This window comes from Varanus komodoensis, unplaced genomic scaffold (assembly GCF_004798865.1).
Source record: "Varanus komodoensis strain SLA01 unplaced genomic scaffold, ASM479886v1 scaffold81, whole genome shotgun sequence".
Taxonomy (NCBI): domain Eukaryota; kingdom Metazoa; phylum Chordata; class Lepidosauria; order Squamata; family Varanidae; genus Varanus; species Varanus komodoensis.
Window position 1 is genome coordinate 1323307 of NW_025336495.1, and position 62527 is coordinate 1385833.

The window sequence follows — 62527 nt, forward strand, 5'->3', positions numbered from 1 at the left end:
TCCTCTCCGTGGGCCTTAGCGCGCCCGGAGCCCCGGGGGCCGGGCGGGCCTGTGCCCATGTGCCCCAGAGGCAGCCCGGGGGGTCGCTTGCCGTTCGGCAGCGGAGGCAGCCAAGGCGAGCCGCGCGGGGCGAGGAGGCGCCGCTCCGGTTGCGCGAGCGATCCCGCGGGCCAAGCCAAAGCCGGTGCTGGCCGTGGCAGAGATCGCGGGAGGGCACCCGCCCCGAGCCCCGCGGCGCCGCGGGGCGGCTCCCCGCTGGCCGGCCAGACCCGGTGGGGAGCTGGGCCCTGAGAGCCCGGCGCGCTGCGCCGAGCATCGAGAGGGCGCTCCTCTCCTCTCCAGAAATTAGCCGCATCCTCATTCATACCATTAATACTTTTCGTGCTTCCTGGGGCGCCATGCTGTGGATGCATGCAGGCGGGAAAGGCCTCCAGCGCACCCGTCTCTTACGCAGCTTACGGGCCCTGCCCTCTAGGATCCATCCCAGAGCCGCGCGCAGGAGCGATCCAGTGGGTCCTCAGCGCAGGAGCGCAGCCGCAGCTGGGGCTTCCGTGGGGCCGCGTGACTTTTCTAAGGCTTTGGCTGGGCTGCCGAATCCATAGGGATGCCCCCCCCATTGCCCTGGAAGCCTGTCTCGGGGGGGGGGGGGGCTGAGAGGAGGGGAAGGAAACCCGCTTGCCCCAGGCTCCCCTGCCCCAAGTCGCCTCCCTGCCCCTTCCGGGGCTGCTTTCCTGACCGTGGACAGCAGGAGGCGGGTGGCCCCGGTGCCCTGCTCCCAGGTCGGCCTCGTCTCTGACCTCGGAGGGCAAATCCGGACTATCCAGCTGCCCCTTGGCCAACGCTGGGTGGCTCGGGGGCCAGTCCCCACCGTCCTCTGGAGAGGCAGTTCGACCTTTTAGAGTGGGGACACCCTGCAGGAAAATGGGGACACTTCCCAGTGGCGGAGGGACGGGGAGGGGGAGCCCTCCGGGCACACCTCCAGGACGCCCACCACGGCCATATCCCCATACTCCCCTCCTCGCTTGCAGCTCTGCCCTGACCGGGAGGGACGGTTGTGGACCAGCCGTGTTCGCAAGAGGTTGCGTAACGAAGGGATGGATGCATCACGGTGCACCGAGAGGCAGAGTTCGGGGGTGGCCCACTGTGGCGGGAGCCCCCACTTCCCTCGCAGCCCCGAGTGCCTGGGGCCGTCTCTGCCACCCCCAGGAAGGCCCAGGGTCTCTGTGCTACCGGCCCTCCTGGTGCCCAGGCGCTTTGGCCACCCGGCTGGGGAGCGGCTGCAGTTCATACTGCGTTTCCCATTTCTGATCGGGCTGATTAAAAACGCCATCGATGGCTGTAAACAGCGATGACCATTTAAGTGCTGGGCTGCCGGCGCACGTGACCCGCATCCAGCCAAGCCTGGCGATGCCCACCCTGAGGTCGGTCAGACCAGGCAGCCCGAGCGATCCGGCGCAACCTCGTTCAGTGCACCCCACAGATGCGCCGAGCAACCCCCACCACCGCGGCCCGCTTGCTGTGCTGGCTGGGGCCGATGGGGTGTGAGGTCCAGCACAGCTGCAGGATGAGTGACCAGAGGGGGTCTGAACCAGTGTGTTGCCCTGTTTCAGCACCGTTGTGTAAATTGCAGGTTGTTCCTCCCCTGTCTGTTTGTCGGCCACTTGCATGGCAGCTTTCTTAAGGGCCCCCGTTTTTCTCCCTAAAAGGGGCTGGAGACGAAGCAGGCACCAGGTCGGACGCGAGCAACCGCTTTGGCCTCTCCGTACCAGGTGCTGGGTGGGAAATTAAACATGTTCATGCACCAGTTCACTATAGATGTACTGATTCTGGGTTCAGCATCTACATTAATGTCAGTGCTTTTGTTGTGGCTATTTTTGCATTCATGCTTAACAACAAATTAACATTTTATTTTAAACCTGTAAAAGAAAACGAACAGAAGAGAAGGGGCCAGTTGAACTTTGTCCTGAAATTGCGAGCTGAGTGCATTGTCAGCTAACTGTGTACACAGTGGAACTTGAATGTTATTTTAGAAAAGAAAAGCAGCAGCATTGATGTGCTTTAGAAAAACATGTTTGTGGTCGTTAGAAAGAGAGAGAGGAAGAAATTCTGAATACGGCCTGAAACTGCTGGTGAAATACAGCATCAGCCAAACTTGTGTGAAAAGGCGTTGACTTTTCATATTTTTAAAACCAGTGGCTGGATGAATAGGGCACGTCTGTGTGTTTGTTCTTTATTTCTTTCTTTCATAAAAAAGACACCGGTGCACTCAGCAAAACGCTGAGCGTAGTAAACATCTTTCATGACAAAGAATGCAAACCCATGGCCCTGAGCTCACAATAGGTGGGCTGGGCCCCTCGCCTTCCCCGGTTAATACCAACACGCTCCGCGACCCCAGCCCCTCCGCAGCCTCGGCTGAAATGAGGGCTGTGCTGAGCACACGGTTTTTTTTTGGGGGGGGCGGAGGACGTGGGGTGGGAGGGAAAAGGACGGCGCATCTTTGTTCTCCCCATCATCTAGCAACATGGCTGGAGCGGGGACTAGCGGGGCGGTCGGCTGCATCCCAGCTCGGGTTACATGTGTGGCACGAATGTTCCGAAACCACGGGCCGTGGTTTGTGCCAGGCTGCGGAAACAGAAGGCATTGGGATGGTGCAGGATCTGGCCAAGATGGCATGACCGCCCACGGTTTGTGGAGGAGAAAAGAGGCGGCCTCGTTCTCCTGCCAAGCTCGCTGGCCAACCTCCAGCCGCTCTGCAGTCCACCCACGGCTGAAGGCGCCGCACGCCCTCCTGAGTGCCGGGCACAGGGAGCCCTTTGGCTTGCTAAATCCGCAAATGTTTTGTGCGCCCCCTGAACACCAGAGCCCCGAGGGCCGAAGGAGAGCCACGCTGCGGGATCAGGCCCAAGGGCCCCGAGTCCAGCATCCCGTGGGCTCGCTGGCCCACCAGCTGCCCCGTGGGAAGCCCACAGGTGGGGCCTGGGCAGGGTGGGACTCAGGCAATCCGCTTGGAGTCCCCGAGCCATGAAGCTTGTGGGTGACTTTGGGGCAGCCCCTGTCCTTCAGCCTGGTCTACCTCTCAGGGCTGGTGCGAGGAGGAGGACCAGGAACCACCTGGGTCCTTGGCTGAGGGGAAGAAGGCAGGCCAGGGATGCAGTGATGAGGACGCAAATGCCTGGAGTTGCGGGGGGGGGGGGGCTGGGGGTGCCTTGCAGGCCAAGAATGCTGCTTTTCCACTGAAATAAGGTGGAGTCATGGCAGTCGCAACTTCTCACATTGTGAACACTTGAAGCCCCGTTCGGACAACCCCTCTGTGGAGGCAGGCATGGCGGCAGGTGCCAAGATCCCGAGCAGCCCCGGCTTCTACATGCGCCGTTCAGAAGTGATGGCAAGCACACGGCATGTGTCCCGTCCGTGCAGGTGGGTTGTCTGAACAGAGACATAGCGTTGCAAGACCTCCGTGGCAGCCAAAGCGCTTCCAGGATGGAGGTGAGGGATGCATTTCTGGAGCTGCAGGCGTGTTCCTTATGTTTGTTTTGGCCCTGTCATAGAAGTATTGACGGTGCTTCACTTACTTCCTATGTTGTAAGCCGCCCCGAGGCTTCGGCGAATGGGGCGGCATAAAAATGTTTTAATAAATAAATAAATAAATAATTGTTTTTTATCCAGCAGATAGGCCCGTGCAGGAGTACTGTGGAGCGTTGCGGGAGAGGCCACGGGAGGAGCAGCCGGGGAGACATGGAGGCACGTCACCCACGGGAGGGGGAGGCCAGCACGGCCTCCTCCTCCCGGCACCGATCTGGAGCCGGAAGCAGGTTCTCTCCGCTTGGGGAGGCGGGGGCTGAGGAGGCCTCGGGGGACCAGCAGGACCCTCACCCTGGGACCACCTGGGCCAGGGGGCCAGTGCAGGAGAGGCGAGGGCCAGGGCACGGCCGCCCACCACCACCGGGAAGACGCGGCGGCGCAGGGGACTCCCTGCTGAGGGTCACTGAGGCGGCGGTGTGCCGCCCCGACCTGGAGGCGAGGGAGGTCTGCTGCCTGCCGGGCGCACGCATCCAGCATGTGAAGGACAGAGTGGAGCGCCTTGTTTGCTCCCGGGTCACCAGCCGCTCCTGGTGATCCATGTGGGCACAAACGACGTGGCCAGGCAGGGGGTGGTCGGGATCACCAGGGACTTCGAGGCCTTGGGGAAGAAACTCAGGGATCTAAAGGCCCAAGTGGCCTTCTCGTCAATCTTACCTGTCCGGGGATTTGGGCCAGGCAGGGACAGGAGGGTCTCTGAGGTGAACGACTGGCTTAGGGTATGGTGCCAGAGGGAAAGCTTCGGGTACCTCGACCACAGCACCCAGTTTCTTGCCAATGGACTTCTGGCAAGGGACGGGTTACACCTCACGTGGATGGGGAACAGGTCCTTTGGAGATGCTCTAGCGAGCTTTGTCCAGAAGACTTTAAACTGAGCCGGGGGTGGGAGTTCAGGCCCTCCAGAAAGTTGTTCATGCTGGACAAGTGTGGGGAGAGGATCTGGGCTTTGGGAACAGGTACTGCAGGGACTGACAGGACTCCTACAAAGACAGGGCCGCTATCAGGGAAGATGGGAGGAAGGAGGAGGCTGGGGACTCCAAGGAAAGGAAGCGGTGGGAAGGAGTTGAGGTGCATGCACACCAATGCTAGGAGCAAGGGTAACAATCAGGAAGAGCTTGAAGCTCTCCTGGGAAGAGGAGGGCATGACCTGGTGGGAATCACGGAAACTTGGTGGGATGAAAGGCAAGACTGGAATGTGAACATAGAGCGGTATCACCTGTTTAGAAAGGACAGGGAGGGAAAGAGAGGTGGGGCGTAGCTTTATATGTCAGGGAAGGGATAGGCTGCAGTGAGATAGGATGCAGCACAGGTGGGGAGTCGGTAGAGGCAGTCTGGGCGAAACTTAGGGGTTTTGACAGGGAGAGGGACCTGACAGTGGGGGTATGTTATCGTCTTCCAGTTCAACTTGAGACCCTGATGATGTCAGAGGTCTCAAGTTGGAGGTCAGACTAGATGGCCCGGGAGACCCATTCTTACTCATTCTGTTTCTATATTTCTATGTCCTGACAGGCCAGATTCTAAGGATATCTCGGGGGAGAGACACAGTAATTATGGGAGATTTCAGTCTCCCGGATATTAGTTGGGAGACTCACTCGGCGGTGACAGCCAGGTCACGTTGCTTCCTAGAAGCTATAAGGGGAGGGTTTTTCACACAGAGGGTCCGAGAGGCGACGAGGGGGGGGAAACATCCTTGAGTTGGTCTTGACCAACAGGGAGGAGCTGATAGATGAAGTACAGATTAGGGGAGCTCTGGAGGCGAGTGATCACTCCATCCTTGGCTTTGAGATCAGGGGACTGGGAACGTGCAGCAGGTCAAGCACCAGAAGCTGGGACTTCATGAGGGCCAACTTTGGCCAACTGAAGGCCAGACTGGGGAAAGTCTCCTGGGAGAGGGTACTGGAAGGCAAGGGAGTTGAGCAGGCTGAACATGAGCCAGCAGTGTGATGCGGTGGTCAAGAGGGCGAACGCCACCCTTGGCTGCATAGCCAGAAGTGTGGCTTCTAGATCGAGAGAGGTATTACTACCACTCTACACGACTCTGGTGCGCCTGCAACTGGAGTATTGTGCTCAGTTTTGGGCCCCTCATTACAGGAAGGAAATAGCCAGGTTGGAGTCAGTGCAGCGTAGGGCCACAAGGTTGGTGGCCGGTTTGCAGGGGAAGCCGTATGGGGCGAGACTGAGGGAACTGGGTCTCTCCAGCCTGGAGGAGACTCGGAGGGGATCTGTTGGCGACATGCAGGTATGTGAGGGGGTGTCACACGGAGGTGGGTAGAGAGACCTGAGCCCCCCTGCAGAGGAGGGCAGGACATGCCCCAACGGAGCAAAGCTCAGGGAACCCAGGTTCCATTTGGATGCCAGGAAGCACTTCCTGACAGTCAGGACCCCGAGGGTGTGGAATGGGCTTCCTCGGGAGGTGTTTGAAGCCCCATCGGTGAGGGTGTTCAGGGACAGGCTAGACATGCACATGGTGGGCATGTCATGAGCAGAGCTGGCTGGAGCCGGGCGTCAGACTAGATGGCCCTGGAGACCCTTCTGAGTCGCTCTGTTTCTATGTTCTGTGTTGCAGTCCAAGACCTCTGAGGGCGCCTGCTTGGGAAAGCTGGCCAGGGGATCCTGAGGGCACCGACTTTGGAAGGCTGGAGGGAACCAGCAAGCGGATGTCCTACAGATCTTCGGGGCTACAACTCCCACAACATGCCAGTGGCATTGATGGGAACTGTAGTCCAGGGCCAGGTTCCTTAGCCAGGAAATGCTTATTGTTCTTCTGGACGAAAATGGAATCCCCAGAGGGATTCGGCCATAAACTAAAGAGGAGGAAGAGAATGTGGAGGCCTGAGCTGCTGTTCCAGCGGCAGACCCCGCTCGAGTCCCCTTGCCCGGCCAGACAGGGCGCTTAGGGCACCGTGGGGTGCCTGTTTGCACCGGAAGAGCCCGCCAGGGCGACGCACCCGCAGCCTGCGGCGAGCGCGGCAACTCTCCGGGCGCCTGGACGGCAGGCACGCAGGCAGGCCTGGCGCGCCGGCACATCCGCACGAAGCATCGGAGGCCCGGCCGCCCCGCGCGCGCCTCGACGCACAGCGCTCCGCCGCGCGCGCGCCAGGCACGGGGGCGCGCAGTCCTCGCGCGCTCAGGCGGAAGCCCCGCCGGCGGGGCATGCTGGGAGCTGTAGTGCTGCGCGCGGGGCGCCGCCGGGGCCGGGCGAGGCGAGCGCGCCATGGAGGTGTAAGAAGCGGCGGGCGGGCGGGCGGGCGCGGGGACCGGGGGGGGGGGGGGGGACTGCTGCCCCGGGGCCCGACGGGGGGCTCGACTTCGGGGGGCGCGCGTCCCATCCTCCCCAGCGCCGTGGCGCCGGGAGGCGTCCTGCTCCTTGCGGGAGGGGAGCCCGCGGGGCAACGGCCTTTGCTCCGCGGCGCCTCCTCCCGGGCGTGTTGGCAGCGGGAGGCCATCCCCGCTCCCGCACGCGGCGTGACGGCCCACGCGGGTCCTGCGGGGGCGCCCCGGGCCAGGCGCCGGTTCTTCTGCCCAGGAAAGGCGGAAGCGCGGCGGGGATGAGATCCGGCCGGGGTGGCGAAGGCTGCTGCGCCGCGAGCCCTGCGTGAATTCCCTGTCCTGGGAACGACTCCCAAGCGCATTTTTGGGTAGCAGCCGAAGGGAGGAAATCTCCGTTTAGTTCCGATTTAGCGGCACAGGAGACGGAAACGCAGCGATCGGTAAAATTTGGTGTCGCCGGTTCCATGCTGTCCGGCACACAGGCACCCTGGTATCCTTGGGATCTTCTGGCTTATTCTGAAACAATGCAGACCTTTTCTCCTTTTTGTTCCAAACGCAATGCACCCTTTGTTCCTAATGCATTTAATCAATCGAGAATAATTCTCCATTGACCCGTGGGTGTGTTCCAGTGCTTTCCTGTATTGTGGCCGTTTCTTTTATGTGGACATTTTATAGACAGGTTTTGGTCATGGCAGTTGTGGAGAGAGTTCCCCAGATGTAGGCACGAATGCACAGGAGCCCTTCCCGTGCGTGAATTAAATTTACCTACCGACAAAATACAGCAGCCGCCCTTTTCGCAAGGGCTAATTTGCGAAAAGCAAAGGCTAATTTGCGGAAATTTCTCTGGGTCAGCAAAAACGCGATGAGAACTACACTTCAGCATGTTTTTGGAAGGGGCCTCTTCTCCCACCCGAATCCCCTTCCCAATGCAATTAAAAACAATGCTACAACCTGTGGAAGTTGGTGGAAGAGATGCTGAACTTTTTCAAAAGTGATGAGTAGGACAGTTCTATTCAAACCGTCGGCTGTGCTTGACAAAATTCATTGTCCTCCTAAATATGTTGCAATGGGGGGGGAGCAGGTCTCTCCCCCCACTCCTTTTATATAACATCGGCAACTTTCTGCTGTTGGTGTCTGTCTGTTCAGCAGAACCCTTTGTCCTGAGGATGCACGGCGCTCGCAGCTTTGTACGTGTTTTTAAAGCAGGCTTTATTTATTTACTCTTTACATTAAGGGTGTACCAGATGCTGGGGAATGTGGGCTCTGTTGCTCTCTTGTCCTGCTTATGGGCCTCCCATGGATCGAGCACTGTGTGAACAGAATGCAGGGTGAGACGAACCCTTTTGGGTCTGGTCCTGAAGGGCACGCCTGGTGTTCTCAAGGCACATCCAGTGCAGGCCGATGGTCCCCAAGCCAGTAAACAATGTTGCTCAACTAATAAAAGTGCCCATTTAGAGGTAGGAATTCATTTATTTATTTATTAGAAAGTGTTTTCTTAAGGCAGTGCATAAAATAACTGTTAGCCTATTTATTCATTTTGGTTTCAGAACAGAGGCACGGGGCACCATAAAAAGTCCAATTGCAGCAATATAGCAAGGGCTGATGCGATATAAAATCACATGAGCGAGAGACTGCAAATATCAGTGTTTCAAGGCAAAGCCAATCCGGTGCCTACTCAGAAGGAAAAGACGCTGTGATGCCACGGCCTCCCCCAGCTGTCCTGGGACTTCCAGGACTTTTTCCTGTCCAACATGGGAAAAGAAGGGGGTGTGCCTGGTACTGGAGCACCATGTGGCCCCAACTTTGAGTGCTGCCTCCCCTCCTTGTTGCCGCAGTTTAGTGAGTACCTGGGTCTGTCGGAGAAGGCAGGTGTGGGAAAGCAGGAAGTTACCTCTCTGAGGGCACCTCCTGCTTTTCAAGCAGGCCAGAGGTCCAGGCAGTGCCCCGTCCGTCCCCGTTTGCCTCAGCAGATGTGCTGCTCTTTGTGGGGTTTCTGCTGCCACGGCTACCTTGCCCGCCCCTCCGGAAGCCGACACTTTTGGTAAGCGAGCAAGCAGGGCGTGCTGAGCACACCTGACTCCGAGAGGCAGCTCTGTTACGGGCCACTGCTCTCTTTCAGAGCGGGCCAGGCCGGGGCTGTGGCCGCACCTCGAATTCCAGGAACGGACGGTGGCAGGCCGGGCGCAGGCCTTTCTTGGGGGGACCCGAATTTTCTGCCCAGCGGCTTCTGTGGGCGGCAGGCCAGGCTGCTCTGAGTCACGTTCTCCTTTAAGCAGCGCTGGGCAATCGAATGGGGGCAGTTTGGCTGTGATGGGGCAGGTCCATTTCCGTGTGCACAGACTCCCAAGCTGGACACGAAACCATGGGAAGACTCTGAGGAAACGTATCCTGCAGTGCAGTTAGTAACACATTTCTCTGTGAGACTTCAGGAGGTGGCAGGACCTGTGGCCTGTGTGCGGTTAGAAAGCAACCTCATCTCATCTTTTGTTCGCTGTGCTTTTTCCTAGGAAAGATGGAAATGCAGCCCTGCTCAGCAATTACGAGGTAAAATGATTTCAATTATTATGGTATTACAGTATGTCTATTCTGCCCTTGTTTCTCTGGCAAGGAGCCCAGGGCAGCTCGCGTGGGGGTCCATCCTCTCCATTTTATCCTCACAACAACAACCCTGTGAGGTAGGGGAGGCTGAGAGACGAGACTGGCCCAGAGGTGTCCAGGGACACGAACAAGGGGCTCCCCTCGTGTGGCATCTAACCACTGTGCCACGTTAGTGCCACGTGCCCCGAGGGCTCCTGCTCCCCGCTGAGGTCTGCCCACAGAAGCCGCATTCTCTGTCCCTCCGCGGCCTCCTGAGACTGGTCAGCGCAGGGCCTTCTCGGTGTTGGTGACCAGCGTGCAGAATGCCTTGCTGACTGGCCCTTCCTCTCGGTGCCTTCAGCTTCAGTGAAAGCCGCTCGCTCAGGTGCCACAGGTGTGGCTGTCCTTGAAGCCATTTTACTGTTTGCCGTTTAAGAGTTTCCCCGGGTCGCCTTACCATTTCCTTCTGCTGCAACAGGCATTATTTAGCTTGCAGGAGGGTGTGACCCCCCTGGGTTCCTTGGAAGAGGAAAAAAGCAGTACAATATCGTGCCACTGCCGCCCCCCCCTTCCTATATTTATATCCCACCCTTTTTCCTTCCAAGGAACTCAAGGCAGCTTATGTCAATCTTATCCTCACAACAACCCTGTGAGGTAGGTTGGGCCAACAGTCCTTGACTGGCCCCTGGGCCACCCAGCTGGCTCCACAGCTGGGTGGGGCCGAGAACCCGGATTGCCTGAGTCCCACCCCCCCACTCTTCACCACTGTACCCTGCTTCGCGCTGGGGCTCCGTGGCTCCCGGGGGGAGGGGGGGCGGGAGACAGCTGCTTTCTCCTCCCAGTGGAAACCAGATTAACAGTGGTGACTGACTGGACCGGAGGGCTCTGTCGTGTAAAGTGATTTCCCGGCCCCATTTTCGGGGTGCCCGTTCTGTGTGGGGCCTCGCTTTCAAGAGGGCTGCTGGGAGGCATCTGAGGGGGGGCTGCTCATGGCGGGGGTCTCTTTCAGGTCTACAAGCTGCTGACTGACCTGAAGCAGCAGCGGCGAGAGGCAGGGCGAAGCAAGCAGGGCTCCGGCCAGCAGAACCTGAACACCATCGTGCACGAAGTGAGTAGAGCCGGCGCCTTTCGGCCCCCGCCGTTCCCGCCGCCCGTCCCACGCGGCCTCCTCTGCCAGTTGCCGCCTCGCTGTCCCAGCTGCTTCCGGCCAGCTCAGGGCTCTGCTCATCCGGAGGTGCTCCCTGATCCCAGTACGGGAGGTGGAAACGGGCAGGAACTCAAGGGGGGGCTCTTCTGGTGCTGCACCCATCCATGGACCCCTCCCAGGAAAGGGCCACGTGGCCCCTCCGTGGACCAGTTGTTCAGGGTCAGTGCAAGACTCTTCGCCTCACAGGAGCGTTTAGCTTCCAACCTGCAGGTTTTGCTGTTTTTACCGTAGGTAATGGCAGCTGCAGTTCAACAGCCTCGCCGGCTGGGAAGCACAGGGCATTGCCGGGCCTTCCCTGACTCGGCCTGCGTAGGATTGCGGGGTTTCTCCTCTCCAAACACACATAGGCTTGTAGGACCTTGCACGGGATCGCAGCTTAATAGGGCCAGGGGCTTTGCGCTTCCTTTGGAGGAAGGGCAGGCCTACGAAATCCTGATGGGTAAACACTCAATGGCCTCCAAAAGCGAGGGGAGGATGCTGGGGGTGCTTTTCCAGTTGTGTTTTCAGAGGCCAAAGGCAGTGAGCTTTAGACTCTTGACAACTACCTGTTTACATTCCCTTCCTCATAATAGTATGTGTAACAATTTTAATGCATTTATTATACATTTTAAACTTTTTTTGAATTGTTTGTTTATTTGCTTGTTTGACTTGCCTGCCTCCCCATTAGCCAAAAGGCTCTCTGGATGGCACATAGCAAGCTAGACAATAAGAACAGTACAATTCATAGTACGTTTAACAATTTACGATAAAATATAAAAACGAACAAGAGGGATAAACTCAGTAAGTAATGAAACAGAGTAAAATAAAAGGTTAAAACAAGGTAAAATGAGATGAAAGCGGGACATAAATTAAACATTCAATATATTAAGCCATATAAAGCAGCCATAATTAAGTAAAATAAAAATTTAACTGGAGCTAAAAGCAAATATGGCAGCAGCAAATAACAACATAAAAACGATGTAACTCGCTCGCCAAAATAGTTGCAGAAGAGAAATGTTTTTAATTGGTGCCTACAGATAAAGAGACAATGCCAACTGAGTCTCCAGTGGGATCGAATCCCACGACTGGGGTGCTGCTATGGGAAGGCCCTTCTCCTTCCATCGCCCCTTTAACGGGGAGGGGAGGATGCCGAGAGGAGCCTCGGACGGCGCCGCAGTGCTCAGGTGGGCACGTGAGGGGCAGGCGCCCCCGCAGGCAGCCCGGCCCCGAGCTGTGCAGAGCTTTGTACGTCACTGTGAGCGCCTTGACATGAGCCCGGACGGCGCCCGGCAGCCACCGTGGCCTGCGCAGGACCGGTGTGACGCGCTCCCGACAGCCAGTCCTGGCCGGCAGACGTGGCGCCCGATGTTGGACCGGTCGCAGTGTCTGGGCCGTCCTCAAGGCAGCCCCGCATAGAGCGCATGGCCGTAAGCCAGGCATGAGGTGCCCAGTGCATGACAAGGTGGGATCCAGGAGCTCTCCAAGGCAGCAGGCCTGGCTGTGTCTGTCCCAAAACCAGGCCTGAAGCCCGACTGAAATGGATCCAGATAATCCGTTTCCCCCAGGAGAGCCTGGCGCTGCCCGGCCACAGCCCGCCCGATCACCTCGCCCAAGCAAGAGGGCTAGAGCTAGGGAGGGCTTTGGGCAGCTCTGCCAGTGGGACTGGGGTAACTGTGGGGTCCAGTCGCGACGGATCCGAGTGACTTTGTCCTCAAGGTGTTGCACGAAATCCTCCCAGCAGCCTCTGAGGGGTCTGTCAGCTCTCCCGTAGGGCCAAGATGCAGAAGGCTGCGACCCACCCAGAAAAACTCTGCTGGGTGACAGGATGCATTTTCTCTGCTTTTATGTAAACTGCTTAGAGGGTTTGGGTAAAAATAATACCTTTATGGGAAACAAAGTGTTTCTGCTCCTTTGAAATGAGACACACGTTAATGTGACTTTGTCACACCTGTAAGTCAAAATATGGCAATCTCTGAAGGGCCCTTTTCTTGTTTTGAATAGGAAGAGTGTCCTATACTTAGCAGTATTTCTTGCCCTGTTTTGAGCGTCAGCTAATAGATGGGAAACTAGCGTAATTCCAACATGAAGTTGGAATTCTGCTGGAGCATTTCAGCAGGCCCAGTAGAATTATTTATTTATTTATTTATTTAGAAAATGTCTATGCCGCCCCCTTCGCCGAAGCCTCGGGGCGGCTCACAAATATATCAATTAAAATATTATACAGTAAAAATATAAAACAAATTAACAATATAAAATAAGTCGCCCTGGCCGTCATCGTGCAGCGAAGGCGTTGCACCTGAAGGCTTGGCTAGTTTTCAGTGATGCTTGTAGCAGATAACCTGCTGCCTTTTTCCTGTCCATCAGACGCTGAAATACATCTCGAAGACGCCGTGCCAGTTCCAGAGTCCCGAGATCATGCAGGGCTTCCTCGCTGCCCTGAAAAACCACAAGTTAACCAAGTAAGTTCTTAGGGGTAATGTGTGAAAACAGACCAGAGCAGCTGCACCCCAGTCGAAGTGGCCCTTCAGCGTCGGGGAAACGCCACCGAATAGTAGGCGGCCGTCGAGGAGACCGCCCAGGCTCGGTCGGCAGGGGGACCAGGAGGGCCGGCGCTGGAGGAGCGGTTCCCGTGGGGCAGACCTGGCCCCGTTCCAGCCCGGCTTCCAGATCTTAAGCTTTTGGAGGAGGTTGACAGGTGCCAGGCTGCAAATGTCGGGAGTTGCGCTCTCTTTGGACCCGTGTTGGGAGGGAGGGGCAGCTGCCCCTGGGGCACACTGAACTGAACTGGATTGGGGGGGTGGGGGTGCTTCAGAGTGGGGCCGATTCCAGATGTTGACACGAGAGAATTGGAGGCGCTCCTCTCAAGGCCAGGCTCCCCGGATGCGCCAGCGGCCTCCGGGAATCTTTTCCCAAGATGTGCAGCTCTCGGAGGGGCTGGGGTGGGGGGCAGGCTCCCAGAGGCAGCCCAGGTGGGCCCAGCTCTCCACCCCGTGGCGCGCTGTCAGGGGTGGGGGGGCAGCCCGCTGAAAGGATCGGCGCACAGAGAGGAGGCGCGCTCGCTTCCAGAAGTCCTCTCCCGAATGGACAGGGCCCCAGCCTCCTCAAAAGGGGGGTTTCTAGATTGGGTTCAGTGAACCACTCTGTGCATGCTCAGAGGTCCCTTCTGGGTGCCTCTGGAAAGCGCTTTGGTGACTAAAGAACTTTTGCAAAGAAGTCTGAATGTGTGAAGGGAGGAAGCAGCACTCGGAACAGAACTCAGATTTTTATTTGGAGATCTTGAAGTTAGGGCTTCCGTGGATGATATGCAAATGCAGGCCACGCGGCCCGAAGGGAGCTGCTGCCGCCGGCGGCTGGGGCGCGAGGGCTCCATGCAGCGAGGACGCCCCGATGCCTGCCCAGGGGGGGAACTTCGGCAGTGCGGAAACACCGACACGTGAGGACAGGGCCTCGCAGGTCTTGCGGTTACCTGCCTGTTTCGGCCAGCTAAGCACCCTTCCCATGGATTGCACCCTGATCTGATGCGAGCTGGAGCGGGATAATGAGTAAATTGTGCCTTTCTTAAAAATGGAGCCTCTTTATTTTCTTTTGGAATGATAAAGTTCAGGATTCAGTTCAACCTTTTAAGAGCCATCTTCATGGGCTCGACTCGCACTGTATCATCGGCCAGGATATGGGAAGCCCGGCAGCGCCTACCTGTCCACCTTGTGAGCAGGGCTAAAGCAATGGGCGAAGACAAGGCCATCGATGGCCAAAACCTGTCTGTGTCTTCTGGGGGCAGGGGCGCTCAGTGGCAGCGCCTGCTTCTGTGCTCCCCGGCCCTTGGTTGGATGCCTGTGATCCTCCGAGTGGGAGGGTTGCAGGCGGCCACATTGCACGGCACGGCACACAGAACAGCTGCCAGAAATCTTTTTGGCAAAATGGTGAGAAAGCACGGTTTGGAAAGGAAGAAATCACGGCGTGCCGGTCTCTTTCCAAGCCCTGTGCAAGGGGCTGCCACTTAGCTGTGGAAAGCCAGCTTTGAAAAGTTCTGTTTCGGGCGCCTGCAGACTCTAAAATTGAAATGAAATTCGGCTGTGAGAGTATGTGCTAGGCCGGCGTGCTGGCAGCAGGGGGCGCTGCAGGACTGAGAATCGCACCCCCCCCCCCCCCCCCCCCCAAGGAAAGCCGGAAAGGAAAAAACCCTGAGAACGCCACTGAAGAAATCTCGGGGCTCGGCGGGCTGGGCAGCGGAGGGTGGGGCAGGGGCTCGGCCTGTGCACCGTGCTTCTTGCGATGAGGCTGCTGGCCCGGCAGCTGCTTGGCAAGCGGGGGCGCTCCGCGTCCGTCCCCAGCAGCTCTCCAGGTAGGGCTGCTGGTCTGCCACCCGCCTGGCTCTTGCTGCCGGTCCGTGTTGGCGGGCTTGTAATACATGCACCCCCCGCCCCCGTGCGGCTTGGCTTCTGCGCTAGCGTTTCAAATAGGCGATTCCACTTGGCTTTCTGTGGCTTGCAACCTTTGCATTAATGATTTCCTGGCGAGACCGAAGCGTGTGCTCATCAAGGGCGCAGCGACTTGCGGTGCTCGAAATCCCTGGCCAAGCCCCCGCCAGCCATGCCTTTCCTCCTGGGTGCAGAGACCAGGGGACCCACCTCAGAGGACGGGCAGGGCCAGAGGGTCAGACCAGCCTCCCTCCCAGATCTGCTGGCACCGAGCATCCCTGCAAGGAGGAGGTGGTCCCGCCGCCGTGCCACTTCCGCAGTTGCCGGCTCGGGTTTGGCCAATCTGGGGCAAGTTGAAATGTCTGTTTCAGAGCTGGACGGCGTCCCCTTCTCTCCTGCCTGAGCGATTTCTCGGGCCTTTTAAATGCTCGCTTTGCGTCCGCTTCATCTGACTTGCTCTTCTGTCCTCTCGGCTGCATTCGCTGGTGCTTAATCAAATCCTCAGAGATAAATACTTTATCTTCCTGGCCACAGAGGTAGCTGGCAGTGGTGACCTCAGCTCCGCTCTGCAGCCATCTGGCCGCTTAATGAGCTCGGTTTGTTTTGGAACAGGAAGCCAGGCGTTTCTGGAGGGAGAAAAACATGTTTTTTTGTTTTGTTTTGATGTGTTTTGGCCAAGTGTTGCATGGAAGGAGGCTGCACACGTGGGTCATTCCCCAGTGAGTGCGTTAGAGGACCCAAGGGGGGCAAATGCGAGCGGGAATGGAGTGTTCCCGACTCGCCCGTGTCCTCGATGCGGGGACCTTAATCCCTGGGCTGCTACCGTGGTTCTGGCACTCTTGACTCGTCAAGAGGATGTGTTCTCCCAAGCAGGACACCTGGCAAGAGGCTCCCTGCGGAGGCCCACCTGGCACCCCCTGCCCGGCACCGGGTCAAGACTCGCTCTGTGCCCAGGCACGTGGGCGGCGTTTCGTCACATGGGGGCATTTGCTCAGCCGCTGAGGAGGCCTCGTGCCTTGTGCCAGCTAGCGAAGCTTCTAGAATGTGGTTTCAGATTTGGCTTTTAACTCTTGTGCAGGAACGTGCACGATCTTTTTACTGTTATCTCTAGACCTTCCATTTTTATTGCATTTTAAGAGTTGTGGAATGCTTTGGCCCTTGTGTGGTATAGAAATGATGAAGAGGATGATGATTTACACTCATGAATTGTTGTGCTTTTAATTGTTGTACTGTTTCCCCTACAGTTTGCTTTGTTTAAACTTGAAAAACTTAATTTTACAGGTTATGTAAACAACTTGTGAACTTACATAAGTCCATGAGGAAATAATCAGTTCAGTCTTGGATGATATGATTTCCTTAAGATCAGTTTTATAGAGGTTATTTTAAAAAGAGGATTGTACCTGTTTGATAAGGATCAGTTTAAACATTTATCTTTTAAAACAACTATTTTTATTCCCCCCCACCCCATGTAACTATTATCCCGTGTAGATATTTGGATGAATAAGAATATGAAACTAATACTTCAGGGCATTTCTGTGCATATTTAGACAGGAAAAGGCCTGTGATCCAAAAATATGCCTGGGATTGTGCCTTTGAGGGCCTTATCCTGGTTCCTGCGGTCTGGATCACGGCCCGTCTGCAAGGAATCCAGGCGGCAGAACGAGCGGGGCGTTGTGTGCACGCTTCTGCCAAGAGGGGTGAGGGGCGCCCGGACATTTCCGCTTTTCTAGGGCTCCGCTTCGCCCCGCTTGACTCGCCCGCTGCCTCGCCAGCCTGGCAGCAGGGGCCGCCCCCAGTCCTGCGGGAGGGGGATCGCACGGCCGGGGAAGTTCGCAGGTGGGCCGCACCTGGTGGCCAGAATCCCGCAGGGGTGCAGCTTCACACTCTGCTTTTGCGCAGGGCGGAAAAGTTGCAGCTGCTCAACCACCGGCCTGTGACTGCTGTAGAGATCCAGCTGGTAAGTCCCGACGCTCGCTGGCACCCGGCCCATGTGCCCTCCCAGGTCGGGGGGGGGGGCCCTTCCTCCCTGCATCCCCAGGCGGCCCCGTGGCCCGCCGCGCCTTTCATCAGCCACGCTGCGTGGTTGTGCGGTGCCCCTCCGGAGCGTGGCCCGCCGCGCCTGTGAGTCTTGCACTGTGGCCCCCTGCGGCAGGGGGACGGGGCAGAGCCCGTGCAGGGTGCCCGGTGAAGGCCCCCAAGTGCTTGCGCAGCGCATCGCCTGGCACGGGAGCGGAGGGCACGCAGGGTTGGGAGGGGTGAGCAGAGTCGGGGGCTGGTGCGGGAGGAAAGCTGGCCCAGGAAGGGGCGCACGGAATGGGCCGGAGAGACGCCGCTGGTCGACGCTCAGCCAGCAGGGTCTTCATGCGGCCGTCCCCGTTTGATGCCCGCTGGCACACCCGGGACAGAGAAGGGCAGCCCACCTTCATGCGCCACAGAGCGAAACTGGGATTCACGTCCACAGCAGGGAGCAGCAGGCGCCTGTTTGGGTGTCTTTAAAAGCGGGCGGGACCCTCCGTGGCTCCTGCCCCCATCAGCCCTATGCCATCTCCGGAATGGGGGCCGTGCGCCTGCAGGTGGGGGGGGCACTCCTGCTGCAGAGTCCCCTGGGCAGCTGGGTGGCTGCTGCGTGGCCCGTGGCCTGGCCCGGCTCAGCTGCCCATCAGGAGGCTTCTTGCAGTGCCAGGCCTGGGGGGACCCCTGCGCCCCCTTCCCTGCTCGCCAGCATCACTGCCGGCTGCCCCCTTTCCTCCGCCTGTCCTGCCCCGTGGCTCAGCCCACGTGCAAGATTTGATTTTGATTGATTTTCCGATTTATATCCTGCCTTTTTCCTCAAAGGGCTCAAGGCAGCTTACATCATTCCCCTCCTCCATCTTCTCCCCACAACAACAACCCTGTGAGGTAGGTTGGGCTGAGAGTCTGACTGGCCCAAAGTCACCCAATTGGCTCCATGGCCGAGCGGGGACTGGAACCCAGATCGCCTGAGTCCCATCCCATGTGCTTAACCACCACACCACACTGGCAAGAGGGTGCCCACCCTGGCCCCGTCGGTCCTGCCAACCTCCCGTGCGGCTGCTCGGGGCAGGGCACGGGTCGCAGGGCGATGGGCGACCTTGTCTTCTGGCCCCTCGCAGGCCTTTCCCTCTGCAGCCCCCCCCCCCGGGCTGCGCTCTGGTTTCCTCATGCTAATGCCGGGGATCTTGTGCTAAGAAACCTGGCGGCGCTCCGGAAGAAATGTGTATTGACTGATGTGCTGTTGGGAGACACTCCATCCCTCAGCAAACAAAGCCTCTTACTTTAGAGGGAAATGGGAAGCTAAGCAAACACTTCAGCCGGATCCGCGTTGGCGGAAGCCCTGGGAGCCGTCGGGCCATCGATCGGAGGGAGGGGATCGCTCCATCTGCGCTCTGCTCTCGCTGCCCCTGCCTCAGTGGGGGAGTCCATCGGGTTGCGGCGGGTACCGGGCGGCGCAGAAGGCGCTGTCGGGTCAGTCCCCGCACCGCAGCCCTTTGCCACCCACCCGCCCTCCCTGGCTGCAAAGCCAAGACGGTGGATTTGGAACGGAAGCGTGGGGGCTCGGCATACAAAGCTGACTGTCCGCAGGCGCCGAGCTCCCTCGGCTTTCCGCATATCCCACTCTCCTCCCAGCCTCTTCTCCAGGCAATCGATGGTTTTGCCGAAGGAAATGAAATCTACGCTGTTCACCCAGTTCGTCGCTTGTTTGTTTGTTTACTCTTCTGCGTGGGAAGCAATCCGTGCAGGCTTTTTGCGTCGAGGGTAAACGGGCAGGTGCTGCTTGAAGGAGGTCACGGAGCCCGGCGCACCTGCCCACGCTCGGCTAAGCGTGCGCGGGGGTGTCCTCCCTGCGGTTCGGAGCTTCACAGCCGATGCGCCCAGCAGAGGCTGGGAGGCTCAGGGAGGGGGGCGTGCAGGCCTCTCGGGGACGTGGGGCAGTGCTTCCCCTTGGCCAGTCCCAGGGCCGTGGCAGCCCTGTGGACGCAGCGTGTGCCTCGGGGGGCACCCTGGCCCCTTGGGCGAGGCCACGTCCCCCCAGGGACGGGAAGGGAGAGCTGCCTCCTGGGCTCGGGTGGGATTCCCTGCCTGGGAGGCATGGCTCCTGCAGAGCCGGGGGGGGGGGGGGTGTGGAAGGGGGGAGCGGGGCGGGGGGGGGGGCTGAGGCAGGGGAGATGCAAGGCAGCCTCCCCCAGCCTGTTGCGCCATGGGCTGGGAGCGACGGGTGGTGCATCCCAGCACGGCCGGTGGGCCTGCCCTCCGCCCGCCCGTGCGTGGACAGCGTGAGCGCGCAGCCTGGTGCGAGCCGGACAGAAGAGGCCCCGCCACGTCCTGCCTCCTGCAGCCTGGCGCGGCTGGCGCGCTTCCTGCCCACACGCACGGGCGCTCTGTGCAGCCTCGACTGCCCCGCCAGCCGCTTCGGTGGGGCCCGCGGGCAGCCTGCCTGAACCCCCCTTGCAGCCTCCCGCCACAAAGGCCGCGCCTGCGGGGAGTCTCTGCCCCGTGGAAGGGGCGGCCTGGGTGTGGGGAGCGCGCCGGGATGCTGATTGCTTCTGATCCGCAGATCGTGGAGGAGAGCGAGGAGAGGCTGACGGAGGAGCAGATCGAGTCCCTGCTGCAGACGGTCACCAGCCTCCTCCCCGGAGACCCTGCGCGGGAGCAGCAGCCGGCGGCGGCCATGGACGTGGGCGAGGATGAGGAGCAGGGCCGGGCGTAGAATCCGGCCGGGGGCCTGGACGGAAACGGGGCACCCCACAGGAGCGCGCGAAGAAGCCACCTCCGGCCACCTCGGGGCTCCCGTTGCCACCGGGTCGCTCGGCCGGCTCCGTGCTTTGTGTTCCTGCTGTGCCCAAAGGGCGAGGATCACCGGCGGCAGCTTTGTGCGGGCGCTGCCATCCTGCGAGCCGCCGGGGGGATAATAAAGGGGGCTCGCCCCAGGCGCTGCCGTTGGCCGTGTGTTTCTCTTAACGCGGGCAAGGGGGCTGCTGCCACGCCGGCCTCCGGCTGGAGCGTTCCTCCCGTGCTTGAGCAGCCCGACCGGCTCCGCGCCCGCCGTGGCCCCGTGAGGCCGTGGCACGCGGCCCGGGCCTCCCCTGCATGCCGAAGAGCGTGGGACTCCTCGAGGGGCCCGTCGGCGGGCAGTGTCAGACCAGCCCGCAGAATCCTGCAGCGTGAACCTGTGGGACCCTGCCCCGTGGAGGGTCCACTTTGGGGGCTCCGGAAGATGCGTGGGAGGAGGGACCCTGCCGGGTTGGTGCAAGGGAGGAAGCGTGATGGAGAGCGGCTGCCCCCCACGGCCCCGGGATGTGTTGGGCGGGGATGCTGTCCGGCACTCCGAGAGGGTGCCAGGGAGCGGGAGGCTGTGCTGTGTTCGTTCTGGCTTCCAGGGGCCTGGGACAAGCCAGAGAGGTGTGTAGGGAGGGGGGCCAGTCTTCCCCGTCCCTCGTCGCCCTCGCTTGACAGAGGCAGGAGCCTGAGCCGGCCCCAGACCCCCCAGCTGGCCTTCCTCCCTTCCCCCCTGCACAGCCCTTCCCGCCCCACCGCCCGGAATTGAACGCTTCCCTCGTGCCAGGGTTGGCTTTGCTGCTCCCGTCCGTCAGGCAGTGCCCCCAAGACCGCTCTGGGTTCTGCTCCCCTTCCTTAGGGATGCCTTATCCTGAGGCAGACCCCAGCACCTTCCAGCCCAGAACTGCCAGCACGGACCGGCAGCAGCAGCAGCAGCTCTCAAAGGTAACAAGCAGGAGTATTTCCTGCCCTACCTGGAGATGCTGCCAGGGGTCGGACTGAAGACCTTTGCATGCAGAGTAGGGCTCTACCACCAAACCAGGTTTCTTCTCGTAAACATCATTTAAGATGCTGGTCCTCATTGTTGTAAAAAAGGACTGAGTTAAACAGCAGCACGGAAAGATGCTTTATAATGAAGCAGTCCTCATCTTTTATTGGAAGCCGTCCCGAGATGCTAGTGGTGGACAGGTTAGAAAAGCTTTTAACCAGCCAGCCGTTAGTCTGCCTAGCCCAGTATGGCCAACCCTGGCTGGCAGGAGCTCCCCAGAATGTCAGGCAGAGTCCTCCGTAGTCCTTTTGCAAAGCAGGTGTCCCCTGAGCTATGACTCCTGGCCTGCCTGTGGGTCACCCATGAACTCCGCTCCTGGCCGCCTAGAAACTCCGCTGCAGCTTTCCCTGGCCTTGGACTTGCTTGGACAAAGCAGAAGCACCAGGGGACTGGCCTGCTTGCGTCCCTGTTCACGTGCCGGCGTCGGAGGCCACGGGTGCTTTCGGCTGCGGGGTGCCTCGCCAGCCCTGCTGTTGATGCTCTTAACAAAACCTCGTTCCCTCACTCAGGAAAGCTGCCGCGCTGCAGTACACACGTTCAGTGAAGACGGTGTGCAGGCTGGCCCGGTCTTGCGTGCTTCGTGAGTCTGCAACACCGGCCCACAGAAGACGGAGCAGGTGGCTCTTCCGTGGCCAGGCGGCAGACCTGGTGCATGGACCGCCCGGCCTTTGCTGAGGAGAGGCCTGCTTTCCCAGGGCGTTGGGACCTGAGCCCTGATGAAGGAGGATGCTAGGCTGAAGGCTGCAGTTCCCGGGGCCCCGGACGCCTCCGCTTGGGGCAAAAACATGGAGTCTTTTGGTCCCTGGGGCTGTGCACAAATTCACTCAGGTGCGAATCCACATGCCCAAGAAGCTGCAGGAGGTGAAGAAAGAGACCCTTTTGTCTGAGGGGTTGGCTTTAGCTGCGAGTTCTGACAAGGTGCTTCCAGGAACACACCTTGCTGCCCGTGTGTCCTCATTAAGTCGCCCCCCCCCCCGCTTGCTCCTCCTGCTCTTGGTCCTTTGTGCAGCTTCTCAAAATACAAAAAACAGAAATGCTTGCAAAAGCTCGTGTGATTCCAACATATGGGAGGGAGGCCAAGTGCACCGCCATGTCGGGCTTTGCATGTTAGCTTGAATATTTGAATCGCTGAGAGCTGAAGCTCAATCTCTCAGGGTGGGCTGGAGTAGAAGATAGGCTGGGGATGCTGGGAAGCGTAGTTCAGCACTTCCAGAGGGCCGCAGCTTGGAGAAGGTTTGTGCTAGACAAGCAAATATTCTGAGCTGATGCAAGTCTGAATACGAAGTACTGCTCCCCAACCCGAGTGAAGAATGGGAATAGCGTTTCCTCTTAAGAAGCCTGGCGCTGCCCACACAGATCCCACTCCGGATGGGGGCCAGCAGCCGCACTGCAGAAGGGTTCCCAGGTCTGCCGCCTCCCAGGGATGCTGCGCAAGCGCTGCTGTGCAGAGACATAGAATCACAGGATCGGACACTGGCAGAGTTGGCCGGGGCCGGGAAGGCTATCGGGTCCACCCCCTGCCTTTGCAGGACACCAGGTCACACCACCCCACTCAGAGGGCTGCCCAGTTTCTTCCTGAATGCCTCCAGTGTGGGGGAGCCCCCCACCTCTCCAGGCAGCCGGCCCCACTGTTGCATTGCTCTGGCAGTGAGGAAGCTTCTCCTGATGTCCAGCCTGAATCTGGCGTGTTGCAACTTGAATTTATTAATCCCTGTCCTACATTCCGGTATCAACAAGAAGAGATCTTGACCTTCCTCTTTGTGATAGTACTTACAGAATGACACCATGTCCTTGCTCAGTCTTCTCAAGGCTGAACGTGCCCAGTTCCCTCCGTCTCTCCCCACAGGGCAATGTTTCCCAACCCTGGATCATTTTTGTCGCCCTCCTCTGGACCCTTTCTAATTTTTCCTGCAACTTTCTTAAATCTTGGTGCCCAGAACTGGACACAGTATTCCAGGTGAGGGCTGACTAGTGAGGAAGTATAGGGGAACTACTACTTCTTGTGATTTGGAAGTCATACTTCTGGTAATGCATCCCAAAAAAGCATTTGCCCTTTTGGCAGCTGCATTGCGTTGTTGGCTCATATTTTGCTTGTTGTCCACAATTACGCCGAGATCTTTTTCTTGTTCGGTTCTGCTGAGCCACTTATTCCCCATCTTGTATCGATGCCTTTGCTTTCTTTTTCCCAGGTGGAGGACTTGGCACTTGTCCTTCGTGAATCTCACTCTGTTGCTTTCAGCCCAGCGTTCAAGTTTATCAAGATCGCCCTGGATCTTCATTCTGTCTTCTAAGGTGTTCACTATTCCACCCAGTTTTGTATCATCTGTGAATTTGATTATCTTCCCTTGTACTTCCTCATCCAAATCATTAATACAGATGTGGAAGAGCAGTGGGCCCAGGACTGAACCCTGAGGCACCCCACTCGTTACCTCCATCCAATTTGGGAAGGTGCCGTTGATGAGCACTCGTTGTGTCTGATTTAGCAGCCAATTTTGGATCCACGTAATAGTTCTTCCATCTAGTCCAGGTTTTGCTAAGTTGCTTATCAGACTGTCATGTGACACTGTGTCGAAAGCTTTGCTAAAGTCTAGGTAGATTATGTCCATGGTGTTCCCTTCATCCATTTGGGAGGTTATCCAGTCAAAAAATGAGATTAAATTGGTCTGACAGGATTTGTTTTTGATAAATCCATGCTGGCTTCTATTAATCACTGCATTTTCTTCAAGATGTTTGCAGATGAACATTTTAATAATTTGCTCCAGAATTTTTCCAGTTGATGTCAGACTAACTGGTCTGTAGTTTCCAGGTTCATCTTTTTTCTCCTTTTGAAAGACAGGGACAGCATTCGTCCTTCTCCAGTCATCTGACAGTTCTGTTTTGCAAGATGGATCAAAGATACTAGCCAGTGGCTCTGAGACATCTGTCGCCTGAGCTTCTGGGGCAGCCTGTCAGCCGGCTTGGGCCTTGGCCCTGGGCCAGCCCCCTGCCCGTGTGTCTCTCACTCTCTGGTGCTTCCTTTGTGTATAGAAGGCACCACTTTGGCCAAATAAAGCTGGAAGAGAGCTGTGTTGATGCCAGGAGGACGGGATAACCCTGGTTCCTGCTGCAGATACGAGACACCGCAAAGGGCCCCATGACTGCCGCGCCACGCAAATATGCCCTTTTGTGGAGGGAGCTGGAAACTGCCGTGGCTTGAAAACTGGAGACCCACGTGGAAAGCTTTGGGCCTGGAGCTGGCCAGAGCGGCTTTGGCTGGTTGCATCTGAAGCCCGATTTCACTGCGTTGCCATTCCTGTGTGGGCTGGCCGCCCTGCTTATTTTGGGGAATCTGAGCATCAGCTTTTGACTGGTGCTTTGCCTCTGGATCGGACGCTGCGCATGGGAAACGGAGCTGCCCACTCCACGGCTGCGCCTCCCCCCCGTGACGGGCAGCACAGCTCCATGTGCCTCTGGGGGCACTCAGGCCCAGACAGGCTGCAGCTGCAGCTGCAGGTATCGCTGCGTGGGAAAACACCCACCTTGTCTCTTCTCGCTTCAACGCAACTCCCAACAAGCTCAAACCATCTGAACACTTTTTAAAAGTAGGACACCAAGCTGCAAGAACTTTACAGCTGAAAGGAAAACACCAAGTCTTCAGCAGCGGGAAAATCAAACATCAAACCTGGGAATAGCGACAATGACCGAGGAGCAACCCTGGGCACGTTTGGACAGAAAAAGCCCTGCAATTCCCATGCAGGCTGGGGATAGTGGGGCTTGTGGGATCTTTTTTTCTTCTGTCTAAATACACAGAGATAGATATTCATGTTGAAGGTTTCCTAGACAATAAACTGGTCACGCTCGGCTCCACGCCTGCCTGAGGGCCTTTTGAACATTTGAGCATCGGCGTTGCGTCTGATGCAGCACGGCATTTCTTGTGTCCCTCCGAAGAGCAGGCCCAGAGCCAGCCGGGTGGGAGCTGCAGGCCAGCAGCATTTGCCAAAGGGTAGGAGAAATGTCCTGCCAGAATTGCTCTGTGGACGCCCTGGAGGGGCAGCAGGAGGCCGGTAAGCCGTGGTTGGTTGGCCTTGTGCTGGAGCTGCCGCGACAGCCGCTGCGGGGCAGAGCCAGCCTTGAGCAGGGGCTGGACTAGGTGATCCTCAGCCGCCCCCCCCCCCCCCCCGCAGCTCTATACTTCCACCCCTGTAAAAAGCTGGCGACAGCTAGGAGTTGGTATGAAAATCAAGAGCGGGTGGGGGGGTGCGGTTGACGGGGAAGGGACTTTCAAGAGCAAGGCCCAGATGACCAGTTGTACGTCCGATTCTAAGAAAAATATCAAGAGAGACGCCGGCTTCTTTCGAAAGGTCGCTGCTCACAAGAGTCATGCGAAGCCCTCGCTGGGGATGCCTTAATCAGGCTGGAATTTGGGCAAAGAGTCAGACACACCCTCTGCGAAAAATCTCTCATAATCCCCATAATCACCGGATCACATTCGTGGGAGAAATCCAGGTTGGGAAGGAGAAAACGGCTTTCGCAGGGAGCTGAAGGAGGCGTGGAAAGGGCTTGTGGCTGCCGGGCCCGATGCTCCCCCCGCCCCCACCCTCGCCCCCTTGGCGCGGGGTCACGAAGAAGCCCCACCGCCTTCTGTGCGGATGATCAGGAAACCCTCTTTGGCCAGGGGCAATGAGGGGCTGCAAGAACCGAGAGACGACGGTGACCTTCTCCACATCCCGTGTTGGCCTCATTCGTTTGGCCTCGTTCGAACTTCTCTAGGAATAGTGAAGGGAGAAGCCACCCATTATGGTATTTAGAAAACAGAACCTGTCACTGAGCTGGCTGGCTCCCTTAGGGTGCCAAGTCCCCCCAGCATTTTTTTTTTAATTTGGTTTTGTTTGCCAGGATAAAACGTGCATAGCAGAATGAATCTAATGGATATCAATGCGTGCTCGACGTTTCGGCTGGTTAGGTCAGGCCGTTGTGAATCCTGCAAACAGGTTCGGTCCAAGGGTGTCTTCTTCAGACTGAGTGTTTAAGGCATGGCCAGGCAGAAAAAAGGCCTCGGACCCCCAGCATTCCCCAGCCAGGAATGACGGAGGCCACAGGATTTTTTTCTGCCTAAATATGCACGGGATCGTGTGGGGCCGCGGCTGAGAGTGCGGGGCTGGGACTTGGGCGGTGCGGGTTTTGAGTCCCTGCTCCGCCATGGAGCCCACTGGGGGACTATGGGCCAGGCACAGACTCTCGGCCCAACCTACCTTGCAAGGTTGTTGTTCTGGGGATATCATTGCGCTCAGCAGGAGGAGAATGATGTAAGCCACTTTGGATTCTTCAGAAAAGGGAAAAAGGCAGAAAATAAGTACAGAATCAACAATACATGAAGAAGGGACGGGAGCCGATGTTAGGGAGAACCCCGGCTGCCCAGCGCTGCTCCTCATGGCCATGCTAAATGCTGCGTGTTGAACTTCTGGCTGTTCCTGGAAAGCCGCTTCCTGAAAAAGAGACGGCGCCCTGCACAGGCCGGCGCCTGCTCTTGGGCTGCTGCGCGAGTGCTGCAGCTGGCTTCCACAGCTGGCAGAGGCGTGCTGGGACTGGGCGGCCGCGCTGGGTTTCCTGGCTGCCGGACCATCTGGGCGAGTCTCCTGTATGCCTGCCGGGCAGACAGGGACGGGCGTGGGGGAGAGCGGTGCTGCCGAGACGTGTCCTTCCGGAAGCCTCCCGTTGGCCCAGTTTGGCGGGCGAGCGAGACGCACAGAATGTGCTTGCCCAACACCTACGGCACCGGCTGGCAAGCAGCCGGGAGAACCCCCAAGTGACATGGGGAGAGTACTTGTGGGGGGGCAAGGCGCCCCCTCCCACTCTTCGGGGCAACGCCGTTTCGGGCTTGGAGCCAACTGTCGGCCGGATGAGGGACGATTGCAGTCACTGCCGGACTCGCAAGGCTAGTGCAGAGGCGCCCCCGCTGGCATGCAGACACCCCGTGGGGCATCGGGGTCTGCGGTGTGGGGGGAGCTTGGCCCCCTCCAGCTTTCCTCCCCTCTGAAACCCAGCAGATTGCTCCATCATGTAGAGAGACAGAAGCCTGAGGGAGGGAGGAAAGAAGCCAGAGAGAGAGAGAGAGAGAGAGAGAGAGAGAGAGAGAGAGAGAGAGAGAGAGAGACGAGCCGGCCGGAGGGAGGGAGAAGGGGGGAGGCAAGCAGGAGGGAGGGAAGGGGCTGGGGCAAGAAGGGTGGGCCCGGTGGGGCTTGGGGAGACGCAAGCACAGGCAGGAGGGAAGAAAGCCAGCCGGAGAGCAGCAGCCCTGCATGCTGGGTGAGTTCCCCGGGCGCTTGTGCCCGGCCTGCACCCATCTGGGGCCCCGGGAGGTCCGATGTGCCCAGGGGCTCAGAAAGTTTGGAGGCCACTGGGGGAGGGCAGAAGGAAGAGCTCCCCCATTTCTCTCCCACCACTGGTGCCCTCACTTTCTGGACCTCCCAGACCTGCTAAATTCAGAGGACACAAACACGCAACCAGAAGATCGGTGAATAAAAAATGCAGAAGCCATTTCTTTGTTGAAACATTAGAGCTGCTCAAGACCAGAGGCAAGGAATGAAACGCTTTAGAACCAGCCATGGAGGAAAACCATTTCGTAAAGCCTTCCACTGAAAAGGGGCACAAGGGCGAGGGCCAGAAGGGTGCCTAAAAGCAAAAGTCCCCCGCAGCGATGCCCGGCGAGGAGCCTCTCCCTGCCACCTCCGGATCGACTGGCACAGCCTGGCGGCCACGTGGCAGGGCTGGTGTCGAGCGTCGGCACAGCGGGGCCTCCGTGGAGGGCACGGGCCTGCATGCCGGTGTCGGGAAGCCTCGACAGCCAGGAAATACCCCTTTGGCCTTGAACCTCACCAGTTTCATTGAAAGGTCACCCAGGACCCCTGCAGTGACGTAGGACAGCCTGCTCCCGGGTCGTGGGTCTCACCGCCAGCTGCAAAATCACAGCCCATGTACAGACACTTTCATAACCTGCTCATCACGTGCACCAATGCAGAGTGTTCAGCTTCCAGAAAATGTTGGTTCAAGAGCGTCTTGATGTCTTTAGGCAATGTTCTAAACCGATCAGAAATACTGCTCACAGTAGAAAACACGGAAAAGATTAGTGATTGCTTTATTGATAGGTCAAGCTAGTAAATTCTTGACAGTTCAGGTCAGCTGGTCTGTCTGTTTAAGCATGCAAATATGTCTGACGGAGGGACCGTTCAGGAAATCTGGTTGGGCAGCTGCACTCCGCAGGGGCTGTTCACGAAGCAGGGAAAGCCCCGGGCTGCTTCTCTCTGAAGTGTGCAAGCGGCAAACTCTTGATGCTCCCGGTGCCGGCACATACCAAGGGAAGGGGTGGGCGCCCTAGGTGCACAAAGCCATGCTCCTGATTATAGGCCCTGCAGGCCATAATTCGGATGCAGACTTAAGAACTGGTGCAAAACAGCAATCCTGTTCATTGGAGTCCTGCGGAAATTGCAGTTCTCTGACCGGTGAATGAGGAGCGATCCCCAAGCAGGGAGGTGGGGGAGCATCAGCCTAAACTGGCTGTCCGTGGCTGGCAAGTGGCCCTGGGAGGGTGGCTTCGGGGCCAGCCAGGAAAGCATGGTTTGTTGTAGGGTTCTGGGGTGGGGTTAATGCCACCTCCCCCGATGCCTGCTTTGGGCAGTGTGGAGACGACTGCCATGTGGGAACGGGGGAAATGACTCCTCGTGGCTTCTCTCCACATCCAGTCATGCGCACCTGGCTGCTGTCTGAACCTGCCACAGTAGCTGTGGACCCATTTGTTCATAGCGAGAGACGGGGGAAAGACACAGGGAGCTGAGCTGCTCGGTGTGGGTGGCCAAATGGTATCGGAGGCAGAGGAAGGGCGGAAGTGCTCAGCTCCTACCTCGGCTCAGCCTTCCCCCAGAAGAGGATCTATGGGAAGGAGCAGGATGGCGGCTCAGGACGGACAGGCCAACGGCCGAGGACCCTCCCACGGGGCCGGATGAGTTCACCTCTCCAGGGCCCGATGAGCTCCGTCCTGTGGTCAGAAGGGAGCTGGGGAAGAACTCGCAGAGCCGCTCGGCTGTCTCTGAGAGATCGGGGGGACGGGGAAGTGCCAGGTGGCTGGAGGAGGGCCAGTGTCCAAGGAAGCGGAGAAAGGAGAACCTGGGAACTACAGACCAGTCAGCCCGACATCAATCCCTGGGGAAATTCTGGAGCAGATTATAAAGCAGATTATTAGTCTGCAAACACCTTGAGAACAATCCAGTGATTACTAGAAGCCAACATGGATTTTTAAAGAACAAATCCTGCCAGGCTAATCTAATCTTTTTTGATTGGGTAACCTTCCTGATGTACAGTGAGAACATAATCTATCTTAACTTTGGCAAAGCTTTTGACAAAGTGCTCCATAATATCCTGATTAGCAGACTAGCTAAAGTGGGCTAGATGGAACTACGATCAGGTGGATCCACAGTTTGTTACAGAATCGGACTCAAAGAGCAGTCACTGACACCTATAATGGAAAGCCGGCCAGGATTCCCCAGCCCTGCGGCCGGCTGGGCTCAAAATCCTGCCAGGGACCCTCTGATCCCAGAACCCTGGACCAGGCACTGGATTCAGCCCACAGCAACCCAAACATGGGGGGAGGGGGTTATTAAAAGGGTAAAATACTGGGGTGGAGGCTGCTCAAAACAACTAAAAGGGATAAAAAGGGGAAAAGAGGGGAGAGGAAAGGGAAGGGGGTTTGGAGAGCAGCAACGGGAAGATTGCAGCCAGCTGAAGACCCAGCTTGGTCCTGTTGGCCCCTCAAACATAAAATAACAAAGCTCAGCCTCGGCCCAATGCCGCTCGGGGGCTTCCCCGGCGTCTGGCCCCGGCAGCGCAGGGGGAATGGCATTCCTCGGCACAGGGCCTGGCACCGGCAGCAGCGGGACCTCTGCTTGAAGAGGAATGCGGAGCCGCTCCAGGCCCTGGATTCGTTCCCCGAGAGAAGGCCAGCTGACCCATGGGCGACGGTCCACGGTGCATCAGGTGCAGACAGCGCCAAGTCCTGCACCTACGAGGAAAAGGGAACCAGATGCACGGTTTCAAGATGGGAGATACGTGGCTCGACAACTCTGCAGGCGAGGAGAATCTTGGATTTGTTGATGTGGCAGCAACAATGGCCAATGCTATATTGGGCTGCATCATCATTGTTGTTATTGCTATTGTTACTAATTTTATTTCTATACCACCCAATAGCGAAGTGATCTAAAAGTATTACTTCCAAGTCATTTGAAATACCAGATTGCCTTTGCTCAGCACTGGCTGGGCCTCACCTGGGCACCAGAATAGTTTAAGAAAGATGCGGCCAAACTGGGAAACCTTCAGAAGAGAGCAGCAAAGGCGTGGGAAGGGCCTCCAGGAGACACTGGATGAACTGCCTCCAGAAGAGACGATTGAGGGGAGAGAAGACGGCGCCCTTCCAGTACTTCAAAGGACCCCCCCCCCCCCACCGAGGAGGACCGTCTTGATCATCCCGGAGTGCAGGACACAGAATGATTGGGTCAAGTCCCAGGAAGCCAGATTCCAGCTTCCCGGGACTTGACAGGGAAAACTTCCAGACTGTTAACAGCAGCAGCACGGGAAACTATAGGTGCCAGACAATCCCTCCTGCCCTTAAGGGAGGTTTTCTTCCCGTCAACATCAGTCGGTTTTTTGGTGGCCGCCAGAGTCCTGCAGCAAAGACTCTGCTTTCCAGAGCTGGAATGTCTGGGAACATTGCATGGTTCATAAACAGCACAGCCAATAGCTGCAGAGGGATCTCCGGCCTCGTTGAGGGCTCAGGTTAGCAGCGTTTCCCTACGACATCCGGGGAGACCACAAATGCCTCTGCGGGGGGCTTGTGGTACGTGTGCCGGGCCCCGTGAAATGGTCCCCGGAGATGTGACCGAAGGGACTCGCCCCTCGTGCGCGTGGCCAGCTGTTCGATGCTGAGGAACAGCATGGGCCCTCGAGCTTGGACACGCAGCTGCGCATTTCATCGCCCTGCCTGTCAAATCGGACCTGTGTGTCTGCCGTTAATCTGTGTCCCAGTTTCTTGCAACCTGTCAATAGAATCCCCTCTCCCTGCCTGTCTCTTGTCACCTGTCTATCTAGCCAACCTCTCCGTCTTCCTATTTATCTAACAATCTCTCTATCCAAGGTCATTTATATCTAATTCATCAGGTCCGATCTAGCCATCTAATAATGCCATCTAGCAAATCTTATCTATCATTAATCTAATGCATCCTACTCTAGTCCACCCAGCAAGTCCATTTTAGCTATCTAGCTATCATTTTATCTGATCGATCTGTCACTTATCTCATCTCTCATCTGTCCAGTCTGATATAATCTATCCGATCCCCGTGTATCGTATCCATCATTTCCCTTACCGACTTCCCTATCTATTTTTTTGCTTTCTGCATTCAGATGGAACCTTTTACCTGAGCCGCTGTAACTGCACCTTTGTAAAATCTTTGAAATGTTAAAAATAGCCTAAAAACAGCTGGTGGAGGTGCAAGAGCAGGCTCTTTGCTGATCTTTGCTGATTTGACACGATTGTTTTTGTGGCCCTTGCCTGTCCCAAGATTCACTGCAGCTGTCAGTCAACCAAGACTGACACTGGCTGACCCTTTGGGAAAGGCCAGGTGCGCTTCCGCGGCATTTTGTGTGGCTGGCCGCTTCCTGGGAGTCGCTGCAGGAAATCCTGTTTGGGAAATTGTTCTGTGCTTCCCATGTGGTGTGGACGCTAGTGCTGGACAGGGGAGTTGGGAGGTCTGGTTCTAGTCCCCATTCAGCTACGAAGTTTACGGGGGAGTCTGGGCCAGTCACGGACTCAGCCCGACCTATCTCACAGGGTTGTTGTAGGGAAAAAATGGAGAGGATGCTGATGAAATGACGAGGATTCTGGAGATTCCAAGGAACCTTGGATTCTTTGCAATAATTAAGGATACCAAAAAGAAGTGAAAACATAAAAGACTTCTTTAGGTCGCCGCCACTGGACCATGGAGTGGAATGGACCGATTCTTCCTGTGGATCACATCAAGGGGAACACTGGGCTCAGTGGCTCAGATGCTGGCATCAGGTTCAAACAGGGGCCACCCCTTTCCCCCTGTGTTCCCATAAGAGAAATCCAACAGGTGAAGCTTCACATTCCCCCTTCCAGAAGAGACCTGCCTTCAATGGCCGTTGAAGGTCTTAAAAAAAAAAAGGCAATCTTGATCAACACATATTGGCAATGATGCAATTAATTTGCGACAACAAGATTATGTCTGCTGTATAAATGCTGATTCTGATCTGTCTTAATCCATCTGTTCGTTGATCTCTCACGCAATCTTCAAATTCAGGCAGTTCAGTTCAGCCTCTTTGCTGACGCATGCTTTCTGCTTCATTCAGACGTATAGATTTTCGACCCATCTGCCGCAGCTCTCCCGTGGGTGCGGGAGACTTGCCTTTATGGCCACCTGCTGCCTCCGCACTGTGCCTTGCCGTCAGCTGGTCGTCAGCCTCTCCCAGCCCCTCGTCTGCACGGGCTCTCGTTAACCGGCTTGGTTTTTTGATGCATGCATTAATACCCCAGAGCAAATGCTTCGGCCGGGAGCACTGGGAAAAGAGAAAGAAGGAGATGGACTGAGCCAAGTTGCTGGATATGAGAGAAAAGTGGTGTCAAGTTTCCGTGGGGCTCAATTCTTCTGAACGTTATGTATTCCAAACCCCAGGTGAAGTGGGGGAGACTGTGTGCCCCCAGTGGTGCTGGAATGGGGCAGTTTGCTGTGCCGGGCTGGTGACACTCTTTCTTGGCCGGCTTGCAATTTCCCAAAAAGGTCCCGGAGTGGCATTTGACACGAACATCTGGCCTTCCTGTGCGGCCTGAACCTTGCACGGAGGTTTCCCCCGAAGTGCTGCTGGAGCAGTTCTGCGCATCTGAGCACGTGTGGGGTGTGTTGTGTTATTCCTTGACACGCTTTGCCCTCAGATTAACATGCACATGGTAGAAAAATAATGAAGATCAAGGTGTTGCCAGGCACTCGAAAACGCTGGGGCCCAGGCCTGGAGGAGCTAAATCAGCATACAATCTGCATAAGTCCATTTATGTTTATTATGTGCATTGAGAAAGAGTTGCTAGCGTTTATTTAGATTTCAAAGTAGGAAGAGCCAGCCCATTAATATCTTACTCATCCAAGTGGCCACCCCTCAAAAAAATCCCTTAACTTGCATTTTGATCCAAATCAAACCCTTAGAAGATGGTCCCCCGACTTAATCGCTACTCAGGGAATGATTCGTTCCGGAGAATGTGGTGATGCGAACATTCCTGCCTCCCTTAATTCAGGTAGCAATTAACATTTAAAAAATCTGCGAAATAGAATCAGTGGGCTGGGGGAATAGCTTCAATGTCCCAATAATAAAACCCAATGAAACACAAATCCCACATTAATTAAAAAGTGATAAATAAAACACACTGAGCCGTCAGGTGGATTGCGATCCACACGCTCCCTTGGCAGGCTGTGTGGCTCGGCTCGTACCCCATGTCCTGAAGAGGCCAGGCGGGATGAAAGTGGGGCTCAAGGAAGGGGCCTCCGCGGGAAAGTGCTGTGGGCCCAGGTGCCCCGGGCAGGATGTGGGGACAGCCCCTGTCTCACACGGCGGCTCCCCTCCCTCCAGAGGTGCCCCGCATCTACCAGTATGGCATGTTTTCTCCCCCTGGCCTGCTTTTCTCTCAACAGATGTGTTCGCTAGCGTGTTTCTGTGCTCAAAGTGCTGTGTGGCTTAGGACACACTCCTGTGCATGTGTAGAAAAAATGGTCCTACAACTTCCAGTGTTCCTCAGACAGTGTCGCTGGAAAGGTGTCCTACAAATTGTAGGTCTTTTCTTCTTTCTAGGTTCGTAAGATTCTTTTACGTCTGAGTGTGCAGCTGTAGCGCTGTTTTGTCTAAACATGCATACAACTGTAGGGTTCTGCTTTTGTCTGCGTAAACATCCATGGGATTGTAGGTCTTTTTTCTCATAGGCCAAGTGTTGTAGGATATTTTCGCCCTAAGCATGGTTAGCATTGTGTGCTTGAAACATTTATTCTCTTGTTTGCTTGTCCTTCTTTGGAACAGTCCTGCTCTTCTACAAACACTGAAGCTGCTTTTGGGTTCGAATCCACTTCCCCAGTGTTCGGTTTGCTCACTTCCCTCTCCACACACGCCTGGACACTGACCCACCCTCGTTTCTGGGGGCCCCACCTGCATAAGCCATGCAGGGAGTGTCAATTCTGGGTTGGCAGGCTGGGAATCTTCTGTTTTCCCAGGATTTCTCAGAGCAGCTTTTTTCTTAAGGGACTCAGAGCAGCTTTCGTGATCCTTCTCCTCCTCTCAGTTTTATCCTCACAACCATCGTTTGAGGGAGCTTAGTAATCTTGTGTGCCCTGGAAGTCAGGCAGAATACTACCAGCAAATCTGAGAATCCTGATGGATGATCAATAGCTTGGAACTAGCCAATGCATGCGCGAGGCTCATCGGCCACAGCACCCTTGCCCACCGATCCCATGGGCCTCCCTCAAGCCTTGCCAAGCTGGACCCAATCCTCCTGCAGCGACGTGCTGGAATCTGGTTCACCTCTGCAGGGGAAGAAGTGCAGCCGGCGCATCGCAGAGTAGATGTGGGGAAGAATGCCCGGCATGCTGTCGGGTTCTCCTTCCAGCGGCTAAGAAGCACAGCCGAGCGAGTGCCCCGACTGCGCACGTTTCAGCGCAGCCACAACCGTCACAGACCCATTCCCACAACCCACCACGCCCGCGGCAGTCCGTTTCGGTCTGCACTGGGGCGCTACATGAATGGAGCACCTCTCCTTTTCTCAGCTAACAGCAGGAAAATGGTGCGAGCTGGTTGCTGGGGGGCTGCCAGTCAAAGAGAACTAGAAACATTATTTGAACAAGACTAGCACCATCTGCCTTTCTTTCCCTGCTGCCCACCCGATGTTTGGCACGATGCGTCCCATCCGTGCTCAGCGATGCTGGGAGATGTCATCCAAAACATCCCAAGGGCTCCAAACAGGAGAAGCCCGAACTAAATCATGTATTATTATTACATTATTAGAACTCAGCTGCAGTGGTCAGCCTGCCTCCCCCATCCTGGAAACTACCCCCTCTGGTGGCATGCCAGACTACAGCTCCCCTTATCCCCAGTCAACATCCCTGATGGGAGGCGAGTGCGACAGGATGGAAATTTCTAGAAGGATCCTTGTGAAGGGAAGAGCCCTGCAAGGAAGAAAGGGTTAATCGTTGTCATTGCCTAGTGAGTTAGCATCACTGAACTTTACAATTATTGATGTAACATTATTGAAATTTTATTGTGAATATTTTTTTTCTTATCAATATAGCAATAATGATCAGGGAGCCAAGGTCCCATTTAGATGCCAGGAAGCACTTCCTGACCGTCGGGACCCCGAGGGTGTGGAATGGGCTTCCCCGGGAGGTGGCTGAGGCCCCATCGGTGCGGGTGTTCAAGGATAGGCTGGACGTCCACATGGTGGGCATGTCGTGAGCGGAGCCGGCTGGTGCCGGGGGTCAGACTAGATGGCCCGGGAGGCCCCCTTCTGACTCGCTCTGTTTCTATGAATTGATGACAAGCTATTGATACTAATGATTACAGTTATGAGCAATGTAGTCTGAGTGGTATGTGATCAGAATAACGAATTCACGAGGGCAAGTTGTTCCAGTGCAGCTGGCGATCTGGTCGCGTGCCCCGGCCCCCCCGCGCCCCCACGCAGCTGCTTCCCTGCAGATGCGGCCCCGCCAGCTGTGCAGCAGGCGCCGCCGCGCGCCGCCCGGGGGCCGGAGGGGCCCAGCCCTTCCCGGGGCACATGGTGGGGGGCGGAACGCGCGAAGCCCGCCCCTCCCGTCCGTTACCCCGGCGCGGCCAATGGGGCGCGGCGACACATCGGCCAATCCGGGGGCGCTTCAGATTTCCATGGCAGCGTCGCTGCGGACAGAGCGGACTAGCAGCCTGGCGAGGCTTGGAAGGCGGCGGCGGCGGCGGGCGGAGCGGGGCGATGGGGCCCTCGCGGGGACCCCCGGCAGGTGAGCAGAGACCCCTTCCTGGGCCACGTGGGGACCCCAGGCAGCCCGGCTGCCTCCCGTGCGCGCAGCCGGAGCCGCCGCCTCTGCGTGGGTGGTCGCCGCGCGGTTTTCCTTCTCCTCTCTTGCCCACTTTGGGCGAGGGAGGGGAAGAAAACGGACAACCAGGAGGGAGTGCCTCTGAGCATGCACAGACATCCCCCCCCCCGCCGCCTGCTGCGTGCGTGAGTGCGTTTTCCATTCGCTCCCCGGCAAAGAGGATGCGTGCTGTGCGTACGTTCAGAGACACGGTGCCGTTACTCCAGTTAGAGAATCTGCTGCTGGTTAAGTAGGAAACATGCTTTGCATGTGCTCAGAGGCATTGATTTTAATTTAAACCGAAGCTGCCGTCAGTTCTCCTGCTGTCTTCTTCCTCCTGTGGCTAGAAAATGAAGCATGCGAAGTCAGAAAATCTGTATTCTCTCACTCTTTGCTCTGCTTCTCGATGCGGCTCTTTATGTTGCTTTTCTCTGTGCGGTTGTTTGTTGGGGAATAACATAGGTGTTGGAAGAGAGCCTCTGAGGATGCACGGAATTTCCGCATCTTTTAGAGTTTTACTTGAAAAACCTCTTTCTGGTCCAAAGGGAAAGCTGTTATGCGCATGGGCTGGGTTTGCACACTGATTTTCCTAACAGTAACTGCTGCTTTTCATATGGAAAGGTACTCTGCATGAGCTCAGAGGTGCGGTATTTTTCTCAAAAACAAAAACTTTTCATACAGTGCTTCTCCGAGAGAAGGGTAGTGCAGGATTCGGGCTGTCCAGGGAGCCCACCTTGCTGGAATTTGTCTTCCTATCTTGTGGCCCGTTGCTGAGCCAGGCTGGCACACGTGTCCGTGTGTGACGTTTTCCTTGCAAAAAGGTTAGAATAAAGTGTATCTCAGCTTTCACACTCACTGTCCACTCGGGAGTCTTAAAAATAAAATCAGGCTCTGCATGTGCTCAGATGCACTCTCTTCTTTTATGGCTTTCCCCTCACGCAACTCAGGAGTAAGCCTCGCTGAATTCATTGGACCTTATTTTGTGGAAGTTTGTATGGGATTTCAGCATATATCTGCTTGCTTGCGAATGGAAAAGAAATTGTTCCTTTCCTTCCCAAATAGACAATGCCTTCGTGTAATCCTGTTCCCTGGACATTTTTCCTAGCGACTAGTGTCCTCCTGGAGAAGGATTCTGCATCTCCTTATGCCTCCGAGCTCCTTTTTCCTTTGCATAGGAGCTGCTTTGCTTCGCCAAAGAAATACAATCTGCACATGCTCAAAGGCTCTTGAGCTCACAGCAGGACAAGAGGAAAATGACTGGAATTCAGACACAGATAACCTGGAACTGGGCGGCTCTGTTTTAACGAACAGGACAAGCCGAGTGCAGCAGCTTCTCGCCAGGATTTGTGTCCGTCTTCCGTGCGGGAGCAGGCGGATTGCGCGATGAATGCCAAGGTGCGGATCCGGCTGGATGAGGTGCTGCCGGCCCTCGCGGTGGCCAGGGCAGCCGGAGGGCCTGCCGTGGGCGGTTTCGGCAGCCGGAGGGGCCCGGCGTGTCGAGTCCCCTTCTGTGGCTCTCAGGGTTTTGCTGCCTGCGGGAGGCTGGTTATGCCTGTCCTGGAGCGACTTGCACGGGGAGGGAAAGCATATCCCATAACCGGCCAGGTCACGATCGCTTGGGGGAAGCGGGCTGGAGTCCCGGACCCGTCCCTTGAATCACCCCCTAGACTGGGTAGGCAACCCTAGTGGGGAATGGGGCCAGATGGCACTGGAGGCGGTTCTGTTCTTGGCATTAAAGGGTGTAGCCCCCCCCCCTGTGGAATTTGTTCCTGGCAGGTAAAGACACCACTCCCAGTCCCCTTGTTTGCAGTCCCAAGCTGGCGATGGGGGGGGATTCCTTTTCCCCTTCCCTCTAAAGTCCCTGCTAGCTGCTGGGCCAGGGAGTGGCGCTCAGTGAGTGGAGCGCAGGCACTGCAGGCCTGCCGGCCGGCCTCTGCTGCATCGGAGTGGAAGGCCAGGCGGCAGTAGTTTTGGATGAGGAAGGTAAATCTTCAGGACCCGAGTGCGGATTTAGGCTCTGTTGGTGCTTTGCCTGGTAGGGAGCCTTGCGCCTGTTGAAACCGCGGTGTGGGAGCCACGTCCGTCGCGGCTTCAGTGAGGAAGTGACTCCAAGGCCCTCCTAGGAAAGGAGAGCTGCTAGCGCTTGTCCAGGGAGGAGCTTCCCTGGAGTAAGTCCCGTGTGCCGGGTCCTCACTCCCGAGCAGGGACAGGCGGGATGCTGCCAGAGAAACCTCTCTAGCGTGGAACCCGCAGGGAGGGTTGGTTACGAGGCCGCCAGGAAGCAGCTGCGTACTTTCTAGAGCTGTGGGGCTACAGTTCCCATCAGCCACAGCAAGGTGGCCAGTGGTCAAGGGCAGGGGAGATGTAGCCCAGAAGATCCGCAAGACACCAGCCCTACTTTATAGGATCACTGTAGGGGCTTTAGGGCGGAGCAGTCTGCCCCTCATTTGGAAAGGTTTTAATCACATCCATGTTTTAATTATAATTAATATCTGAGGTGCCACAAGACCCAATAAAAGCTATTGCAGCATGAATGGGGAAACAAAAGTGGCGTCCTTTACAGTTTTTGAAGCAGGAGTTTGTGCCTGAGCAGCTCCACTGGTTTTATTTTATTGGCTGCGAGAGATCTTGGGGTTTCTCCCCCTGCAAGTTCCTTTTCAAGTGCGCCCAGAACTGTCAGGCATGCAAAGCGGTAGCAGAAATCCTGTGCGTTGCCGTGCTGCGAATACTGAAACTCGAAACACACGTTTCGTCTTCACGGAGCTCAGCTCTTTCTTGAGTAAAGCCAAGCTGGGAACCATTGCCGGAAACTGGAAACGGGGGTTGTTTTTGAAATTCATTTCTTGGCTGCGACTTTGGCTTTCTGGTGGTCTGGGGAATCTGTCCACGTGGAACGGAGGCCCTTGGCTCTGGGTTTTGTGCAGCTTTGTAGCCCCAGATGCCGGTCCTCACAGTTGTGGGGTACAGTTGGCCACCTCTGTGCACTACTGGTTTTTTTAAAGCAGTCTTTGGCTTCTTTTCCAAATTAATTCTGCACCCTGTTAACCAAGAGGAGGGATGTCCGAATAGGTGCAGTGCTTAACCTGACTTATTCTGGTGCCCCGTGGCCCTTCAGAGATTTCATCCCACACCAAACACATTCAGGCTCATCTTCACAGCCACAAGGACTAGCAGCTTGCTGTTAACAAACCTGAACCCGTTTCCGCATTGACAGGGTTCCTCATCATATCATGCACCCCAGGTTTCCGCTGCTTGTGTGTGTGGAACTGTACTTTTCCAGACCATGGGATGCGCCGCAAGGGAAGTCGGCTGTCTTCAGGGATGTGGGGTGGAAAATTTCCTGATGTTATATTTTTCCATGGAAAAGTTAGCACATGGAATATGTTTGCATTTATCTATGGTTGCCTGGGTTGTCGTACTGTGTTCAGTCAGGTTAGATGGGTGAAAAGAGGGACAGGAACTTCAGTAAATTACTCTGCGAAGGCCAGCATCGTCCGAGCCTCGTGAGCGCTTGAGCGTGGGGAGCAGGAGAATCAAGGACGACAGCCCTTCCTGTGCCCAAGGCAGAGGCTCCCGGCCGGGGCTGGGCCAGGCGCCGACATGCGCTTTCCCCTCTTTTGTGAACTTGCTTTGCACCACATCGCCCAGCCTGTGCGCGCCCACAGAGCCACAGAGCCGCCAACTCGTGGTTCACAAACTGATTCTTCTCAGCATGGAATGGAACTGAAAAGCAGCACCGGGAGGGAGCGGAGTTGGAAGGGAACGTTAACTCAACAAAAGAAATTTAACCATTGGGATATCAGCACTTTTTGGGTACATTTCCTAAAAACAATGTTTTCCTTGAAATGTGGTCATTTTTTGTAAACAGAGATATGCATCTTAGGGAAATTTGTACTCTTTTCTTTATGTTTTTACAAATATTCCAGTAATTTTCATGAAGTGTTGAATATGTTTGGTTGTAACATTTAAACTATTTTGTCTGGTTAATTTAATTCTCTCCCAAGAAAATATATTAGTTCTATTGTTTTGTAGTTGTAGGGAGAACTAAAAGTTAAATTAATACTGCATATAAAACTGACATAGATAACAGTTTTAGTTCCGTTTACTAAATAGGAGATATTTCACATTCTTATTGAAGGAGAGCAAAAATGAGTCCAACAAACATGCTAACTCAGATAACATTATTTGGAGCTTTGGAATATTTTTCAGTTCTGTTTTTCCTGGAAGACACACACCACTCGTTGGCTTTGCGAATGTCAGCTTGTGGTCGACCTGGAGTCATGCACTTAGCCAGAGTGGGAAGGAAGACGTCCACATGGTGGGCACGTCATGAGTGGAGCTGGCTGGAGCCGGGGGTCAGACTAGATGGCCCAGGAGACCCCTTCTGACTCACTCTGTTTCTGTGTTCATGAAGGGTAGAGCTGTCTGGACTGAGAGCTACACTAGCTAAATAGAACCTCCATGCCCCAGAACAGTCTACCTGTAACTACCTGTTACTGGGGAGAGACTGCAAGGGAGGGCCACTGGCTTCCCAGAGGCGCCTGCCTGGTGTCGGATGCAGCAGTCCGGCCGAGAAAAGCAGCCCTGGGGTGTCTGAAATCAAGCCACGGTGCTTTGCGTGAAAAGTCAGGATAGCTGAAACGCAGTGGACCGGGGCAGCTGCCCCGCAGGTGGCTCGCCAGCTCGCTCAGCAGGCAGGTTCGGACCTGCACCGCCTGGTGCAGAGGAAGCTTGGGGCGCGACACGCCCCCTCCCAGCACTTTCCTCGCTCCGTGGGGCTGGGGTGGCACCCCGGTGCGCTCGTGGGAAGACCACGGCACAGCGCATGGCTCCCGGCGTTTGACCCTGCTCCCTCTCTTGAGTCCTCACCGCCAAATATCCGATGGAGCACCCCTCTCCCTATGTCCCAGCCCGTCCCCTGGGGTCCTGGTGGGCTTTGCGGGCCTCCCCTGGGAAGATGCCCCCCCTTGCTGCCTCGCTCCGGGCCGTCTCGCAGGAAGGCCTCGAGCGGGGCGTCTCGGCCGGAGGAGGTCAGGAGAGGGGTTCTGTCCAGCACGGTGGTCCCAAGCCATGTCGGGCTTCGGTAGCAAGAGCAGCACCTGGTACTGGGCTGGGAAGCATGAGAGCGCCCAGGGCTGGACAAACATCCTGTGGGCTCCTGGGCAGGGGCGGGGGTCTCCCAGGGAGGCTCCCGCAGCCCCTTGAAGTGGATATTGGCTGGCATCACGTTACACAGGGGTGTGAGAGCTGGACATTTGGATTATGTTAAAACCGCCTCGCTGCACTGTCAGGCATCTGTCATTCCACCGTGCGCTCGCTGGTGGGACCGAGTTTTTTGCAGGAGAATGTGGTTTGTTTGCAAATGTGCACAAGGACCAGTGCAAGCGCACAGTTGTGATGATCTGTGCAGATGTGCTGATCCGCCCCCACCAAGAAAAGCAAGAACCTGGCCCACGACTCCGGACGACTGGGGAAAAGATGGTTGGCCTTTGACATCCTGAACCGCTCCAGATGTTTTTGAACACAAGCTCTGATTAGTCCCAGCCAGCATAGCCAGGAGTGAGGGGACTTTTGGAGGGCTTCAAGTTGCTAGACCTCAGCATGAACCCTATGCTGTGCCCACAAGCTGCAGGGCAATTACAATAACTCGCTAGAAAATGCTTAAGATTGTTAATATTTAAATATTTAGCCAGTCCGTGCAGGTCAAGTGATGGCTCTTAAGAGCGCTGTTATTTTGCAGAAGAGAAGTTGGGTTGTAACCATCCAACACAGCGCCATCTTTTTGTCCTTGTTGTTCTGATTTTGCTCCTCTTCCCCTCACAGGTCTGGACGTTTCGGGACTGATTTCTTCCAGTAGTGAACGGCAGCAGCTGGCGCCGGCTGGGCGAGCCGCTGTGTCTGTGTGAGGGAGGACTTGCCCCAAAAGATGGTTGGGAAACTCAGGCAGAACTTGCTGCTGGCCTGCCTGGTCGTCAGTTCGGCAACGGTCTTCTACCTGGGGCAGCACGCCATGGAATGCCACCACCGCATCGAGGAGTGGGGCCCGCCGGCCCGGCCGGAAGCCGCCCGAGCGACCCCGAGAGTGGGCCCAGCCTGGAAGGAGAACGCCACCTTGGCTTACCACAAAGACATGCCTCTGATCTTCATCGGGGGGGTTCCGCGGAGCGGCACCACGCTGATGCGGGCGATGTTGGACGCCCACCCGGACGTTCGATGTGGGGAGGAGACCCGGGTGATCCCGCGTATCCTGGCCGTCAAGCAGATGTGGGCCCGCTCGAGCAAGGAGAAGATGCGGCTGGACGAGGCCGGGGTCACGGACGAGGTCTTGGACTCGGCCATGCAAGCCTTCTTGCTGGAGATCATCGTCAAGCACGGAGAGCCCGCGCCGTTCCTGTGCAACAAGGACCCCTTTGCCCTCAAGTCCCTCGCGTACCTGGCCCGCATCTTCCCCAATGCCAGGTTCATCCTGATGGTGCGGGACGGCCGGGCCTCGGTGCATTCCATGATCTCCAGGAAGGTCACCATCGCCGGCTTCGACCTGAACAGCTACAGGGACTGCCTGACCAAGTGGAACCGCGCCATCGAGACCATGTACAACCAGTGCGTGGAGGCCGGCATGGACCGTTGCATGATGGTGCATTACGAGCAGCTTGTCCTGCACCCTGAGCTCTGGCTGAGGACGCTGCTCAAGTTCCTCCGCATCTCGTGGCACCCAGCCGTCTTGCACCACGAAGAGATGATCGGAAAAGCCGGTGGGGTCTCCCTGTCCAAGTGAGTCGTTTCTTCTCCAGGCTTCCGGGAAACTTGGGATTGGGACCGTTCCCCAGGACGTCCTGCAGGGCCCGGCACTGCCGGTGGGCGCCCCGTGGGCAGGCCCCGGCCACTGTCCCGTGGCCCACGCTTCCCCCTGGCCAGCCAGTGATCCCTGCTGTGTCGTCGTCTTGATTGCAATGGCTGGTTGCCTTTAACCTCGCCCTCTTCCCTGGTTATTTCTGCGGGCAAAGGGGGGGTGTCCTGGTCCCCCCTTGGGCCCACACCCACGCGAGTCCCCCTGCAGCCGGGGTCTTCAACCTTTCTCAGCCTCAGCTCCGTTTCAGAGCTGCTCTCCGGCCACATCCTGGCAGCATGTGAGGCCAAAGGCAGAAGGGGCAGGGCCAGCTAATGCAACGAGGCCAGCGCTTTTTCTTTTTTAAATAAGTTTTATTTGAAATTATAATCCTAAAAAACAACCCCCCCCCCAAAAAACAACATCCATCATCAAAAACATCGGGCCCGCTGGGTCAGCCCCCACACCCTTCTCTTTCCATTTATGATTACTTAAAAACATATTTAAATCTTTGCGAAGTCCCATTTCTCTAGCCAATAATAAAAGGAGTCCCAGGTTTGATAGATAGAGACCAGCGCTTTTTCGTGGAGAGTTCTTTCTGCCTATTGGGGAGTGGCATTTTGCAGCCTTTATTGGATGAGGAAAGATGCGCGGGAGTTAGGGGACTCCCAGATGGTTGACAGCTGGGCGGGGGGGCCGCGTGGCAATCTGGGGAGCTCTGGGGTGCCGGATTCCGGCTCCTCTAGGGCCCTGCACCCAGCCACTGACGCAGCCCTCCCCCACCCCCTTGCATGACCCTCTCCTAAATGGACTTGGGATCCGGCTCTGTTTGATTAATGTTCAGCTAACAGGTGCTTGATGCCACATTTCACATGCTGTGTAAACACACGTGCACGCGCATTCTGCGTGTCTCTGCCATGTGATCATTCTTGACCCAGAGATGCGGCAGAATTGCTGGCTCTCGGGACACTGGCCCTGAAGCCTTCTGTGTGCAGAGCAGGCGCTCTCTCATGGCATGGCCTCTCTTCACAAGAGCTCCAGTAAGGTTCTAGACCTCATGGTTGTGAATTAAGGGCTGATTGAAATGGGAACTTCAGACACTGCCTGATACTGAGTGGGGCGTGTTCTGTGCCTCTGGAGGACTTCCAGCGCGTGCTCCAAGTCAGATGTCCTAACCAGAAAGCGTACCCAGCAGCGCTCTCTCAGAAGCGTGCCTGGGGGTCTGGAGGGTGCAGCGTGGTCTTCTGGCAGTATCCGTGCCTGTTTTTCTTTCCATGCTTTCAAAAGGGGCCTCTCTGGATGTAAGAGGGACACTAACTGCCTCCCTCCCATTTTAATGTTCCTTTTAAATTTTCCAGAGGAGCCTGTTCAACCGCTGTACCACAGCAATGCCTCTCTCGGTATACTAGAATTCCTGGGCCTGCCTTTGAGCCTCTCGGAACGCGTCTGGAGGCCTGGTGGGAGCGAATGCAACCTGTGAGTCAGGAATTTTGTGGCTGGCAGTCATTTGGCCTTTGCAGCCTGCTTTTTCTGGTTTTCCTGATGCCCAATGCCTTGCTCCAGGGCACCCTGAAAGTGTGCACATTTTTATGGGTGGGATCAGAGCTGGTGTACCGACATTGGCATGTTGCTGGGCCCCTTTTGCATCTGCCTCCCAGTCTGCAGGCAGGTGTGAGGAGAGGCTGCAGGTCCCGATGCACCTCTAGCAGGTATGGAGACAGTTTCCGACGGCTCAGAAGCGGTTCCTGCAAGGAGGCGGCCGAGCAGGACTCTGGCTTGTGCTGGCCAGCCGCACCCTGTGAAAGAACAAGCAACCCAAGCATGCTTGGCGCCTGGTTTTCGAGCCTCTTTCGAGCTTGCAGACCGAGTCGGAGTTCTTTACTGGATCGCCCAGCTTAATAAAAGCCATTTGCAAGCTTGCTGTGTCTGTGGGAGGGACGGAATCCAAACAGGAAAATCGGGCCCCGTTGGTTTCTTTCTCATGCCTCTCCTCTTAGAAAACAATGTTTACTTTGCGCTCTGTGGCCCCCCTGGCGTCTCAGCCTCCCCCCCTCCCCGTGGAGCCCTTTGGCCTCTGCTTTGGAGTTCTGGTAACCAGACCCTGTGTTTTCTTGGTTGCTTTGGGTGGCTGAGCCAGTAATTTGGGGTCATTTTTCCTCAGCCTCCCCAAACCTTTGGTCGCATGCGGGTGTGAGAGCAGCCATCCTGCTTGTGCGATCCTGCGGGCAGCTGGTTTGCCGCCTGGACGGCCTTGGGGCTCATCCAGCAGGACTTCTCCTGTGTTCCGGAATCCGGGGTGGCTGCCATTCCGCAAGGAATTTTGGCAGCGTTGTGGGGCAGCACGGGACCTTCCGCGGCTTCCCTGTGCTGCCAGCGTGGCTGCTGGCAGGATCCGGCCCAGCCAGGGAGCGCTGCCATAAGAGCTGCTGAAGCTTGCCTGTTCCTTAATGGGAAACAGCTGTGCAGGCCGTGGTCCTCCGGGAGGGGCCGGGCCGGGCCGGGCCGGGCAGGGCGCTTGCTTCGTCACGGCGGCCGGAGCCCGGGGGTCAGCAGGATTCGGGGCAGAATGCACCGTGTGGCGGTGAGGGGGGAGACTGCTGGGGCAGCGGGGCTTTTGCGCTTCCTCCGGCTGTCCTAAGAAGAGCCGTGCTGGACCAAACCCAAACTGTCGCCAGCTTCTTTTTCCTGACTCAGCAAACCAGGCATCGATACGGTGGTCTCCTGGTGCAGCTTGAGGCCACAGCAGGGTGGGGGAGGGAGGGTCCGCACCCCTGCAGGATTCTCTTCCGTATCTGGGCCTGTCAAGATCGACTGCTTCTGAACATGGGGGTTCATAGGTCCATCAGAAGAGCCCTGCTGGACTGCCCCACGGTCCAGTTTGCCTTCTGGAAGGGCCGTATTTTTTGACCTGTCCTGCCCACTGTGTCAGGCCTTTTACGAATGAGCAAGCCCCACCCTGTGACAGCCATTTTGTGAGAGCACCCACGACCCACTCAATATGTCAGATGTGCCCACTGAATCAGACTGGGGACCAGAGCTTTCTTGTTGGCACTTTGAGGGCTGAACTCCCCTTTGGAAAGGCTTTTGGGGGGGTGCTCCATTGGTCAGTGGGGCCAGAGCAAAGGGGGCCGGGCCAGAATCGCCCACATCCCAGCCTCCCTTAGTTTCAAGCCCAGTCTGTTATGCCTTCATGGGCCACTTCGGCCTTCCACAATGGCGCAGAAGTGGGCGAGCCGCCCCCGTGCGGCCCGCTGCCTGGGGGACGCCCCGGCGGGCCGGCTTCGCCCGCTTGTCCCGCTGTTCTGCACCATCGCTTTCGAGGGCCGCACGTTCTAGCGAGAGAGGCGCGAGCGCTCCGTTTGTCCTGGCTCCGTCCCACCTCTCCCAGTCAGGACCCCTCCAGAAGGCTTGGACTGCAAGCCCCATCAGCCCCGCCTCCCCCTTCTTTTACGCAGGGCCGTGTGGTGGCAGGCCTTGCCAGGTTTCCCCCTCAGGCCTCCGTGGCGTGTTAGGCAGGTGGGGAGAGAGTGCGGGCCACGCGAGGCGGCCTCTGGGTGCTTTTGGGGCGAGTGCGGGCAGAACCCCAGGACCTGGCCTGCAGCAGCCGTCCGGGGTATTTCTGGGACCGAGCCTTCGCCATCAGAGGGGCTGAGGCCTCGTCTGATGGGGCGGCGGCCGAGGGGTGTGCGGGTGGCACTGCCAGAGAGGCCGTGCTGGAGGGCCTCAGTGCCCTGGCACGGCATGCGCGCGCATCAGGGCCATCCCTGTCACAGCCTTGCGAAACTTCTTTTGGCCCGATAGGCTGGATGTGCACGTGGTGGGCGTGTTGTGAGCAGAGCCGGCTGGTGCCGGAGGTCAGACTAGATGGCCCGGGAGGCCCCTTCCGACTCGCTCTGTTTCTCTGTTTCTGTGTTTCTCCTTTGGAGGAGCCTCTGGGGCCGCATTCCCATGGGTTGCCAAGGCAAGGCGGGGAGGGCCCCCCGCATGTCGTTGCATGTTGTTGTTGCAGGGGGTGTGCCCCCCTGCATGCCCCCTCCCCCCACATCATGTTGCTTAAAGCCTTCACTGCCAGCAGAGGAAACGTTCAGGGAGGTGTGCTGGCCTTTTGGAAGGAGGGAAACGAACTGCAGCCACGGTGGGCCATTGGTGCTTGGTGGGGGAGGCGTGTGGCCTGGGAAGGTGCTGGGGCTCCTCCAGGCCTCCCAAAATGCAGGCTGGTCTCTCGATCTGCATCCACTGAGTGGCGGATTCTGTCAGGTTTCATTTGCTCCAGGAGCCGTTCGTTGGTGAAGCGGGTGGGTCTTCATTGCCTCTTCCAGACCAGGCTACCCCAAAATATTTTTCGTTGGGGACACCCCTCCCTTCCCGCCACTGAAGATTGCTGCTACACAGAAAGAGAAGTGCGGGATGGTGGCTGGTGCGTCGGGATCCTGCTAAGAAAACATGGAATGCGCCGCCAGCCCCGCCGTGCACCTGCCAAAGCAGAACAGGAGGGGAGAGCCCCCCCGCCATGCAACAGGCAGTTTTCAGGCCCGTCCTGGCGTGACTCTGGATTCTGCGAGCGCAGACCCAAGAGTGTCTCAGCCGTGCCGGCACATTTCTTTGCTATTTCAAGCACGCCGTGGGGCCCAGGACTGACGCCTTGGAAGGGAGGCCGGCTGTCTGGAGCAGCACTGGCTTGTGCTGCCGGTGCGCGTGCACATTTCCGGGGGAGAATCGGCAGGGTGGCGCGTTTGTGCTCACACCCATGCTTAACCCTTCCTGGTCGTGGCGTGAGTTGTGCAAGAGATGGTGGGGGGACCACAGAGTGTGCACAAGGAGAGGGGGAGGGCCAGCGAGTCGGTCTGAAATCCCCCCTTCCCAATACCCCAATACACACTGCATTTTCTCCCTGGTCATTTGCTTAATTTAGATCCTGGCAGAAGCGGCACTTGGGGCGGTGGATGGCGGTAAAACTCCGGCTGGAAACAAGCTCCTAATTCCAGTGTAACACGCAGGTCCACCGAAGAATTACAACAAGCAAAGGCAACTTCTTTGCAGAATTCCTCCTTTAAGTGGCATCGCTCTGCTTCTCCAAGTTGGATGATGGGATTTGCATGCTAACACATCTGGGGGGCACCAGGTTGGGAAAGTCTCATGCAGCTTCTTGGTGCTAGTTCTCAGTATTTTTCGCTTGATAGAGCAGAGAAAAAGCCTGGAGTCACAGGAAAGCGAATGGATGGATCTGGCCACCCGGCGCACGTTCCAAAGTTGCGGCCTGGCGGGAATGTGGTCCAGCCCCCCGGTTGGTGGGTGCGGGGGGGCGGTTGGTCTGACTGGAAGGTTGGGGCACTAACGCGAATCCTCCATGGTTTGCAGAGTCGAGCGGTCTACGGACCAGGTCGTCAAGCCGGTCAACGTGGAGGCCTTGTCGAAGTGGGTCGGGAAGATCCCCGCGGACGTCCTGCGTGACCTGCCCGCGATCGCGCCGATGCTGGCCAAGCTTGGCTACGACCCCTTTGCTAACCCGCCCAACTATGGGAAGCCCGATCAGAAGGTCCTGGAGAACACGAGGAGGGTAACAGGCAGCTCCTGCTTTGCCCAGGGTACCCGAGGCGGCCGAGGCGCGTGGGCGAGAGGAGCGGTGTCCCCGGGCCGGGTTTCAGCCTGACTGACCGTTGGGATGCTCTGAGTTCTGGTTGAAGGCTGGAGTGTGGACCCACCTGTTCTGCTTTAGGCTCCACGCACTGCTTTAACACAACCCCCGGCGTTTTCTCGGGTTCCACAGCCCCCTCTCCAGGGAGAAGAGGGCAAGGCAAATTGCTCTGCCCACTGGATATTACTGTCTTTCTATTGCCGCCCCAAGTGCTGGCGCTGGAGGTGGCTGCTTTCATTTTACCTGCTTTTACATTTACATCCTGCCTTTCTTTCCTGTTCACATACTCCTCCTGCTCTCCATTTTATTCTCACAACAGTCCTGTAGGGTAGGCCAGGTTGAGAGACAGGGACTAGCCCAAAGCAGCCCAGGGAGCTTTGTGGGCCCCCGCCCTGCCCTCTCTGCCGGGGGTGCTGCGCCTGTGGCCCACTTGGGAGCCTCCCGCGGGGGCTGCTGCACTTGTGGCCCACTTGGGAGCCTCCCGCGGGGGTGGCTGGCCGGCCAGCTGCAGTGTGGCTCTAACATTTTTACAACCTCAGGGACCTGAATTTTAAATCTCTCTGCCCTCCTGCCCTCATCTGGGATTTCACCCAATCCTGTGCATAATATACTGTCTTTTAACCATTTTTTCAGGTTCAAACAACGTATTGATACGTTTTTGTTTTTTTTAAAGCAAGACCTGGGCATCATGGGCCTCTTGGATAATGAAAGCCATTCCTGCCAGTGGAAGGGTGGAAGGGCTCACTGAAATTTGCCTGGCATCCCTCCGTGGGGCACGCCCTGTCTTCCCCACAGGCATGCTAGAGGCTGCAGTGAACCGAACTGGACCCGTGGTGGTCCGTCCGTCCAGCCGGCATTGGCAGCACTGGCTGCCGGCCACATCTCCAGAGCGGCAGTTGGGCCTCGAGACCCTGGGGCGAGAGCCGGGGCCTTCTGCAGACAGAGCCTGTGCTTCCGCACCATGCTGTGATCCTTCCTCTAAAAGCAAAGAAAGATTCTAGTGCCCATGCTTCCAGGTAGAGAGCTGATGTGAATAAGGTCTGGAGCCACGTTAAACTGAGTCATAGTCAGTCCAGCCAGGCCAGTGATGCCAACACCGACTGGCACCAGCGGCGTTCCGCAAGGAGAGAATGTTGATTTAAGCTGCCTTAGGTTCCGTGCAGGAAAAATGGCAGGATATACATAGAAACAAGGATTTAGTCCTTCTGAAAGAGATGTGGCACTGGATAGATTTTGCAGAATGAAATTCTGCTCTTGCCTGGCCTTCATTTAGCAAAGCTTGGCCTGTGCCGTCACAGCACAGATAGGCCTCTGCTTCCATGACATTTGCTGAAAAGAGGACAGCTTTCCATTCCTGAGACCATCTCCTAGTTTCAGGTGCTTCTCGGAGGATGCTTCTTTCCACCTCTGTGCTGCAACACGAATGGCTGTGTTGCATAGTGGCCAGCGCTTTGTGTGCAGGTCTCAGATACGCGCTGGGTCGGGTTTTGCTTGACATAGTATGAGGCTTCCTGGAGCGATCTGTACGGAAAGGTGCCTGAAGCTCCCAATAAACATATGGGAGATCCAATTTCGGTTTTTAAAAGTCTGCTTTTGTTTCTCCAGATCCATCAAGGTGAATTTCAGCTTCCAGAGTTCCTTAAAGGAATGCCACAGGTGAGCCATCGTGGGGTGTTTGCTTATTATATCTCTATCCCACCCTTTTTCCTTCCAAGCTACTCAAGGTAGCTTACATCATTGTTCACCTCTCTATCTTATCCTCACAACAACAGCCCTGTGAGGTGGGTTGGGCTGAGAGTCTGGGACTGGCCCAAAGTCACCCTGTGAGGTGCATGGCTGAGCGGGGACTCGAACCCGGATCGCCCGAGTCCCAGTTCTGCACACTCACAACACTGACTCCTGCGCACATTGAGTCTGGCTGAGCTGGAGGGAGGTGCGACCCATCAGACGTTGCTGGGCTTCAAGCGTGACCAGTGGCGAGGGAAGATGGGAACTGTAGTTCATCAGCCTCTGGCGGGCCGCACATTTTCCCTCCCTCCCCGTGAGGCCCTGCTGCATCTTCATGGGTCTGAGCGCATGCAGAGCTTCTGGAGAATTTCGTGGGAATGCACTGCCCTAAGGTGTTGATATGCTTCAGGCGTGTTGCAGCCGAGCTGTTAGTTTTATTTCTGTGACGCATCAGGACCTGCCAGCATCTGCTCGTTCCGTGGCCTGCTTTGGGCGTGTTGGATTCCAGAAAGCGCAGCATACCCTGGTGCGGCGCATCAAGCATGGGCACCGAATCCCGCCCTGCCGGGTCTCAGCTGGGCCCTCAGGGCTTCCCCGGCAGGCCCCCCTCCCCGGCTGCCCCGCCATTTCCCTGACAACTGGTACTTCTGTGGCTTCTTGGTGTTGACGCCCTGTTCTCCGTGCCCGTTCTAAAACGCCGAAATGGCGAGGTGCAAAAGGGATCGCTGCCCTGCTGCTTCCGCCTCTGGCTCCCCCCGCTCCCCGTGGAGCGCAGCCTCTGAGGGCTTTCACAACAGGGGGTCGGCCTCGGGGGGAGGTGCTGGGCACCCTCGACTCTGGCCGAGTCACGGTGTTTCCGGACTGCTGCTCTTCCACCTCCGGACAAGCCCCTGTGGCACTGGATGCTGCGAACTGACAAGCAACATTCCCGGGCGTCAGGGAGGCGCCCTGCTGTCTTTCTCCAAGGGGGGCACTCTTTCTTTGGGGGCACACGCTGTCATGCAAGCACCTCCGCTGCCTCGCAGTCTGAAGTGGCTTAGCCCAGACTTGACCCCTGGGTGCGCACTCGGCCCTTGGGTCCCCTCAGCTGATGAGGGTGGGCATGTGGGGGTGGACCAGCTCTTTCAGAGGCAGGGTGGTTTCGATTCCACCAAAGGCAAGTCCCAGAGCTCAGAGGGAAAGCTCAAAATGCTGTCAAAAGTGTCAAGAATCCTGAAATGTGGGGAATTTGTCTATTACTGCGGCGTTGTACATGACTCCTGGAATCCGTCCGTCCATCGTCCTCCCTTCTGTCCATCCATCCGTCCTCCTCCTGTCCTTCCTTCCTTCCCATTTCCTGGGCCTGAGCTGATCTTGGCAGACCTTGGAAGAAGGGTCATTAAAGGACATTCTGCAAGAGAGAATTTTAACTCTGAGACTTCACTGGTTTTGCTTCCATTGCTAGTGGACTGTTAGGGTTTCCCTAGACAGCCTAAGACCACCTTTTGTATTACTTGGGTTGTTTGGGGCCTTGGGCAGGGCTGACTCTTCCCCACCACTGTGTAAGGCTGTGACCAGGGCATCCCTTCCATGTGCAAGACTTAACCCAGGCTCCACAACGGTTAATTCTGCCATAGGTCAAAATGGAGTCCTCCTGAGCTTTTCAGCCATCACAGACCGTTTGCCCAGTATTGTCTCTAAATAAAAATAGACAATTTAAAAATCGATGTATTTGGTGTGCGAGGCAAAATTTAGGATTAAGGGCCAAATTTCAGCCTTGTTGCCCCTGTCACATTGAGATGGGAAGGAAGCTAGCATTATTCCGTGACCAGTTTTTGGAAAGAGCAGTGCATCTGTTCATTCGAATGGAGTAAAGCTCAGGGAGCCCAGGTTCCAGTTGGATGCCAGGAAGCACTTCCTGACAGTTAGGCCCCTGAGGGTGTGGAATGGGCTTCCCTGGGAGGTGGTTGAGGCCCCACCGGTGAAGGTGTTCAAAGACAGGCTGGACATGCACGTGGTGGGCATGTCGTGAGCGGAGCACGGGGTCAGACTAGATGGCCCAGGAGACCCCTTCTGACTCGCTCTGTTTTTGTTTCTGTGACCTGGAGGAGGGGGTAACCAGCCTGCTGACCAAATTTGCAGATGATGCTAAAATGAGGGTGGTGGCCACAACTGGGGAGCAGGTACTTCAGATCTAAAAGGATCTGGACAGACTGTGGAAGTGGGCAGGGGACAACAGGATGGCGTTCGATGCGGATAAATGCGAGGTCTTGCACTTGGGGCATAGGAATAGGTGTCATAAGTGCAGGTTAGGGGACAAGTGGCTGGAGAGCAGCACTTGCGAAAGGGACCTCGGGGTGCTGGTTGACTGCAGGCTGAACATGAGCAGCAGGGTGGTGCGGTGGCCAAGGGGGCGAGCGCCACCCTTGGTTGCATAGCCAGAAGAGGGGCTTCGAGATTGAGAGAGGCGTTGATACCGCTCTGCACAGCTTTGGTGGACCCACAACCAGTGTCCTGCGTCCAGTTCTGGGCTCCACATTATAAGAGAGACATAACTAAGCTCAAATCAGTACAGCGCAGGGCCACAAGGATGGTAGCCAGATTTTTTTTCTGGCGGGGGGTGAGATGCCAAAGGAGATGAGGCTGAGGGACCTGGGTCTTTCCAGCCTGCCGAAGGGGAGACTCCGAGGGGATCTTTTAGTGCCTTATGTGAGGGGATGCCCTGTGGAGGAGGGCCATGAGCTGTTCTTGCAGTGAAGGAACGGTGCATTCCAGTGGGGCTCAGGGAACTGGACTTCAGGTTGGATGTCAGGAAGTACTTCCTGATCACTAGGACCCCGAGGGTGTGGAATGGGCTTCCGTGGGAGGTGGTGGAGGCCCCATCGGTGCGGGTGTTCAAAGATAGGCTGGACATGCACATGGTAGGCATGTAATGAGTGGAGCCAGCCGGAGCCAGGGGTCAGGCTAGATGGCCTGGGAGACCCCTTCTGACTCGCTCTGTTTCCATGTTTCTGTGTTTGTATTCGTCCATCTGCCAGCCCCAACCCTCCAGCCTCGCGCCTCCCAAATATTTTGGACTTCAGCTCCCACTGGTATAGTCAGTGGTCAAGAAGTCTGGGGATTATCCAAAACATCCAGAGGGCATCCAGTTGACGCCTTGTCAAGCAAGTGAGAAGGAACTCCAGGAAGGGGTTCCCAGACCAGTTATGTGCACACCAGGGGTTCTGTGTGCTTGGCTTGTGACGTGACTGATTTTGGGCAGGGCCTTCTCTGCCTGTGAAGAGCTTTTTCTTTTTGGAACGACTTGGACAAACTGAGCGGGCGGCCGCTTGCCGTGCAAACAAGGAATGGCTTTCTTCTCGTTGCAGCCACGGAAGACAGTGGAGAGGAGGTCCCATGTCAAGGCACAGTGAAGCAGGAGCTGATCAAGCGGGGTAGTTCCTGGCGCCGCCTGTCTTGCGCATTCGGCCTGCCGGCTGCCGCCACCCCGTGCTTTTGGCTGCAGGCACCAGGGCGCCTCCTGATACGCTCCTCTCTCTCGTGTCTGCACACGCAGCCTCTGACGCGCAGCGGGGGGTGCTTTGGCCGTCCCATGCTCACGCTTCGGCAGCCTGCGCTGTGGGCCTGGCCGGCTGTGCTCAGCTAGGGCGCCACCACGAGGGAGTGGCCCCAGTTCGGCTTGGTGTGCTGCCGCCCCGGTATGCTGCTTGACTTCCGGCTCTTCTGTGTGCGTGCGCGTGCGCACCTAAACATCCCAAAAGGTGTTCTAGAAGTCCTGCCTTCTCACTGAACGTGGAGGACCATTAAAGTCTGGGGTCGTCTTGGTCAAGTTGATCGACTCCCATTGTGGGCGACGTTCGGGGGCTCCGTGCTGTGGACAACCAGATAATATTTTGCGGGGGAACCAACTCGCTGTACAAGGAGGTTCTCCTCTGGATTGGGCTCCGGTGCGCTGGTGGGTCCCCCAGAGCCGTCACAGAGGGCGCCTGCTGACGGGACAGCCCACTGTGCCACCTCTGGCTGACCACACGTGCAGACAAGCTGCCAGGCATTCTTGCCCAATCCAGTGGTTTTCCTTCTCCAGTCCTATCAGATGTGCTGCTTTATTGCTGAATGGCCTTCAAAGCCACCAGTTCAAAAAAATCAGTACATTAGGACATAGTAACATAGAACAGAGCGATTTTGTTTTGATAGCCTCTTGGGCTATCTAGTCTGACCCCCGGCCCCACCCGGCTCCACCCATGTAATCCCCAACATGTGGTTGTCTGATCTTCCCTTGAATGCCCTTCATGATGGGGCTGCCATCACTTGCTGTGGAAGCCCATGCCATATCCTAGGGTTCCTAACCTTCAGGAAGCACTTCCTGGCATCCAACCGGAAGCCTGGTTCCTTGAGCTGTGCCCCATTGGAATGCATCCTGCCCTCCACCTCAGGGGAGAACAGCTCACGGCCCTCTGCCGTGTGACACCCCTCACATCCCTTCGTGGCGGGGTGGGGCGAGCAAGAGACTTGGCGAGGGAGGGGAAGGAGCTGCTGGAAGCCCTGCAGTTCTGAATCGCTCCCCGGGCCCGAGGGGGTGCCCCCAGTGCGGAGCGGGGCAAGTGACTCACGGCCGATGGAGGCCAGGCCCTTCCGGAGCCCTTCGAGCTCAAGTGAGGCTTTGTGGCCCTGGGAGCAGAAGCACTGTGACTTAAAGGGCACGCCACACCCCTGCCACAGGGCCAGGCTGGCTAGGAATGATGGGACACGTAGTCCAAAACATCGGGTGTGCGCAGATTTGGGGAGGACCGCATGCGTCCTGCTGCCCGAAACTTGGGTGGTTTCGACGGTGTGTGGGGGGGGGGACGTCATTCACCTGCAGATTTATCACTGGGGGTTTGCTCAGTTCTGCCTGTGGCTACTGCAGCCTTATAGCTGGGAACGCCTTGCATGGATTTGACATTGGGAGGGGGGCCCAGTCCCTAACTCCCTCCTGTCTGTCCGGAATCACCTCTTGACCGATTTTATTGAAAGAACCCTGCATTCCGGAATTAACTGTTGGAAGTTCCTCTTGCTTCATCGCTGAATGTCGCTTCTTTCAACGGGCAGTGGCTCTTTTGTTGATGTTTTCTCTTCCTCCCCTCCTCTTCTTTTGATAGACTGACGTGGTGAAATAGAAGAGCGGATTGGACTGAGTGTAAGTTGCCTGCTTGTGTCTCTTGAGCTGTGCTTGGGATCAGCAGCGGTGCCCCTGGGAGGAAGCCCTCCGAGGGTGGGAGGGCCCTAAGCGCGGTGCGGCTCGCACGTTCACGACCACAGTGTGATTGGCAGCAACTGCAACTAGAACTTAAAAAACGTTAATGTTTTTATCTGATCTCCTCGCCATAGAGGTCTTCCTTGCCATTTTACCCCTCGCTATAGCCTGTGAGGCCGGTCAGGTCAAGAGGCCACTAGTGCCTGGCCCCAGGTCACCAGCGAGCTTCAGGGCTGAATGCCTGACTGGAAGCTGGTTCTCCTGAGTCCCAGCCTGGCATTCTCGCCACTGAATCCTGCATGTTCCCAAGGATCCTCCAGGTTTTGCAGGGCCTCTCTCTGCCCAGGTCCAGAGGGCAAGTGTAGTCAAGACTTCATGCCTGCAGGATGTGCTCTGATGTTTTCCTGGAAGCTTGAGACCTTGAGCAGGGGAGGCCCTCGGGATGATGCTGGACAGCATCTCCCATCATCCCCAGCCAGTGGCACCAGCTCCTCAGCATGCCTCCTTCTGTTCATCCTGGCTCGCGAAGGAGCTTCCCGATGGATTCGTTGGGCAGCCCCGGGAGGCGTGTTTGGACCCTCTGCCTCCGCCGTCCCGTCCCTTGGGCTGGCTCTAGAGTTGGGCTCTTCCCTGCCGCCCAGCAGCTAGCACAGGGATGGGCCACTCCAGGGCACCCGAATGCTGTTGGACTGCAGTTTCTGTCCTCCAGCACAGCTGGCACTTGCCTGAAGGGAGAGCTGACCCTCTGAGCAGCACAGCTGAAATTTTCTTTCATCTCTCATGCAGGAATGCTGGCTGCCTCTGAAGAATGCACCAGGGCAGAATCAGCGGCGAACTGGCTGGGCTGCTTTTCCAGAACATTCTTCTGCTTCATACTGCTTTTTTAAAAAATGCAAAGATTTTGTTCTGTTTTGCTTCCCTGTGTGTCCAACCAAGCACATGCGTATCTCTGTGCCAGGGCTTCAAACAGACAGAGCAGCCCTGCTGAAACACCAGAGCCATGTCGGGTGATCCCACGATCAAGGCATTAAAGCAGGGACGGCCTGGGTGGAAATCAGTCCTCTCCACCCACCCATCTGCAGGAGGAATTCCAAATGCATCAGTGACGCATACCTCCTCCCCCTTCGATGTCCCTGAAGTTGCCCAGGGAGCGGGAAATGTCCTCGGTGGAATGCGCCCAAAGCACTCTTCGAGACAAAATGCTTAGCTTGGTGGCCGGAAATCCTGAGCTGTTCCTTTCTCCTTCCATTTACCCAACTGTTTTTAAAACCTGCAGAAGCAGATGGAACCTATCATCCCGCCTCTATTTCTTTCTCCTCTGTTCTTGCACTTTATTTTTTTTAAGGGGGATTCAGAAAGTGTGTCCTTCATTATAGAATGTGGGCTGTTAAATATGTGCAACGTGGCAAAAGCGTGTCTGTGCGTGCCCGAAGGGGTTGATCCTTGGCCCTCTGATCTGACGTGCGAGCAGCAGGGCTGTGACCACGTGGACCTGTGCGCCTTGCAGCAGGTTGGTGGTTCTGACTCGAGGAGGATTTGAGAAGGGGGCCTAGGTGTCATCTCCGTGCCCCCCTTGAGGAAGAATGTGGGCACGGCCCAGGCCCAGCAAGGTGTTCTTTGGGGTGTGTTTTTCTTAATCTAGTACATCAACTTTTCCACTTATGAGCCAGGCAGCGGGGTTGTGTGTGTGTGTGTGTGTGTGTGTGTGTGTGTGTGTGTGTGTATTGCTTTTCCTTGATTAGGGTGATTACTGTGTTTTAAATTGTGACAAATGATTTATATGCCGGTTCTCTCCCCCATTTTATTGACATGTGAAAATGAATTTTTAATTATTTAAAAAGATGATTTCAGAGATGTGGAAGAAGAAATTGTATGTTTACACTCAACCTTTTGTATTTTATTTTTCAAAATAAATGCTTTAAATGTGATGGGGGGGTTCTTTTTGTTTGTTTGTTTGTTAAGTTGCCCATGGGTTTGAAAAAACAGGAAAGAAGTAGTCAGAACTTCTGTCTTGCTAACTAACAAGGCTTTTAAGGCAGTTGTCAAGAACAGAATTTTAAACATAGATACTAAATGTTAAAACTGTGCAAGATTAACAATATCTTGAAGTAAGAGGAAGAATGTGAGCTGTACCTACGGGAGGGAAACAAAGGCATGAGAGAGTGGAACCTCTTTTAAGCGCAGCATGGAAGCAGAGTTGGCAACAGGTAAGTATGTCTGAGTCGGTGCCACCACTGATAAGACCCTTTTACTCCTCTGCCTCTGAAGACATTGGCATCCAGAACCCCAGGGTCCTTTGAACCAGATTCTGCAGGGGTTGTTGTAAGGACACAAGGTAAACAGCCTCATGTGCACCAAGTTCTGTTGGTGCTCCCGGTATAAAGCAGCATTGTAAGGAATAATAGCAGTTTGGTGACTCTTCTAGTACTGACATGCTGGATGGCCAAAGAGCAGAGTCCCTCAATCTGGTGTCCTACAGGAGTTCTCTACTGCAATGCCCATAATTCCCAGCCAGCATGGGGATTGCAATCCAACACTTGGGGAGGTGGGGGGATTTCTTGTGAAGCCACAGAATTCAGAAAATGTCAGGCAATTCAGCAAAAAGGCGGCACAGGGCAGCCCCTAGTGGAAGGAAAGAGAAAGTCGTAGCAGTACAATTGTATAAAATAGATCAATAATTACTTGGGGTGTGTGTGTGTGTGGGGGGGTTCCATTTACAGGCTTAACTTTTTTCTTTCCATATTTTCATACTATTTTTCAGGGCCCAAAGCCCTTACAAAGACATTTACAACTGAAGTGTAATTCAGAACATAAAATGCGTCAATTCAAGACAGAATGACTTGTACCAAAAACAGCTTTTCAGGCCAACAGCTTGCTTATAAGAGGTTTGCGATGTTGTCGTACTAACAAAATGTGCATGTAATGGCAATGGTTCCCAACTTCTCCCCCCCTTTTTGGACTTCTATCCCTTCCCACTGAGCTGCTGTAAGCCAAAACTTGACATGTTTCCATGTACGGACTGAATGAAATCTACTGGATTTGTGTGAGTGAAAATTCCCAGGAGCCCTCCAGTGGGAACAAGAGTTGGCACCCTTGCTTTTACGCAAGTATGAAACACCCGGAGGAGCTATCTTCCTCCCTTGGTGGACAGTATGGCAGGTTAAAACTCAACAGGGGAAGTTTCTGACTACAGCCACTGAATATATTTCCCCCTTCTCTACTGAACAGGCTTGGATTACATATAATGAGTAGAAAAGGAACTCTCCTCCCTTCCCACATGCTGTCCAGCTGGAGCAGGCCCTGATGTTCCTTCCAGCTCACCTGCTCTTGCTTGTGCCACCTTCTTTTCCCCAGGGCAACTAACTTATACCTTCCAAGAGCTGTGGGTGGAAAAAATTCGCAGAGAACGAGCTACTGTGTAAACCTTTTGCCCCCACAAACAGCAGAGGTTTGTGGCATGTTAAAGACTTTGCAGATTCAGCCTGGCGTATGGGACTTCTTTAGCGAAATCATTTTGCCAAAGGTGCGATTCTCTGCATCCTTTGGCAGAAAAACTCCCAGTGCTTCCTAGCCTGGTCGTTGTAAGCCATTTGCTGTAGGTTGGAACATGCACAGGATAGTAGGACTTTCTTTGGTCCAGACATGCATAGGATTACACACACAGTCTTCAGGGTGTCCCAAGACTCTTATTTTGATTAAAAACAAGCATACAGGCACAGGGGACCCATCTTGCTGTGCGTGTATACATGCGTGTTGTGTGTGGGCATGTGCGTACACGTGTCTTCACTGTTAAAGGGCCCAGGCCCTGCATCCCGCTGCCATGGCGATGGCAAAGACCCAGAGCACTCCCGTCTCCATGGCAACCGGACGCGGCTTTCGCGAGACGGAGATAACTGCGTCACGTTGCCACGGGAGGCAGAGGAAGCGTTCGAGCCAATCCGAGGGCCTCTATTGGGAGGAGCTTTTCCGCCGGCCCGCCTACTTTTCCTTCCTCTCCCGTCCATCCACTCCGAAAGTGCCCGGATAGCGCCCGTGCGGGTCACGGATACGACGCCAGGGGCGTTGAGAACAGAGCCTCCCCTCCTCGGGTCGGACGAGGCGGAGCGACGGGCCGCCATTGCCGCTCTCCAGCGTCGGCGCGAGAACGGAGCAGGTGAGGGCCGCGGAGGAAGGGCGCGTTGCCGCGGCAACGTTGCCCCGCCCCCCGGCGCGGGGCGATGCGTGAGGACACGCCCCCGCCCGGAGATGGAGCGGGTGGCGCGGCCCCGCCCCTTTGGGGCCCATCTCCCATTGGTGGAAGCGGCGGGGGTGGGGAGAAGGAGGCTCCTCCCCTCAGCGTGGGCCCATCCCCTTTTCTGAGCGGGCGCCCCCTAGGCGTGGGGAGGGTGCTTGCCGGGAGCATTCAGACTCTGACGTAGCCCCGCCTGCGCGGCGATGGGAGTCGCCCTGACGCGTCTGGAGGGGCTAGCCGGCTAGGGTGGGCCACCTGACGCCCTCTAGTGGTGCTGGGGCGGCAGTTCCCACTCAGGGGATGATGGGAGCTGTAGTCTCACACATGCGGCAGGGTGCACCTGTTAGGCTCAGGGGCGGCAGCAAACCTGGTGCTGCTCAAGTGTGTTGGGGCTACCTGACTACCTGCAGCTTTGGCTGTGCGTGATGGGATTAGTAGTCCAGCAACAATGGGAGGCCAACCAGGGTAGAAGATTGAAAGAATGAGAAAGAGGGAAGGAGAGGAACCAGTTATGAACGAGGGGTGTGGAGAAGGAAAGGTGAATTATTATTGCTAATGCGACTTAATAGATGTATTTATTATTATCATTAAAGTATTTTTATCCTGGTGCTCTGCTAAAAAAGGACTGCCCTCAATCCACTGAGCATCAATCAGCAAAACAAGACAGGCGTATGATCTACAAAAACACAACACGTGAGCAACACGGGATGGGGAGGGAAGGGGAAAAAGTGCATTTTCAGCAGGGCTGATGGAACAGCCCTGCCTCACCTCTGGCTTCCTGGGTGGAGGACAGTCCAGATGGAGCAGGCCCTGCTGTTTCCCCTGCCTGCTCCCCCCTTCTACTCCTAGAAACATTTCCCAAGCAGTTTACAAACAAAGATGGAAATGCATCGTAATAAATTGACATGCATTTATATAAGCCATGGATAAAACATTAATGCCCAATACTCAAAATCATAATCAACAAACTAGCTTTCCCCCACCCCAGCCCCACCCCCACCCCCACCATTAGGTGCTTTTATGCCCTTTATAGGTGTCTGAATGAAGGTAATCCATCCTTTAAGTGGGGCACCTCTTTCACTGGCGGTGGAAAGAGTGAGGCTGTTCGGGCCCTGCGCGTATATTTTGGGGAGCATGCGCGGCTCCTTTTTTCCCTGAGCAGTCATTGCTTGAGGTGGCTTGCTTTTATACCAGGAGGGATTCTTGTTCCGCAGGAGAATTTGTGACTTGTTTGTCATGAACACAGCCCCTCTGGGTGGCATGTGGTATCTTGGGGGTGGAGCACGGGTGTCGCCAGGCTGGTCGCAGTGGGTCGACTGGTCGTGGCAGGCTAGTCGCTTCGACATAAAGCTGAACGCGGGAGCGCGGCGGAGCCCAAGGGAGAAGGCCCTTCATCGCTGGAAAGGGTGCACCTGCGCCCTGCCCCTCTGGGCAAACGGGCAGTGGTGTTGTGCTCCGAGTGCAGCTCCCTCTAGGCAGTGGAGGAGGAGGCAGACCTGCTCCTCCAGTCTCCAGTGACTGGAGAAAAATAACCCCTGGATATATTGACTCAAAATAGGCCATGTGGAGTCAGCTGTTGTGTGCTAAGTCAGTGAGATGCTTGCTTTTGCGAAGGATGCTCTGAACTTTCAGTGAGATCAACAGCCGGATGTGTCCAGCTGACTGAGGGTATGTAACAGCATACAGGAAGCCAGATAAGTAAGAGCTCTGAAGAGCATCATGAACACAACCCCCCACCCATGGCCCCCGCAGCCATTTGGAAATGCCTTGTATTCATCTGCTCTTAGGAAGGAACCCGGGAGTTCTGCAGCAGAATCCAGGCTGAGGGAATTCCTAAGCATCTGCATCCATTTTCAAGCGTTGCCGGACACAGTTGTGGTGGGAACGATGCGGGCCGTGTCTTTCGAAGGCTGTAATCCTGGGCAGGTGTAGACAGCTTGCTTCATTTTGCCTTCCAGCTGGGAAAAGCTGGGAGGCGCCGAGCTTCTTTCTTTCTTAGAATGCCTAGCACTGCACTTTTGATCCATAAAAAACAATTTTACTTTGTTGTAAGAGTAGAAATAGAATTGTCCCATCTGGGCAGCAGAAGCACTGTTCCCACTGCGTTAAGGAAACCTGGTAGGGAGAGAAGTAATGGAGAGCCAACTCCTGGAAAGAAAACCTGTCCGCCTGGAAGGTTCCCCGGGAACCTTTGTTCTATTTATTGCAGCAGACGAGTATGAGCGAACCGCTGGAAATGCGTGCAAGTGCACGGAGAGGGACAGCGTGCTGGTTGAGGCAGTGGGGGGAAGTAGTCTGGCGGGCGAGCAACGCGTACATCTGGGAGGGCTGCCTCCAGTGACATGGAATCACTTAGGGGAGGCTTCATCCTCCGGTGGAACCGCGTTGTTGTCGCAGCGGAGGAAAACGGCTCGCCTTTGCCAGTCCGAAACGTGTCTTTCAGGGTCCCCAGATCAACCTGGCGGGCAATGCGCGGGGATGGCCATCGGAGGGTGGGGATGGGCGGAGGGGGTTTGCTCGGGGACCAGATCGCACGTGCCGAATGGGAGGGCGCTCGTGAAGCCTCTCCGGCCGCGCCGCCTCCGGAGCGTTTGGCCCGGCCTCCGAAAGGCGCCGTGCGGGCGCCGTGCTGTGCCCACGCTTTCTTCCGGGGCAGGAAGAGGCGTCCCCGCGTGTCCGGCCCGGGCCCGGGGCCGCGGCCGCGTTTTGCGGCACGGCGCGGGTTTCTCCCGCTCCCCAAGCTCCGGCCGCGCGAGTGTCGCTCGCAGCGCTGACGCGGGCTCCCCGCCGCCCGCGGCGCCGGGATATGCGCAAGGGACGCGGGCCGGCGGCCGTCGCGGCGCTCGTGTCGGAGCCCGGCGCATCAGCCCCGCCGCCCGCCGCCCTGCA

At 56.5% G+C, this 62527-nt stretch overlaps 3 protein-coding genes across 4 annotated transcripts in view; all 3 read left to right on the top strand.

Annotated features, from left to right (window-relative positions):
• Nucleotides 1-6737: 6737 nt before the first annotated feature.
• LOC123036752 (CGRP receptor component) lies at nt 6738-19985 on the top strand. 2 transcript variants are annotated; one of them, XM_044456178.1, is made up of 6 exons: nt 6738-6801; nt 9357-9393; nt 10436-10534; nt 12977-13071; nt 16930-16987; nt 19604-19985. In XM_044456178.1, the coding sequence occupies exons 1-6, from the start codon at nt 6794-6796 to the stop codon at nt 19754-19756; spliced, it is 450 nt and encodes a 149-aa protein (XP_044312113.1). In that variant the 5' UTR covers nt 6738-6793; the 3' UTR covers nt 19757-19985. The 2 variants fall into 2 exon arrangements, with proteins under 2 accessions (XP_044312113.1, XP_044312112.1); XM_044456177.1 differs by lacking the exon at nt 6738-6801 and adding an exon at nt 8740-8890.
• A 21863-nt stretch (nt 19986-41848) lies between these two features.
• On the top strand, nt 41849-57334 carry TPST1 (tyrosylprotein sulfotransferase 1). The gene is made up of 5 exons (XM_044456130.1): nt 41849-42777; nt 48191-48389; nt 50073-50123; nt 55313-55350; nt 56194-57334. The coding sequence occupies exons 1-4, from the start codon at nt 41933-41935 to the stop codon at nt 55328-55330; spliced, it is 1113 nt and encodes a 370-aa protein (XP_044312065.1). The 5' UTR covers nt 41849-41932; the 3' UTR covers nt 55331-55350; nt 56194-57334.
• The window catches only part of KCTD7 (potassium channel tetramerization domain containing 7), a 15852-nt gene continuing 10125 nt past the window's right edge, over nt 56801-62527 (top strand). Inside the window, exons 1-2 of the mRNA XM_044456097.1 lie at nt 56801-56917; nt 59203-59560. Coding sequence (XP_044312032.1) covers nt 56801-56917; nt 59203-59560 — 475 coding nt within the window. The remainder of the gene's footprint in view (nt 56918-59202; nt 59561-62527) is intronic.

What these genes read in the sequence shown, in the direction of transcription:
- LOC123036752 (XM_044456177.1), top strand. Translation starts at nt 8,820, where the DNA reads ATGTGCTGCTCTTTGTGGGGTTTCTGCTGCCACGGCTACCTTGCCCGC. An exon ending in TGAACACCATCGTGCACGAA is followed by an intron (nt 10,535 to 12,976) that starts GTGAGTAGAGCC and finishes CCTGTCCATCAG; the next exon opens with ACGCTGAAATACATCTCGAA. An exon ending in AAAAACCACAAGTTAACCAA is followed by an intron (nt 13,072 to 16,929) that starts GTAAGTTCTTAG and finishes GCTTTTGCGCAG; the next exon opens with GGCGGAAAAGTTGCAGCTGC.
- TPST1 (XM_044456130.1), top strand. Translation starts at nt 41,933, where the DNA reads ATGGTTGGGAAACTCAGGCAGAACTTGCTGCTGGCCTGCCTGGTCGTC. An exon ending in GGTGGGGTCTCCCTGTCCAA is followed by an intron (nt 42,778 to 48,190) that starts GTGAGTCGTTTC and finishes CATGGTTTGCAG; the next exon opens with AGTCGAGCGGTCTACGGACC. An exon ending in TCCTGGAGAACACGAGGAGG is followed by an intron (nt 48,390 to 50,072) that starts GTAACAGGCAGC and finishes TTGTTTCTCCAG; the next exon opens with ATCCATCAAGGTGAATTTCA.